This window comes from Girardinichthys multiradiatus, chromosome 5 (genome assembly GCF_021462225.1).
Source record: "Girardinichthys multiradiatus isolate DD_20200921_A chromosome 5, DD_fGirMul_XY1, whole genome shotgun sequence".
In the NCBI taxonomy this organism is placed as follows: Eukaryota; Metazoa; Chordata; class Actinopteri; order Cyprinodontiformes; family Goodeidae; genus Girardinichthys; species Girardinichthys multiradiatus.
Genome location: NC_061798.1, coordinates 24,843,258 through 24,915,346, shown reverse-complemented (window position 1 = coordinate 24,915,346; position 72,089 = coordinate 24,843,258). Strand labels below are relative to the sequence as shown.

At 39.8% G+C, this 72,089-nt stretch overlaps 1 protein-coding gene and 2 long non-coding RNA genes across 5 annotated transcripts; 2 read left to right on the top strand and 1 right to left on the bottom strand.

Moving 5' to 3' along the window:
* The first annotated feature begins 31,834 nt into the window (after positions 1-31,834).
* pcdh10a (protocadherin 10a) lies at positions 31,835-59,160 on the top strand. 3 transcript variants are annotated; one of them, XM_047365988.1, is made up of 5 exons: positions 31,836-34,917; positions 36,317-36,375; positions 38,261-38,367; positions 53,694-53,854; positions 57,481-59,160. In XM_047365988.1, exons 1-5 carry the CDS (start codon positions 32,344-32,346, stop codon positions 57,532-57,534), a joined length of 2,955 nt encoding a protein of 984 aa, XP_047221944.1. In that variant the 5' UTR covers positions 31,836-32,343; the 3' UTR covers positions 57,535-59,160. The 3 variants fall into 3 exon arrangements, with proteins under 3 accessions (XP_047221942.1, XP_047221944.1, XP_047221943.1); XM_047365987.1 differs by having other exon boundaries at positions 53,694-54,071; XM_047365986.1 differs by lacking the exon at positions 57,481-59,160 and having other exon boundaries at positions 31,835-34,917; positions 53,694-54,441.
* A 1,615-nt stretch (positions 59,161-60,775) lies between these two features.
* LOC124868884 lies at positions 60,776-61,282 on the top strand. The gene is made up of 2 exons (XR_007038425.1): positions 60,776-61,153; positions 61,228-61,282. It is a non-coding gene; the product is annotated as an uncharacterized LOC124868884 (long non-coding RNA).
* Positions 61,283-61,295: 13 nt separating this feature from the next.
* On the bottom strand, positions 61,296-66,344 carry LOC124868885. Its single transcript, XR_007038426.1, has 3 exons — positions 64,152-66,344; positions 63,807-64,049; positions 61,296-62,465 (listed from the first exon to the last, which is right to left on the bottom strand). It is a non-coding gene; the product is annotated as an uncharacterized LOC124868885 (long non-coding RNA).
* Between the last annotated feature and the right edge of the window lie 5,745 nt (positions 66,345-72,089).

Genomic DNA, 72,089 nt, shown 5'->3' with positions numbered 1-72,089 from the left:
GCTTAGCCCTTGTTATTAATTCTGTGTAGCATGTTCATACTATTATGAATGTTGAGTTCCCCAGTACCCAGTTATTTATCCAGGCATGCTGTCTGTTTTTCCTGCTCAGTCCTTTTGTCTGAATTGAGTGAATTTATATATATTTCACTGTATATGTTTAATAATATCTAAGTGATTTGACAGTGATGGTGATGATTACAATGAACCATACTGATGATAACAGTGTGATTTTGTTATTATGACAGATTTATTGGTAAAATTTTGTTATTGCATTTTAGGCAAATCTACACCATATCTACTGGTGTTCATACCTTTTTCTGACAGATTGGGTCAGACCAGATAGTATTATGGGGAAATACTGTTATTTGTCCAAACTCAATGCCATGTCAGCACAAGTTCCAGAGTATGAAGACAAAAGTGGGTAGTTCTGAAAATGTTTTGAGCAAAGCCAATTAAGCCTAAGATATCATTAAAGCCTTCATTTAGACTATCACTTTCAGTGTAAACATGAATGCTAAAATCGCCCACTATAATAATCTTATCAGTTTTTAACAAAAAATCAGATAAGAAATTTGAGAACTAATCTAAATACTGAGACTAAGGGTCTGGTGGACTATACAAAACAAAAAAACAGAAGTACTTTTAGTGCTTTGCAGTTTGAATGCAAAAACAGATAGCCAAGGCCCCTTAACCAGCGTGGAGCCACAGGGAGTAGATTCCAGTAGCGGCCCTTCAGCAAAACCCACACAGCCAGGACCTCTAGTCAGCTGGGTGATGGTACATATAAGGCATAGCCTTGGATCCCAGCCCTTTGGTCACCACCAATCCGTCTGACTGATTATCACCGCTCAGCAACACACCTGCTGAGAAGCCGATTCTGTTAATTGGCAGCTCCATGGTCAGCTGTTGGAAGATTTGTACATAAATTATCATTGCATAGTTTAAAAAGGTTCTTTATCCTTATGATTTACTATTAAAAGACATTTTCATTTATTTAGTTTGGTGAACTTTGATAGAAGTGGTTTGAATACTTTTCACATTTATCTTGAGTGTTTTATAAACTATTAACAGAATTGTCATCTTGTCGTAGAGTTCCATTTGGGTGATTGCTATGCAGGCTGAACAGGAACTTGTGTGCATGCGGAGGTGTTCTGGGAAGAGGGCTGTACACACCCCAGCCAATCTTCATGTCCTTGAGTACCAGATGTGGACGTGTGTGCTGTATCAGTATGGGTCCAGACCAGAAGCAGAGTTGTAGTTTACCACACCTTTCAGCAGCTTCTGTATTGTTACCCAGACATTTCCCCTATGAGATAGTATCCTGCCTATGGCCAGAATCAAATACATTAAAAAACGAATCTAAAATGAGCAAATAATTTTGCTCACAAATTTAAAAAATAAAAACTACTCTAAATGAACAGAAAAGTAAAACAGTTAAATATAGTTTACTGAACATAAGATCTCTCTCTTTAAACACTGTTAGTTAATGAATTGATTTGTGATTATCAGATTTATTTGTTGTTGTCTCACAGAAACCCGGCTTCAGCAAAAGTATTATGTTAATATAAATGAGTCAACTCTTTCCAATAATTAACATATTCACATTCCTCAAAAACTGGGAGAGGTGGAAGAGTAAGAAACCTCTTGATCAAGATGACTTAATTAATTACAGACCTATATCTATTCTCCATTTCTTCTCTAAAATTCTAGAGAAAATAATTGCTAATCAAGTGTGTGAGCATTTGCACAGTAATTTCCAGTTTGAAAAGTTCATCATAGCACTGAAACAGCACTGGTGAAGTTACTAATGATATTATCATGGCCTCAGAAAATGGACTGTTGTCTGTGCTTGGCCTCTTAGATTGTAGTGCTACATTTGATACAGTCCAACTCAAAATTCTCTTAGAATGGCTTGAACAAAATGTAGGGATCAAGGGAAAAGTGCTAGGCTGGTTTTAATTGTATTTGTTCAACAGATTTCAGTTTGTTCATATAAATAATAAATCTTCTTTACACTCCAGGGTTACTAGTGGAGTACTACAGGGTTCAGTGCTTGGGCCTATTCTCTTTACTCAATATATGTTTCCAACTGGTAAGATTATAAGACGGCTGGAGGTAAATTTCAGCTATTATTTTGCTTATATTTAGCTATATTCATAAATTCTGATTAATCCAATCAGTCAGGTGGACTACAGGCATGTATTAAAGACAAAAATCCTGGACGACATTAAATTCCTGCTTTTAAATTCAGACAAGGCAGAAGTTGTCATCCGCAGACCAGAGTATGTGAAAAAGAAACTTCCAAGTCAGTCACTTAATCTGTATGACATTAAATTGGCCTCTGGTAATAAGGTAATGAAGCTTGGTCTTATTTTTGATCAGGACATGCCATTTAAATCCCATATTAAACAAGTTTCTAGAATTTCTTTCTTTAAACAGAATATTGAAAAAAATATAAATATCCTGTCCGGGAGTGACACGGAAAAACTAGTCTATGCATTTGTTACTTCAAGTCTGAACTACTGTAATTATTTACTATAAAGAAGTCCACAAACGACAGTTAAAAGCCTTCAGCTGATCCAAAATGCTGCAGCAAGAGTTCTGATGAAAATTAAAAAAGAGGGATCATATTTATCCTTTTTACAGATAAAGTCCTTAATAATCAAGTTCTGTCTGAAATCAGATATCTGATTATTCAATTTGTTCCTAACAGAGCACTTTGTTCTCAGACTACAGGTTTACTGGTGGTTCCTAGAGTTTGGTGTCTTTCATCTTATGGAGTTGAAAACTGGCTCAGAGCATATCTGCTTAGCTGTGTTACTCTCCTAGATGAAGCAACTAAAGGCTACAACTACTGGCATGAACGTTTTACTTTTCTTTGGTATGGTGCAACCATTTCAACATTTCACATTGTTGCTGTCGCTGTTGGCATGCACAGACATGTAACTGCAGTCCTGAGTTGTGCTAAACGTTTCTGTTGTCCATCATTTTGACTGATAGGTTAAAAAAAAATAAGGTTCTAATATGTTTTTACCCGTCACTTAAATTTTTATTTTGATAATAATTAAATAATCAATACCATTTATTTGTTTTTACTTTAATTAATATTCAGTCTGAAGAAGCTAAACAGAGAATCCACATCACCCAGATGAATACATTTAACTTTTTCTCCACAGTGACTAACACTGACTGTGGTCCCAGACTAACTACATATAAACAATGAAATTAAACGATTGCACTTAAAATATGAAAAGATCACCTGCTGTGACCTGAGCGCACAGTCTCACTACTTCCTCCTGGTCTGCATGGACCTTAATTGCACAGCCGCCTGGGTGTTACTCAAATGTCTCGAGTGAGATTGCTGCTCAGGCCACATGTCATGAGGTTTGCCCTTTCCCTCAGACAGACGACTTAACGTGTATGTTGTTCTGGAGGTTGAATCCGCGCTCTGCTGCCACACTAGAGACAGTAATTACAAGTGCCACTTCAGTCAAAGTTTTGAAATTAGGGAACATTTCTCCAACTGAAGTGTTCAGAAGTTGGCAAGACTCTCTGAACAAGGGGTTTCCTCATCTGGCAAGCACTCTGCTTCTGTGCCCCCATGGGAGCAAACAGCTAATTAATACAGGTCCTTCTCAAAATATTAGCATATTGTGATAAAGTTCATTATTTTCCATAATGTCATGATGAAAAGTTAACATTCATATATTTTAGATTCATTGCACACTAACTGAAATATTTCAGGTCTTTTATTGTCTTAATACGGATGATTTTGGCATACAGCTCATGAAAACCCAAAATTCCTATCTCACAAAATTAGCATATTTCATCCGACCAATAAAAGAAAAGTGTTTTTAATACAAAAAACGTCGACCTTCAAATAATCATGTACAGTTATGCACTCAATACTTGGTCGGGAATCCTTTTGCAGAAATGACTGCTTCAATGCGGCGTGGCATGGAGGCAATCAGCCTGTGGCACTGCTGAGGTCTTATGGAGGCCCAGGATGCTTCGATAGCGGCCTTTAGCTCATCCAGAGTGTTGGGTCTTGAGTCTCTCAACGTTCTCTTCACAATATCCCACAGATTATCTATGGGGTTCAGGTCAGGAGAGTTGGCAGGCCAATTGAGCACAGTGATACCATGGTCAGTAAACCATATACCAGTGGTTTTGGCACTGTGAGCAGGCGCCAGGTCGTGCTGAAAAATGAAATCTTCATCTCCATAAAGCTTTTCAGCAGATGGAAGCATGAAGTGCTCCAAAATTTCCTGATAGCTAGCTGCATTGACCCTGCCCTTGATAAAACACAGTGGACCAACACCAGCAGCTGACATGGCACCCCACACCATCACTGACTGTGGGTACTTGACACTGGACCTCTGGCATTTTGGCATTTCCTTCTCCCCAGTCTTCCTCCAGACTCTGGCACCTTGATTTCCGAATGACATGCAGAATTTGCTTTCATCCAAAAAAAGTACTTTGGACCACTGAGCAACAGTCCAGTGCTGCTTCTCTGTAGCCCAGGTCAGGCGCATCTGCTGCTGTTTCTGGTTCAAAAGTGGCTTGACCTGGGGAATGCGGCACCTGTAGCCCATTTCCTGCACATGCCTGGGCACGGTGGGTCTGGATGTTTCTACTCCAGACTCAGTCCACTGCTTCCGCAGGTCCACCAAGGTCTAGAATTGGCCCTTCTCCACAATCTTCCTCAGGGTCCGGTCACCTCTTCTCGTTGTGCAGCGTTTTCTGCCACACTTTTTCCTTCCCACAGACTTCCCACTGAGGTGCCTTGATACAGCACTCTGGGAACAGCCTATTTGTTCAGAAACTTCTTTCTGTGTCTTACCCTCTTGGTTGAGGGTGTCAATAATGGCCTTCTGGACAGCAGTCAGGTCGGCAGTCTTACCCATCATTGGGGTTTTGAGTGATGAACCAGGCTGGGAGTTTTAAAGGCCTCAGGAATCTTTTGCAGGTTTTTAGAGTTAACTCGTTGATTCAGATGATTAGGTTCATAGCTCGTTTAGAGACCCTTTTAATGATATGCTAATTTTGTGAGATAGGAATTTTGGGTTTTCATGAGCTGTATGCCAAAATCATCCGTATTAAGACAATAAAAGACCTGAAATATTTCAGTTAGTGTGCAATGAATTTAAAATATATAAATGTTAAATTTTCATCATGACATTATGGAAAATAATGAACTTTATCACAATATGCTAATATTTTGAGAAGGACCTGTATGTTTACTTGCCACCAAGTGGTAGGGGTGTGAAATACAACCTGTCAAAATGTCTGCTGGCCTTCAGATTTATCCATCACCGTTTAAGAAATCCGGTTAAAAACCGAAAATATTTGGTTAACGCCGACCCCTGCTGCAGTCAGTAAACTGAATCATCTTAGTCAGCTGTGTTTACTATGAGTCCACTAACCTGAGTTAACAAGGCAATTTAACTGAATTATCAGAGTTCCAGTGAGTGTTTCTTGTTTCTGATAAGTTCAATAACTCAAGGAGGTGAACCAGTTTAGGCAAATCATCTGAGTCTACAATGTTTCATTTGTGTATTTAACAGCAACCAGCACAAGGATTTCCATGATTCGGGTTAATGGAGACTTTCTACTTGTTATTACATCAGTTCAAAGGTTAACATTAATTAGCTAGTATGATTCATAATGCAGGCCATCCCAATCTCTAATGGAAACAGGTGTAGTGCTGCCTAATCTTACTCTTCTGCAGTGGAACACCAGCTTTTCCTCTATTCCCCACTCTCTCACTCTGCCCAGATAAATCTCACTACAAATTAGTTAACCTAAATTCCGGACTACAGAGCGCACCTGATTAAAAGCAGCATGCTCTAATTTTAGAAAGAAAACCAATTTTGTACTTGTACAGGCCGCACCGGATTTTAAGCTGCGGGTGTCCCACTTTGTAACATGAGATATTTACACAGAAAGATATTACACGTAAGGATTTTTCGCTTTTAATTTAATCTGTATGGTAATAAACAAATGCATATTCAAAATGCTTTTTTTTTTTAACAGTGCCTGTAACATGGCTACCTTTAAATATACGTACGTTATCAGTAACACACAAATTACATTGCTTATGCTTTTTTACTGAACAGTGCACGAACAACATTCCAATATCTCCAAACTGATATACACTGCAGCCTACCAGGACAAAAGTCATGGATCGCCTTCTTCATCTTGTTCCTGCGCACTGAAACCATCGAAGTCCTGTTCTTCAGTGTCCGAATTGAACAGCCTCAGGATCGCGTCACTCACTTCAGCCTCTTCGTTGACGCTCTCACTTGAGCGCACCCGGTCCCCTTAATCACGCAGCAGTCCAGCCTTTCAAAACCCTTTGGTGATTTTCTATGTTGATGAGGTTGAATATAAATATCTGATTTACAATACCGGTAATTGAATTGTGAAAGTGCTCTTGATTTATCGCACAAGTTTATTGGACCTCTTTGAACTACTCATCTATTTGATTGGTCCAGTGTTACCAGGCAAAATGTTTTTGGCGGCATGAAAAAAAAACATGCATTAGCCGCACCGTTGTATAGGCCGCAGTGTTCAAAGTGTGGGGAAAAAGTAGCGGCTTATAGTCCGAAATTTACGGTAAGTAATCAAGTAAATAATTCGGCAACTTTGTCAAGGAGGAACATGTGGAGGGAGGGCTGCAAGGTTATCTGCTGTGGTCAGTAAGGCAGAACTATTGAAGCGAAGATGCACAGAATGCGGCTTGCTTAGAGACAGGCGCTGGGCAGTCAAATCCACTGCCAGCTTAGAGTTTAGAGCTGATCTGCTGGACACAACTACACCACTACTTTTTTACAACTGTCAGTAAGAGCCTGAAGTGTTTTTTTGATTATTGTGTCAATAGCAATGTGCCTTAATCCAGCTGGGCGCACTGGCTGGATAAAAGCCTTCAATCCAGACGAAAAACTGATGGGTCTGTTGGGACATATCCTGATGCTGTGTTGAATGCCCAAAATTAGAACCTGTACCAATAATGAAGGCTAATATAACCATGGAGAATGTAGATGAATATCACAAAATCTGGAATGCTGGATGTACATTGTTAATAACCTTGTTGAAGACCTTTCTGTGACTTCCTAAGCTCCTCCCTCTAGTGCATGCATGTCAACAGATGTGACAGCTGCTAGTTCCCTCTCAGGTGCTGTTGGAACTCCTACATCTGAAGAAAGTCTCTACTTATTGTGAATCTGGAACAAAATAAAGGCAATTTATCATGACATTGTTAATGTATCAACATGAACATGAAACATCAACATGAACATGAAACCATGAAACCAGGGATCTATAGAACTCCCACCTCCAGGTGAGCTGTGACCAGATTCCGGGAGAGGTTGGAGACATAGAGTTCGAGTGGACCATGTTCTCCACATCTATTGTCAATGCTGCCGCCAGTACCTGTGGCCGCAAGGTCTGCGGTGCCTGTCGTGCAGCAATCCCCAAACCCGTTGATGGACACCGGCAGTAAGGGATGCTGTCAAGCTGAAGAAGGGGTCGTATTTGCTCTGGTTGGCTTGTGGGACTCCTGAGGCAGCTGAGGGTTACCATGAGGCCATGTGTGCCGTGGCTCGGGCTGTGGCAGAGGCAAAAAATCAGGCCTTGGAGGAGTTCGGTGCCCAACCTGTCCACATGTGTTTTGTGGACTTGGAGAAGGCATTCGGCTGTGTCCCTCGTGGTGCCCAGTGGGGGGTGCTCCAGGAGTACGCAGTGGGGCGCCCTCTATTAGGGCCCATCCAGTCTGTGTAAAAGTGGAACAGCAGTTTGGTCCAGAAGTCGAAAATATTCCTGGTGCATGTCGGACTCCGACAGGACTGCCCTTTATCACCGGTCCTGTTCATAACTTTTATGGACAGGATTTCTAGGTAAGGGCCGGAGGGTGTCTGGGTGGGGACCAGTGGATTTTGTCTCTTCTTTTTGCCCCACTGGGAGGAGGCCCAGGGGACAGCCCAGAACATGCTGGAGGAACTATGTCTCTCGGCAGGCCATGGAACGCCTTGGCTCCCCCCCGAGGAGCTGGAGGAGGTGTCTGGGGAGAGATAAATCTTGGTGTGTCTACTGAGTCTGCTCTCCCTGGATGAAGCGGAAGACGACAATGACATTTTCCTTTTTGCTTTAACCAAATTGGCACAGTGCAGAATAAAATATAAAAAAATTGATAAAAACAAAAACAATGTATTCTTCAAAGTTTTGATCAGACACTTATCACAGCATGCTGTGTTTGTGTTAAAAAAGTTCCCTATTTTTAAAAACAGCATCACTTTGGCTAGAATAAGAATTGAATTTAGTCAGAGATGACACTGGAGTCTAAATAGATTCTTGTTGCTGGAAATATTTAGGCTGACAGTGCAGATATGATAAGTTTTGCCATTAAAGACCAAAATGTCTACAGTGTTACAGATACCCTACCTATTAGGATTTTAGATTTACGTTCTAGCAACCTTTGACTGTTATCTGTATGCTTTTAGACCGTAGTGCTTTTATGTTCCAGACACACTCAAACATTTGTGAACAATATTCACTATACAACTGTTTAAGTTCAAGCCATTTTTTTTGAAAGAGTAATTGAGTTGTTTTGTTTTATACTAAGTATGGCCTCTTAATGGAATTCCATTTAGAAAATTGCTTTTGTGTACATATCAGACAATAATCAGGATACTTTAATTCACTGACTAGATGACTCTAGAAGGCACTGCAACAGACTGACCTATCAATAAACCAATGACACTTTAGGACACTCAGTGCCAAGTTTCGTTCTTCTTCTGCAGTTAGACTCTCTCACAAATATTGCATCTGATGAAATAAAGTATGTACCCTTTGAATTCCAATCGTCTCTGAAAGACATCCAAATCTTAACTGAACAAACCTTGTTAGTTTTTTTTTTTTTCAGCTGAAGAAACGTTAAAGAGAGGATTACGTAGTAAGGTTAAGAGATTCCGCCTTGAACAAAAGTGAAACCACAACAACACCTTGTTGTCTCCCTCTGTCTTGGGGGAGCTGAGTTGAGCTAATTAGCCATAATATCAGCAAGCAAACTCTCCTCGCTTGGTTGACAAACACAACAACCCCCTAATTGACTGCCAGGAGTTTTGAGGCTTTAATACAGCAAAGAAGCAAGCTGTACTTCAGTGATTATGAGGTTTGGGAATATATTGCATTACATACAGCACATTTTTGTAGAACCAATCCAATGTCACAAAGTTCAAACACAACACTGCTTGAACAAACAAAGATGAGCTCAAACAGTCACAAAAGCCCAGAGGAAAGAGAAACATTTGCCACAAAGTTTGGAAACTCAGGTATTTGAATTTTAGGCAGATGCTCTGAATACCAACAGTCACAAACCTTATGCTAAATTAAATCCCCTTTCACTGCACTCCCATTAGCCTATGAATTCTTTATGTTTCTCTCACACTCTTTTTTTATCTGTCTTTCGATTGAATAGCATAGGAAAACAAAATGGAAAATAATGCCCCACCATCACTATACTTGCGCGTTTGACACTAGCATTTGCAATTTGATCATTACAGGCTGTCACGGATTTTTTTGGACACATTCAAGGAATTGAGTGTCACAGCTCTCACATACAGGTCCTTCTCAAAATATTAGCATATTGTGATAAAGGTCATTATTTTCCATAATGTAATGATGAAAATTTAACATTCATATATTTTAGATTCATTGCACACTAACTGAAATATTTCAGGTCTTTTATTGTTTTAATACGGATGATTTTGGCATACAGCTCATGAAAACCCAAAATTCCTATCTCACAAAATTAGCATATCATTAAAAGGGTCTCTAAACGAGCTATGAACCTAATCATCTGAATCAACGAGTTAACTCTAAACACCTGCAAAATATTCCTGAGGCCTTTAAAACTCCCAGCCTGGTTCATCACTCAAAACCCCAATCATGGGTAAGACTGCCGACCTGACTGCTGTCCAGAAGGCCACTATTGACACCCTCAAGCAAGAGGGTAAGACACAGAAAGAAATTTCTGAACGAATAGGCTGTTCCCAGAGTGCTGTATCAAGGCACCTCAGTGGGAAGTCTGTGGGAAGGAAAAAGTGTGGCAGAAAACGCTGCACAATGAGAAGAGGTGACCGGACCCTGAGGAAGATTGTGGAGAAGGGCCGATTCCAGACCTTGGGGGACCTGCGGAAGCAGTGGACTGAGTCTGAAGTAGAAACATCCAGAGCCACCGTGCACAGGTGTGTGCAGGAAATGGGCTACAGGTGCCGCATTCCCCAGGTCAAGCCACTTTTGAACCAGAAACAGCGGCAGAAGTGCCTGACCTGGGCTACAGAGAAGCAGCACTGGACTGTTGCTCAGTGGTCCAAAGTACTTTTTTCAGATGAAAGCAAATTCTGCATGTCATTCGGTAATCAAGGTGCCAGAGTCTGGAGGAAGACTGGGGAGAAGGAAATGCCAAAATGCCAGAGGTCCAGTGTCAAGTACCCACAGTCAGTGATGGTCTGGGGTGCCATGTCAGCTGCTGGTGTTGGTCCACTGTGTTTTATCAAGGGCAGGGTCAATGCAGCTTGCTATCAGGAGATTTTGGAGCACTTCATGCTTCCATCTGCTGAAAAGCTTTATGGAGATGAAGATTTCATTTTTCAGCACGACCTGGCACCTGCTCACAGTGCCAAAACCACTGGTAAATGGTTTACTGACCATGTTATCACTGTGCTCAATTGGCCTGCCAACTCTCCTGACCTGAACCCCATAGAGAATCTGTGGGATATTGTGAAGAGAACGTTGAGAGACTCAAAACCCAACACTCTGGATGAGCTAAAGGCCGCTATTGAAGCATCCTGGGCCTCCATAAAACCTCAGCAGTGCCACAGGCTGATTGCCTCCATGCCACGCCGCATTGAAGCAGTCATTTCTGCAAAAGGATTCCCGACCAAGTATTGAGTGCATAACTGTACATGATTATTTGAAGGTTGACGTTTTTTGTATTAAAAACACTTTTTTTTTATTGGTCGGATGAAATATGCTAATTTTGTGAGATAGGAATTTTGGGTTTTCATGAGCTGTACGCCAAAATCATCCGTATTAAGACAATAAAAGACCTGAAATATTTCAGTTATTGTGCAATGAATCTAAAATATATGAATGTTAAATTTTCATCATTACATTATGGAAAATAATGAACTTTATCACAATATGCTAATATTTTGAGAAGGACCTGTACTATGTATTCCACACATGAGCCACTGTAGCAAAATCATTGCAACTCAAATGTTGCAGTGGTGACCCTGTAAAAACAGTACACCTCGGCATGATGGATGTTCATTCCAAGACAGTTGTTGATCCTTAATATGACACAATTAAATGTTGTACATTAGATGTTTGCCATTGCAAATGTCATGTACCCACCCTGACTTAATTGAAATCTGTGAATTTTTCCTTTATCCCAATGCAAATACACAATTAGGAATGGTAGTAGATTAAAAGCAAGACCTACAGAAGTTCCACAAAAGCCCCTTAATTTCATCATGCTTAGACTCGTGTAACACTTTTTTTTCAATATGCTAATATACATGGCAAGATAGGAAACTTTTATTTTTGTTCTCTTATTTCCTTGTCTTTAAACCTAGTTGTAGAGTGCTTAGCTGATTATATGGACATCATCAATAAGTTCTCACAGGAGAACGTCTTGCCCAGCCCTTATTATACACACACACACACACACACACACACACACACACACACACACTAGAGATAGACCAGACCTCATTATGCTTGCCACATAACAAAACAATTTCACAATTGAAAGAAGCCAATTTGGGGGATGAGATAGAGTTGGAACAGAGGGAAAATAGCAAGGATATTGAACATAAACATCTATTTTCTGACTGGGGCTCTGAGGTGGGGCAAGCCGGCACTTGAGTAATTTAGAGGGTTCATCCATTTTTTAAAAGAATTTGATAGAAACCAGTCCTCCTTTGTGAATCTTCCAACTATATCCCCTGATTATGAGTGCGAGGGGAACCATCAATCAATCTAAATCCGCACTCACATGTTACGTCGGGTTCAAAGATGCAGGATGTGCATTTACCATATAAATCAGAAGGAACACTGTTTGTCCTTAGACCTAAATTACCACATGAACGTTTCATAATTATCTTTCAATCGCTAAATATGTAACAGTTGTCTTTTAATCATTTAACAATTAATTTACCATCCAAAAATATTTCAAATGGCTGCTTTTGGAAGTTAACTGAATGTAATATTTACCTCATCAGAAAAATAAATAGGCATTCATGCTCTAAGATAATAGATATATAGATAAATAATAGAGATTAAAACCAGTTAATGTTGAATTTCTGAATGAATGAAACAAAGGTTGTTTTTTTTTTTACTTTGTGATGACTAAGTTGTTATTTGTTTATCCATGTCTTCATATTGTCCACTCCTTCATTTTTAAATTCTTCTCCTCAATTTTTAATAATGTTGGGAAGTCATTTCTAAATCAACATTTAAAACCTTTTTTTCTCAATTCTAAATAAAATCTATGATGAAATTTAAGGTGTAAATTGCAACATAATGAATAAGCGGAAGAAAATGACTGACTGACTGAATAAAACACATTGTATTTAGAGAAACATCGGTTTGGTTATTATTGTGAAGCACAGCTAACATGAAAAGATTGTTATAAGCCATTAATAGCCCATGATTTATGAACATCACTGACTAATAATCAAGCGCATCATTTCACACTAAAACATCACCTGTACTCGTACTCGTCGTCTTCCGCTTCATCCGGGTCGAGGGGGCAGCAGACTCAGTAGAGACACCCAGACGTCCCTCTCCCCAGAAATCTCCTCCAGCTTCTCCGGGGGGAGCCCAAGGCGTTCACGGGCCAGCAAAAAGACATAGTCTGTCAGAGACTAAATGTACACTCTTCAATAATACGAGGTGTGAAACGTTTGACAGGTAGGAGCGGGACATCCGGGGGTGGGACCTCCGGTGGCGTAACTGTATGTCGTCATTAACCGGATGTTGTCATTAGAGGGGGCAAATCTTTCTCCACAGCCCTGCAAAGACAAGCGGGTTCAGATAATGGATGGATAAAGACAAGCGGGTTCAGATAATGGATGGATGGATGGATGGATGGATGGCCCATCTGCCCTCGACTTCCAAAAGTGCAAAGAAACCCACTGTTAACAAGGCAAGGTAAAATGACCACTCTAGACTTATTGTTTGGTTAAGAATTCAACTTTTAAAGAAATGCGAATATAGTGATCGGTGTTATATTGTATTTCTGCAAACAGATCCTTTTAAATGTTACATCATGGAATTTTCTTGCTCATATTTATGGAGAGCCATTTCATTCAAAATTAAATAAATAAATAAATACTGCTATTGATACATTATTAATAAATATTTCATGAAATAAATAAATATCCCCATGGAATAAAACTAAATAATTATGTTAAAATAAATTTTCATCTTACTTTATTTAATTCATTTTAAGATTTCTTTAATTCACTTAAAGATTTATTTAATTTACTTAAAGATTTATTTATTTCATAATGCAGTTTTATTGTGTGACACTTTTATTTTGTAAAGCTACTTTACGTATTTCAGTGACTTTTACTTTTTAACCCCGTATTTCATTTTAAGCTCTTTTTATTTCATGTTCCTATATTCAATAAGGGGGCGGAGTTTTATCTGTTGGGTGGCGCTGGGACAACATGGCTGAGCTCAATTCGTGACAGTGGCAGGCAGAAGACAGCATGCCGGAGATGCTGCCACCAGTGCCGCAGCATGCCAGAGGGAGCCAGGGGATTCCGCGAGGAAGCCCCTGGCTCCCCTGGTGCCAGACCGGCCGTAAAAGCCTGCCACGGCGGTTGCAGCTGTTTTTGTGGAAACCAATGCTGATTATCAGTATTAGGATGTCAGTATTGTTATAGCCAGTTACTTTTAAATTATGTCTTTATTGGTTTTTATTTCATAAACAGCGTTAGACCCATAACATAAGGTGACTGTATTTACTTGAGATGGGAAATAAATAGCACTATGTGTGTGTATGACGTGCTGAAAGGATGACAAAGATTATTGCACAAACAGCTTCCACAAAAACAGCGGCAACCACCGTGGCAGGCTTTTACGGCCGGTCTGGCACCTTCTGGCATCCTCGCAGAATTCCCTGGCTCCTTCCGGCAAGCTGTCTTCTGGCAGGCAGCGGCATGCTTCTGCCGGCCACAGCCACGAATTAAGCTTGGCCCTGCTGTCCCAGTCCTTGCAGCTAACCTCCGTAGCTGTGGGGTGGGGGCGGCTCGTGCTGTCAGCCAGCTGAACTGCACATTACTGCTGCGATGCAGTCCCGTTGTCCTTCCTTAAGACCGGGAAAAACTGCTCCACTCGGCGTGGTAGAGACAGGGTCTCTGCTGGGAACTCTCTGGAACACAGTTTGCTTCTGTAGACCTCAGAAAGAAAGGTCAGGCCACACTTGTACCTTAATTACCCCGTTCATGAATGAATACCGGATACACAAACAGCAATTCATTCCTACTTAACTTAGTGCATATGATCAAGTGATTGTATGACACTCTTGGATGCAGTTTGAAGAATTACGTCTGTTTGCCAGCAAAGCGACATTAGCGCGCTGTGTCTCTCCTTCCAGCTCCGCTGGGGACCTGCATGGAAGAGGTCTGTTTGTTGCAAAGTGGGGTTTTTTTTAAACAGTGACCTCACGGGAAGTCCGTTGTTACTCCTGTTCCTGGCTGTGCTGGAAGTAGGTTAATGCGATTTATTTTGAAAGTTCCAGAAAAGTTCTTACTTTAATGTTGTAACCCATGGCTGGGGTCCCAACACTTATTAAATTAGGTTTGTATCTGTCATCTGAGTTAACAGATGGCATTAATAAAATTAGAAACTGTTTGGAAGACCTTCAACCTTTTTACATTTTTATGGGTCTGTGAGTGTAAACGAGTGTGTATATGTAAATGGACTGAACTTCTATAGCGCCTTCCAGTCATACACACCACTCAAAGCGCTTTACATTAGAGCCACATTCCTCCAATCGCGCTCACTAACGCTCACACATTCATACACCGATACGCAGATCAGTAGGCAACTTGAGGTTAAGTGCCTTGCCCCGGGGGCACATCGACATATGGCAGGAGGAAGAAGCTGGAATCGAACCCACAAGCTCCTGCGAGACGACTACGAATATGAGGCCACAGTCAATTTGTATTTGCCCGTGCATGTATGGACCATTGTGTGGATCAATCCCTTATGGGGGACCAACATTGTGTGGATATTAAACACATGGCCAGAGCTACATTAGAATGGTTAGGATCAAAGCATATTTGTGTGCTAGACTGGCTCAGTGTGGGTCTGTGTTGCCCTCTGATGAACTGTCACCAGCTCCCTGACGACCCCACACATATAAACAGGTACAAATGATGGAAGGCAGTTTCCAGATTTTCCCCGTGCACTCTGAATGAACTAGTATTATTTTTGCAAAAATGTAAGCCTCCAAAACTGAAAACATGATTGAGTTTTTCATATTACCCCAACAGACGTGCTGCACTTATTGCAGTTAAAGGTGGTTGTTACGGCTGGTGGCCGTATGTATGTACGTGTGTATGTGTTTGTTTTGTTTTGTACACTCATCGGCAGCCTGGCCGGCCGATGTCGCTGCAAAGCGCCGTTTTCCTCCGTACTGTTGGTAGCGCTGTTTCTGATGGGATTCGATTTCTTCTTCTTCCCTCCTACTGCACCTCCCCTAGTTAATATCTTCTTCGTTGGATATGGGCCCTGTCCCAATACCCGCACTTCCACCCTTGTGTCCCTGAATTGCGCGTTCCCGTTGATGGGTTCGAGTGCGTAGTGTGTCCCAATTCTCCAGAGTGGTCCTTAGCCTCGCCCCCTTTGTGCCCCACATCCGCCCTTCGGCGAAGCCCGCATCGAAGCGGACTTCGCCAAAGTATATTACCCACAATTCACTGCTGCAGATGACATTCTGAGCAAAAACCAATCACAACCGTCAACGTAACCAGCCATCAAATCAGAATAATAAGAACTGCGTAAACTTTAGACAGCAAGCCGACAAATATATATTTTTTATTTTTGATGTTGCAGTTGCGGTGCAGAGGTGCAAGTCGATGACGTAACCCGTACTGTCCCAATTCTCCAATTGTGCACGCTTGTAACCTGCGCACTTCAACCCTTACATGCACTTGTACAAAGTAAACACTTCATAGAGGGGCGTAGGGTGTAGTGTGGGTATTGGGACAGGGCCACTCTCTTCTTCGCTTGATACACTCTTCTTCGCTGTTCCTGACGGACTCGGATCTCCCTGCGCGTTCTGCATTCCTCCTGCTGGACGTCTCCGGGAGTTCATGTTGGACTATTCATTTCCTGGTTCTTCCAAATTCGTCACCAATCATTGAAGAGATCGCTCTATATAAACTCTCTGCACCTGCCACTAAGGGCAGCCGTGATTTAGAGTGAACAGCTCGTCACTTTTTGACCTGGGTGTCTTGAAACATTAACTTGCTTGGATTGTGTGCTTACCTGTTTGCTGGTCAGCTTGTTTGCTTTGTTCGGAATACTTTTCCAACTTGACTCTGAGGAGTTTGTTTGAAGCTTGTTAAGCTTTATCTGGGATTGTTTGTTTGCTTGTTGTTAGCTGGGACCATTTGCTTTAAGAAACGGTTGAGTTAGCTTGTCCCTCCTTTTGAGGGATTATTTTGTGTTAAACTACTGGTTGTTGTATATTTTGTTAAATTCATGGTTATTATGTATCTTGGATTTTACTCCCATTTATTTTAAATGGCTTGTACTTCCTAAGTACCCTCCTTTTGTTTGTATTTTGTTAAAACTAAGAGAACCTGAACTTAAAAGCAATAAAATACTCTTTCTTTCACAAAACCAATAACACTTGGTTCAAATGTTTACTTCCCCCTACCCCTAGACCAAGTGGGGTTGTAACAATGGTTCTATATAATAATAACTGTCCACCATTTAACTCTCAAAATAAAAACAAATAATAAAGCATGTAAACTTTCAGTGGGTATGAAAACCTTTTAAAAGGCACTATAATATATAATAATCCTAAGAGCTTCGGGGATTCTATTCTGTTAGTTTCTAGTCCATTCTAATAATCCACAAGGTTTCATGCAGACATCACATAATATCGGTAGATGTGGTTTGTCTATGAAAACAAAAGTATGTTAATTGAGTTATGGCTGACTGATGTAGCTGTTTACAATTGTATCACAATTAAACATATTAAACATTGGATCAAAAGTAAAGTATGGTCTGCTGTTTGTATCCGGTGACCATATCTCTACCAAAAATAAGACTAGCTGCCTTAACCTTTCTGTCTGAGCGTCTGCAGAAAAGAATCTGAACCAAAGATTCCCCAAGAAGAGACTGTGTCCCTAACTACGTTGACAAAGCAGTTTTTCCCCACTGCCTGAAAAAGACTGCATTGAAAACAGAGCTCCACATGGTGCTCGGGTGATCCAGTCTGAGCAGATGCGCACTCCAGCCGAGAGTCTCTGCCACACAACTCACTGGACCTATCTTTAGAATGGTTCGCATAAGATTTCTGAGGCAGAGATAATTGATTTAGGATAAAAAAAGTTCAATATTGTTTATTTCGTTCTTTTTTGCTCTTGTTTGTGGTGCTTAGCTGCTTGAGTGTTAACAGGCTACTGAGCCTGCTGGTATGTTTATGACTGGTAAGGAGTCACTTTACTCCTGCAAACTGAGCGTATTCCATTTTAACTGTTTAGTCTTCATCTGCATAAAATATGTCCACATAATCCTTCTAAATGTGCTAAATTGTCTCCTTTATCCCTAATGCTAAAGCTCAGCTGATTCTAAAATGGTAGCCACTATTAGTTCTGCTGTGTTTATTACAGCTCACTCTGTTCATGCTGCAACACGTCACCAGTGCTTATGGATTTTCAAGTCAGTCCTATTCTGGTTTGTTCTCAATTACAACTGAGCAAGGTGGCCCCAAAGTTAAAAATGTAACCTGATGTGATTTGTATGTGACATAAAGAACAACAATATAGGACCTGCTGCTTGGGCTATAGCTTTTGTCAAATTCAGAGTGAGAAAATAGCCAGATTAGGCTGCGGGTGCCAAGATGAAGCATTTTTGACACATACAGGAGGGAGAAGGAAGCAATGGAGCGGTACAGGTTTAAGGATATGTGAGGATAAGCTAATGTTACCTAATGCTAGTTTCTTATAGTAGTCATATACACAAGTCCAGCATACAACTTAACAGTTAAAGAAATTAGTTAGTTATTATAATATTCTGTGAATAGTTACGCCAGCCACTACCTAATCAGTGATCAACATTCTTCTGACCTCTCATTTTCAGCACGACTCGGCATGGTTGGTACTGGAGGCTGCCCGATGGCACAGTTAGTTGCACCGTTGCCTTGCAGCAAGAAGGTTCTGTGTTCGTCTCCCAGCCTGGGGTCTTTCTGCATCGAGTTTGCATGTTCTCCCCATACATGCGTGGGTATGTACGGGGTATAAATGGGTGTGTTTGTGGTTGTTTGTCCTGTGTGCATCTGCGTTGCCCTGCAATGGACTGACGACCTGTCCAGGTTGTACCCTGTCTTACCCCATGTAGACCGCTGGAAATAGCCACCCACAACCCTGTACGAAAGAAGCGGGTAGGGATAGGTACTGAATTCAGTACTTTTATAGGTACCAATAGAGTACCGTCTGTGTTTTCCGTCTGTGCTTCCGAATACCAATTCACGTCAAATCAAACGGTACTATGTTTTGGTACCTAAACGCATCATTGTGACACTCAGGGAGTGGAAGAGTGGGCGATTTTCCATGCCTGACCTTAATTCAATTCAATTCAATTTTATTTATATAGTGCCAATTCACAACACATGTCGTCTCAAGGTACTTCACAACAACCAGGTACATACATTCCAATTAATCCTAACCATTGAACAGTGCAGTCAGAGTTAGTTATTTATTCAAATTGGATAAAAAGTGTTTCTGTTTTAGGAATCCAGGCAGATTGCATCCAGTCAGTGACTTGCAGCATTCACTCCTCCCGGTTGAGCATGTAGAGACAGAGGACAGTCACTGGCGTTAACTTTGCAGCAATCCCTCATACTGAGCATGCATGTAGTGACAGTGGAGAGGAAAAACTCCCTTTTAACAGGAAGAAACCTCCAGCAGAACCAGGCTCAGTGTGAGCGGCCATCTGCCACGACCGACTGGGGGTTTGAGAGAACAGAGCAGAGACACAAAGAGAACAAAGAAGCACTGATCCAGGAGTACGTTCTATGGGAAGGAAAAGTAAACGTTAATGGATGTAGCTCCTTTAGTCGTTTCACCTAGAAAGAAAGAACAGATAAACTCTGAACCAGTTTTCAAGGTTAGAGTCTGAAAGAGAGCACATAGAGTTAGTTACAGTTAAGCTCAGTCAGTCGCCATGTGTAGGAGAGAGAAAGAGTTAAACACTAAAAGACAGGGCTATGTGGATCATCGGTAGAGGGTGAGCATTAAGTTGTTGCCAGCAGAAGCTCGGACGATTCCCCTCTCCAGAAAGGTGTCACAGGTAGACACAGAGTCAGGCCAGGTGTAGCTTCTAGGAAGAGAAAAGAGAGAACGAAGTTAAAAGCTGACATAACAGCAAATAATGCAAAATTGGAGAGTAGTGTGAGAATGTAGCGAAGAGAGTGAAAGTGGTCATTATGTCCTCCAGCAGCCTAAGCCTATAGCAACATAACTACACAGATAATTTCAGTTCAGATTATTTAGTTAAATGGCGCTTATTTACAACAACGTCATCTCAAGGCACCCCACAAAGGGTCCCACTGATGGTCATTGTTATACTAAAAACCACAAGGATTGGGACACCTCCCTCTGTCAGACTGATTATAACCATTGGAAAAGAGAAGGGGTCATACAGGTAGCAGAAATGGAGGGTGTGTTTGCACCTCAACCATAACTGAGCCGGTTTAGGCTAAACCTGACTCCCCCTTACTCCAACCAACAGGGAGGGAGGAATGCTCCCTGCCTGGTAACCTAAGCCACTCTAAATATAAGCTTTATCTGTCACTGTGTGGTTTTGGGTCGGACCAAAGTACAGACAAGAGCTTGGCAGCCGCATCTTAGTTTATTCTCAAAAGTTCAAAAACGTAACAAAACACTGCAGGTATGAATCTGAGTCAAAATCCAAAATCTTACAAAACGCTGCAGGTTATCATGGCAAAACGTAGCATAGGTTTCCAAGCGAAGCATAAACAAAGCATAGTCATGGTAGGGAAAGGGGTATTGATGAACACATGGAACCAGCAATGAACAGAGACACCAAACCAACTAATATACAGGGGAAAGACAAAGGCAGGTAATCAAGGGAACTGAGAACAGGTGCGACAAGGAGGCAGGAAAGCAGAAGGAACAGGTGAAACAAATACAAAGGCTGACGAAAGTGAAAGGACTAAATAAACAGAAAACACAAACTAGAATAACTATGAACTAAAGTAAACAGAGAAACTAGAGGGAAACATAGAAACAAAAATAATAACCTAAGAAATAAACAAAGAGCCCATAAGAAGAGTCTAAATTACAAAATAAAACAAACCAAACTTAAACAATAACTAAAGCTGGAATAAGAACAAATACCAAACCATAACTAAACACAGAGATACTAAATAAGAATCCATGGGTGAATAATAATAATAATAATAATACAAAAAATAATAAGAAAGCAACAACAAAAGGAACTAAGAGTTAGAGGAACACAATACACACTAGGAGAAGGTAGAGGGAGGAACAGAAACTAATAAACATGATGCCAAAACAAACTAGAAAACAACTAAACAAAAGTAAAACACAAAACCACAAACTAAGTACACAAATGTCAAACCTGACATTATCAAAAAGGAAGGTTTTAAGCCTAGCCTTAAAAGTAGACAGGGTGTCTGCCTCACGGACCAAAACCGGGAGCTGGTTCCACAGGAGAGGAGCCTGATAACTAAAGGATCTGCCTCCCATTCTACTTCTAGAGACTCTAGGAACCACCAGTAAACCTGCAGTCTGAGAACGAAGTGCTCTGTTAGGAACATATGGAACAATCAGATCTCTGATGTATGGTGGAGCTAGATCATTAAGGGCTTTATATGTGAGGAGGAGAATTTTAAATTCTATTCTGGATTTAACAGGGAGCCAATGAAGGGAAGCTAAAATAGGAGAAATATGATCTCTCTTTTTAATTTTCATCAGAACTCTTGCTGCAGCATTCTGAATCAGCTGAAGGCTTTTGACTGCATTTTGTGGACATCCTCATAGTAAAGAATTACAATAGTCCAGCCTTGAAGTAACAAATACATGGACTAGTTTTTCAGTGTCACTCCTGGATAGGATATTTCTAATTTTGGCAATGTTCCAGAGATGAAAGAAGGAAATCATAGAAAGCTGTTTAATAAGGGATTTAAATGACATGTCCTGGTCAAAAATAACACCAAGGTTTTTTACTTTATTATCGGAGGTCAATTTCATGCCATCCAGGTTAAGTGATTGACTAAGCAGTTTCTTCTTTAAAGACTCTGGTCCAAAGATGACAACTTCAGTCTTGTTTGAATTTAGAAGCAAAAAATGTAAAGTCATCCAAGTTTTTATGTCTTCAAGACATGCTTGTAGTCTATCTAAAAGGGTTGGGTTCATCAGGATTTACTGATAAGTAAAGCTGAGTATCATCAGCGTAACAGTGAAAATGTATCCTATGCTGCCTGATAATTTGACCTATTGGAAGCATATATGTAGTAAAGAGAATTGGCCCAAGTACTGAACCCTGTGGTACTCCACAATTAACCCTGGAGTTTAAAGATGATTTATCATTTACATGAACAAACTGGAATCTGTCAGACAGATAAGATTTAAACCAGCCTAGCGCTGTTCCCCTGATCCCAACATATTCCAGCCTTTTTAAGAGAATATTATGGTTGACTGTATCAAATGCAGCACTGAGATCGAACAGAACCAGAACAGACACAAGTCCATTATTTGAGGCCATTAACAAAGCATTTCATGCACAAGAGATGACGTCAGTAGCTGCTGCTACAGTCAACAAAGCCAGCAACATGGGAGAAGAAATATTTGACATAACTGAGATGTTACAATACAAACAGCTGAATTTTGTTGAGATATGTTTATTAAAGCTTACATATTAAAAAACATGTTAAATTGAAACATTTAGAGATTTTATTATTAAACAAATTAACATTTATTACCACATAAACGGACAAAAGTATCGAAAACTGGTACCATTGAGTACCGATACCGATTCCCAAATACCATACATCGGTACCATATCGATCCAAATGTTAAAGGTACCCTTGCCTAGAAGCAGGCATAGAAAAATGGATTAATGTTTTATTTACCTTTCTGCTTTCCATTGTGAACTGGTTGTTTCAACACATACCAGTTGTTCTTAATTAGTTTTAAAGCTAATTTTGCCTCATTCTGTATCATTAAAAAAAATATTGGTTCTTAGATATATTCACACTGAACTCTGATATCACTGCATCTTTTTATTGGTTATTGTTTTTTTTTATTTGTTCCATTTTTTTTTACTTTTTTCATACTTTATTAATTTTTCTTTATTCTTTTCATTTTATAAAACAATAACTGATTGAGACAGTGCTTTTTGGCTATAAATTCCTTCGGCACTCATTAATATTTATGCATAGCCAAACCAAACTTATTTTTGCACAACACTATGTGAATAAGTTTTAGCTTTTTGTTACTCTGAATCCACTTTTCTTTTTTTATCATGACTTCCCAGTTTACAGTAAGATGCAAGAGCTGAAAAGTACAGCTGACAGTTACTAATGTATTTACAGAAATGAAGATGGATTTTCCATATGAAAATAAACCAATTACTAAAGTAGCATCCTCCTCCTCCATTCCTTATCAGCACCATTTTCTGCTGTCATGCCCAGATCTGACCCTAGAGCCCTTCTCCACCCACTCCTTTTTTGCCTTCACTTCCTTTCAACACACTTTAAGACTTCAACCTCCTGAGGCCCCGTGTTCCTCTTTTACCTCTGTTCCCTCGTGTTTCCTTGCTCATTCTACTCTGATGCACTGTCTGTTCTTTCCTTTGAGACCCTATTTATTCCAATCACCCCCTCCTTCCTGTTTTCTCCCCAACGCTCCCTTTCTCTATCCCCCCATCCATCAGACTGAGTAATGGCCATCAGGGCAGGGAGTCACCCTGCAGCTGTCTGGGGCAGACACTGATCACATACACACTAACTTTGTGTTGAGCACATAGCCATTCATTTGCATGGTCCTCTCAAGCTCACTGCACACTGCAATTTTAAAGAAAGAGCACAAATGGTTCAAATGAGGCTACAAATGAGGATGATCATACTCCTCTGGGGTTAAAGGGTGAATATTTTCTGCTTTTAAAACACAATGTGTCATCTGTTTTTGGGCGAATCACTTTACACCCCTCAAAGATGGCTGAAAAGACAATGCTCGGTTGGACTGTTTGTTCAAGACATTTGCAGTTCAACTGTATAAGAAGCAGCACATAGAAGGATTGTGTCAAGAAGTACATGTTTTCACAATGCTCTTCTTCCATAACCAGGCAAGTTTTTCGTTTTGTCAAATTTTCCAAATCAGGTCCTATTTTCCAAACAATACAAACTTACAAACTATACTACATTTACCAGTATGTTTTCTGGCAGTAACCAGTCTCCATTGGAGCTTCAGAACTGCAGTTTCTTAGCAGTGGTTTCTCAGCTCATCAAAGGGGATTATAAAAAGGCTTGTGGTACTGCATATCATAAGGGTGCTAACCCTCTTAATGATATCTTAATTGCCTTTTTGTTCATATTATGAAATTTTAATGGCTTGTTGAGCTTTTACCTACCGACTGGGGTTTGGTCTGTTAGCCCTTCACATCATGGCTGGTTATGATGTCATTTGTCAAAAATTACGTCCCATTTCTCATTTTAGAGCTATTACATTATTAATGCACCAAGACTGGAAGAGCAATGACGAAGGCTTATGTTCTTGTGTATGGAAAATAAACCACTAATAAGGCAGAGTGAAATGCAATTCAACAAAATGTAATGTTTGAATCTAATACTTCTTTTTTCAACTTCAAATTTAGAGAAACATCTTACTATTTTCTTTGCACAATTTTTGCGATGGATCGATTTGGATTCAATTGGCATTTATTTCAAAAGTTTCAGTTACAAGCCCTAGCATAAAAATTATCCACTTTCTGGGGATCTCAAGCATAGAGATAAAAAACCTTAAAGTTATACCATATTTAATATTTACTTACCTGTAGGGCTAGTTTCCTGAACCTGTAGAGGGGGGTAAAGCCAATGCAAATCAAATAATGTTTATTTTTTCATAGAATAAAGAAGTCCAAAACTAAAAAATCAAGAGACCATATTTTACCTTCTAATCTTAAATCAACAGGCAAATAGATTGTCCAAAATGTATGGCGGCACCATCCTTACAAATTCATTATTTACAATATAGATGTTGTCAGATGTAGCACAATGTGTGTCAGCATTGTGATGCCTCTAACAGGTTGAGAGGAGCAACAGTAGTAATTCTCTATAATGAGTCCAGCTGTCCATCCAATGCACTAATACATTACAATATACACTGCTCAAAAAAATAAAGGGAACACTTAAACAACACAATATAACTCCAAGTGATTCAAACTTCTGCGAAATCAAACTGTCCACTTAGGAAGCAACACTGATTGACAATCAATTTCACATGCTGTTGTGCAAATGGAATAGACAACAGGGGGAAATCTTTGACGATTAGCAAGACACACACTCAATAAAGGAGTGGTTCTGCAGGTGGGGGACCACAGACCACTTCTCAGTACCTATGCTTTCACACTCGTGGTATCATGAGACCGACTCTACAACCCACACAAGTGGCTCAGGTAGTGCAGCTCATCCAGGATGGCACAACAATGCAAGCTGTGGCAAGAAGGTTTCCTGTGTCTGTCAGCATAGTGTCCAGAGCCTGGAGGCGCTACCAGGAGACAGGCCAGTACTCCAGGAGACGTGGAGGAGGCCGTAGGAGGGCAACAACCCAGCAGCAGGACCGCTACCTCTGCCTTTGTGCAAGGAGGAACAGAAGGAGTGCTGCCAGAGACCTGCAAAATAACCTCCAGCAGGCCACAAATGTGTCTGCACAAAAGGTTAGAAACCGACGCCATGAGGATGGTATGAGGGCCTGACGTCCACAAATGGGGGTTGTGCTCACAGCCCAAAACTATGCAGGATGCTTGGCATTTGCCAGAGAACACCAGGATTGGCAAATTCACCACCGGCGCCCTGTGCTCTTCACAAATGAAAGCAGGTTCACACTGAGCACATGTGACAGACGTGACAGAGTCTGGAGACACCGAGGAGAATGATCTGATGCCTGCAACATCCTTCTCCATGACGGGTTTGGCAGTGGGTCAGTAAGGGTGTGGGATGGCATTTCTTTGGAGGGCCGTATGGTCCTCCATGTGCTCGCCAGAGGTAGCCTGACTGCCATTAGGTACCAAGATGAGATCCTCAGACCCCTTGTGAGCCCATATGCTGGTGCGGTTGGCCCTGGGTTCCTCCTAATGCAGGACAATGCTAGACCTCATGTGACAGGAGTGTGTCAGCAGTTCCTGCAAGATGAAGACATTGAAGCTATGGACTGGCCCGCCCGTTCCCCAGACCTGAATCCGATTGAGCACATCTGGGACATAATGTCTCGCTCCATCCACCAACGTCACGTTGCACCACAGACTGTCCAGGAGTTGGTGGATGCTTTAGTCCAGGTCTAGGAGGAGATCCCTCAGGAGACCATCCACCGTCTCATCAAAAGCATGCCCAGGCATTGTAGGGAGGTCATACAGGCACGTGGAGGCCACACACAATACTGAGCCTCATTTTGACTTGTTTTAAGGACATTACATCAAAGTTGGATCAGCCTGTAGTGTGTTTTTCCACTTTCATTTAGTGTGTGTCTCCAAATCCAGGCCTCCATTGGTTAATAAATTTGATTTCCATTGATGATTTTTGTGTGATTTTGTTGTCAGCAGATTCAACTTTGTATAGAACAAAATATTCAATGAGAATATTTCATTCATTCAGATCTAGGATGTGTTATTTGAATGTTCCCTTCATTTTTTTGAGCAGTGTACAATTTACATATACTCACTGTCCACTGGTATATATGTTCAACTATTTCTTAACACAAACAGTGAATGAGACATGCACCTGCATATTGGGATACACTTGGCCCTGTCTTACACTCTATGCTGCCTAAGACTCCAAGAGTCCGATCGTTGCTTCAGAGCTCAGCCGCCATCATCATCAACATCTATGTTTATGGCTCCATCATCTTCATCATCAGAGCCATCTGCTTTTCTAGCTCTGTTACCCTCAGCACCACCATCTACATTCCTGGCTCTGCCATCCTCTTCAGCGTAATCTTCTCCTCCTGTTCAGCCATCTACCACTTTATTCCAGCCTCCTGTTCCTGATCAAGAGAGGTTCAAGGAAGAACCGCCTACTCTTCCTGATTCAGAGGGGTTCAAGGACAAACCGCCTACTCTTCCTGATACAGAGGGGTTCAAGGACAAACCCCCTTGTCTTCCCGATCCAGATCTCCAAAATGAGGAAGTCCAAGTGAACCTGCCTCCATCTACACCTTATCTGGAGGTCAACCTTGTAGACCTCCAGATAAGGTGCGCTGTCTGTAGTCCTATAGACTTGAAAACTGTCTCAGAGCTTATTTGTTCAGCTATGTTTGTGTTCTAGATCAAGCCGAGGAAGGACTTACACAGCCACTGGAGATTCTGCTGGAGGTGTCCTCCTGTTAATGGGAACTTTTCCTTCCCTCTGTCACAACATGCATTTTCAGCTTGGGGAATTGCTGCAAAGTTAATATAATACAATCAGCTAGGTTTCCGTAAAAATAAGACTTTTTTTTATTCACCTGCAATCATGGAATAATAGGGCCAGAATTTGGTGCAAGTAACATGAAGCATAGATCCATTCTGCTTTGTATCAATGGCTCAGGCTGATGGTGGTGCCATAACAGTGTGGGGGATATATTCATGACATATTAGATCCCTTAGTAGCAATTGTGCTTGATTTAACTGCAACAGCCTTCCTGAATATGGATAACCATGTCAATCTCTTTATGAGGGCAATATATCAATCTTCTGATTGCCACATCCAGCAGGATGATCCACCATGTCACAAAGTTCAAATCATCTCAAAGTGTTTTTTGAACATGACAATGAGTTTAGCATGCTCCACTGGCCTCCACAGTCACTAGATCTTAATCCAGTATAGCACTTTTGGGGTATGGTTGAATGGGAAATTTCCATAATGGATGTGCAGCTAACACATCTGCAGCATCAGGATGGTGTTGTGTCAGTACCTCTAATGAATGTTTCCAACATCTTGTGTAATCTTTGCCATGAACATTTAAGATGTCTCTGAGGGCCAAAGGTGTTAGGGTTTACTTGACATAGGACCCCAGAATGCAAACTAGTAGGCAGCATGACGGTAAGTAAAAAAGGATTTAATTAACAGAAAACTCTCTAACAAGAAGAGGCAGGAACAAAACAATAACAGGCTGGCTAGACAGGCATGGCATGGTCCAAAAAGCAAGACATGAGCATGATCTGTAAACAAGACATGATTTGAGAAATGTTTCCGCGATGACTAACTGAACAGGTGTGTATATATGGAGTGAAAACAAGGTGGAGCAAGGAGACAGATTAACTTGGAGCAGGTGAACCGAATAAACTTAATTAACAGACAGAACAAAATGTGGCTGCGGCAAAAACAGAGACTCTAATATACAAACAAAACCAAACTTGACAAAACATGAACAAGACTAAACATGACCAGAAAAATAATAAACAGAAGCATGATTCAAAACTTGAGCAGTGAAAAACATATGAGGAAAAAACCCGAAACCAAAAACCAAACAACCCCAAATCATAACAAAAGAGGAGTCTAACAAGCATTAACAAACAGTGATAAATTGGCCAGTGAGTGTATATTACCATGGGTTTTAATTGCATCATAACCTCAAAGTGAGAGTCTCGTTTAATTAACTAACTCAATGATAGACAGACATACATTACATTTATTTTGGTCATACAACCTTCAAGTGCCCCTCTGTTATCTGAGAAGGTCCTTTCAAAGATTATGGTTTTTAGGAAGATTTTTTTTAGAACTGTGCACAGTCTGTTATTGGCTGCCCTACCCCTCATTTTCATAGGATGTTCTGCACCTACTGTTTTTATCTTTTGGACATTGTGTTTTATCATATTTGGTAAAGAAGATACTTATGGTCCCTTCTGCGTAACTTCATTTTACTTACTACAATGGTTGTTCTCCCACTTTTAAAAGATACATGTTTTACTTGTAGTGGAAATGACCTTGCTGAAGTCACATAATTATAACTTCAATAAGGGTTGATGTCTAATCAGTCACAAGGCTTGAAAGCACCTTTGTGCTGAGCTGTACCTTGAAAACCATACTGGTACTTTATAAAGATCACAGTCAAAGCTAGAAAAAGAGTTCTGAAGTGCTCAGTGGCTATTTAAACATAAAAAAATACATATTCTGGGATTTTACAAGAGTTCAGATTCTGTTTTTAAGGGTCATAATGAATGTTGATCAAAAATAATATTTCCTTAAACTTGATTTTAGAAAGCACAAATTGTCACATAGCATCTTGCAAAATATTTTTACACTCCAAAGCAAATTTAAATATGTTTAAAAATATTATGTGATAGACCAACACAATACCAATATACAAATTAAACACATTAATTTTTTCTATATGTAAAAGTTTGAAAATGTGGCATGCATTTCTATTCAATACTCTTTTTGCCAAACAGCTCCATCTCATTTGGATTAAAATTCATCTGAAGACCACATTTCAAATTACTGATTAGATTCTGAACTTTGATTGGACCACTCTAGAGGTGCACCAGATTTTCTTTTGGAATTGCACTGTATCCAAATCTTGTCATCACATCAACTGCTGAAACAAAATCTGTAAAGCATGATGCTGTCATCAGTATGTTTCACCATTGAAAAGTTAATGTAAAGTGTTACTCCACCTCCCTCTCCTTCCAAAAAAATATGTTGGTGTCATAAAAGCACCTTCTCCCATAAGTTTGTGGTTTCACCTTGGCCAATTTGTAATGTGAATTTTTATGGCTGTCACTTTGCAATCTTTCTTCTTGCCAGTCTTCCATAAAGGAATCAAGGTAAAGGTAAGTAAAAGGTAAGTAAAAAAAAAATGTCCTGTTGACAGATCATCCCACTTGAGGTGTGAATCTCTTCAGCTTCTCCAGAGTTACCATGGCTCCCCTTGTGTGAAATTTCAGTTTAGGTGGATGTACCAGAGTCAAATACATTGTTTGTGTGCTCAAACTTAGCAATAAAGTTGATTCTGATTCTTCTGATGACCAAGTCTTTTTTGAGCCTTAATTTTTCTGTTTATGGATTGGACAGTGCTCTACCAGAGGTTTCACATTGTATTATAACTTAACTCTGCCTCAAACTTCTCCAGACCTTCAACCCTAAGCTGCCCAATGTGTTTCTTGGCCTTTATGGTGGTGTTTGTTCAGTAATTTATAGACCACCTGTATGTACATTGAGAATATATTACATACAGGTGGATTCTACTAATTCTTACTAATTACGTAACTTCTGAAAGCAGTTGGTTGCACTTCATTTTATTCATAAGTTTTAGAGTAAATGTGTTGAAGTCAGATACATGCCACACCTTTGAGATTTTTGTTTGTTAAACAGTTTGAGAAACCATGCATCATTTTTGTTCCTCTTCAGTGTTAAGCACTACAATGTGTTGGTTGATCACATAAAATTTGTGGTTTGTGGTTTTAATGTAACAGAGCATTGGTTATTGGGTATATATACTTTTACAATGCCATGTATATTACACAAAATCCAACTCTCCATCCATTTGATGTACCCACTTAATCCTTCTGGCCTCACACATGAAGGATTGACGGGAGAACATGGTGTGAACATGCAAATGCCACCCAAAATGGAAATCAAATCCAGAATATTCTTGCTGTTAGATAATAATGCATTACTATCAGACTGAATCTTACTCCAGTTTGAAATAAATATTATTGTTTTGTTTTATTGTAGCTAATTTCTTCAACGATAAAGACCATGCAGTAAAAGCTCATCATACATCCTAACTAATAAATTACTAACAATCTGCACACTTTCTGTACTGACTATACTTTACATGGTACAATGCTTGGTGTTCTGTATACCTGAGCACTTTTTGACAAACCAACACCACACATGACGACAGCAGGATAAATAACAAAATGTGGCATGTATTCACGTCCACAATTTGATTATCTGCTTCATTTCAGCTGCAGTATTTTAGCTGGATTAAGTGATTTAGTTGAGTTCGACTGTGTGTCAGTCTTTTGGAGAATCCTGTTTCTCCCCACGACTTAACTCACAGAAAAAGTGGGCTAACGCCAGGGGGCGACGTTGATCTCTGTATCGCTCAGACCTGGACAACGATAGAGCGCGCAAAAGGGGGAGAACGAGAACGCGCACCGGAGCGGGGGGAGAGGGAGAGAGAGAGTGAGAGAGAAAGAAAAGAGAGAGAGAGAGACTCTGAGATCCGAGTCTGGTGTCAGCTCGATTCAGTCACACAGCTCCGGCTCAGACATGGGTGGAAATTCATCTAACGTCTCCTCTTTGTTTCTTCTGACTTGTATGGCAAGATGCAGAATCACTGTTTAATCCACTACACAATGGACACGTCGTTTTGCATTACGGCCGATATTGTGGTGCTCCGTCTACTACATTTGGAATTAGAGACTTCTGCTCATTAGACACAGTTATGCCTTTTTTCGTCTTTTGTCATTATCATCGTCCAAACTGTGTGCAACTAGTTAGACAATCACTATTCAATTAGCATATGAAACTTATTCTTAATGAATTAAATTAGCAGATGATGCAACGGAGTTATCCTAGAGTTGCAGAGCTGCATGTGATGGCAGGGGTGGGGCCGGTTAAAGATAAGAATAAGGAGATGGGGGGAACTAATAGACTTCAGGCTAGTAACACGGTGGGGCTGAAACATAAACGCCCCATTACTCTGAATTAAAGCCACTGACAATCCTGAGATTTGACTTTATTTAAAATGTTTCATTCATGCTTTGCGTAAAGGAGCCATATGGACAAAAGTCTAAATAAGAGGGCAAGAGAGGAGTAGGGCCACTTCACAGCAGGGTATTGCGTCACGGTCTGTTTTACTTGCGCAGGCATTTTTACGTTTGGCTGTGGGCACCTTTTTTACGCTCTGACTCATGCGCTTGTATCAAAGCAGCACTTTGATATCAAACAGTTGGATTATGCCTCAAGGGTAAACACTATTTGGCAAATTGAGAACGATTTGTAACATAGGAAGACAGAGAAAACAACATATATGTTTTGTAGAATTATTAGTAAACGCTGATATTCAACTTCAGCAATTCGCTGGGTGTATAACACTTTCAATTCCCCTGCTACAACTGTGACTGGGCCTAAAGAAGAGAGTAGAAGAGGGGAGAGGAGAGGAAAAGAGAGGAAAGAGAAGCGCAGCGGCTCTTCAACTGGTTTTATTATGATGGCCCGGCGTGTGCTCTAGCTGGCATCACAGAGCCCCAATCAGGTGCCATTACACCCGATGTTTGAGGAATATCATTGGCTGCCGGGGAAAGGAGCTGTGCGCAAAACCAGCCCTGCTGCTCACACTCGCCTTCCAGAAGCAGAGATGAGAGCATCATCCGCTTTGAGGGCAGTGATTACATCGTCACATATAAAGTCTCATTGTTCGTGCGTCTTTTATAAATAGATATTTCTCAACGCTTTAAAGGTTTATTGACATTTTTTTCGACCAAAACCTGGATTTTTAAAGTTTTTATTTTTCTGACTTTTCCGTGTAGGTGGTGGTGGGGGGAGGGAATCTGTTCTGCGTACAAGGAATGTTGGCTCCAGCTTGCGAATGTGTGCGATGCACTAAAAACTCACAGAACGGGTGCAGAATTGATTAAAACCGAGAAGCTCGGATCAAATGGCTGCGCTTCTCACAGCTGAAACGACGAAATGTTCCACTGACCTGGGGCAGAGGAGGGGATTTTTAGACTCTGACAGCCTTGTTGCAGCTTGTTTTGATGTCTTTTTACTGCCAGAGAAGATTGGAAATGCCCTCATCTTTTAAGAAAAAGGAATAACACTTTTTATATTGTTCTGACTTGATGTGCACTTGGAGAGAGACAGAGGAGATGATTTGGTTTATACTCCTGCTCTCCATTCTGAATGGAGCTCTATGTCAGCTGCACTACTCCGTGCCAGAAGAGCAAGAACCTGGCACCGTGGTTGGGAATATCGCAGAAGATTTAGGCTTAGACATCACCAAACTTTCCGCTCGCCGGTTCCAGACGGTGCCAAATTCGCGGACACTTTATCTGGAGGTGAACTTGGAGAACGGCGCGCTGTTTGTAAAGGAGAAAATAGATCGGGAGAAAATCTGCAAGCAGACTATCCCGTGCCTGCTGCACCTGGAGGCGTTTTTGGAGAACCCACTGGAGCTCTTCCGCGTGGAGATTGAGGTGACGGATATCAACGACAATCCGCCCAGCTTCCCGGAGACTGACATTTCCGTGGAAATATCTGAGAGTGCCATACCCGGGACACGTTTCCCGGTGGAGAATGCCTTCGACCCCGACGTTGGCACCAACGCACTCAGCACGTATGCTATAACCAACAATAACTATTTTTACCTCGACGTACAGACGCAGAGCGACGGGACCAAATTTGCGGAGCTGGTGCTGGAGAAGCCGCTGGACAGGGAGCAGCAGGCGGTTCACCGGTATGTGCTGACGGCTGTGGACGGGGGACTCCCGCAGCGGACAGGAACGGCTCTCTTGGTCGTTAAAGTTCTGGACTCTAATGACAACGCTCCCACGTTCGATGAGTCTGTATACACGGTTAATCTGCGGGAAAACTCACCCGTGGGGACTCTAGTCATCCAGCTCAACGCCTCAGATGTAGACGAGGGACTAAACGGAGAAATAGTTTATTCCTTCAGCAGCCACAACACCCCACGGATAAAGGACTTGTTCAATATCGACGCCAGAACAGGCAGAATAGAAGTGGCGAGCGAAGTGGACTATGAAGAGAGCAATACGCACCAGATCAACGTCCAGGCGAAAGATCTGGGAGCCAACGCCGTCCCTGCGCACTGCAAAGTGCTGGTTAAACTCGTGGATGTGAATGACAACACGCCGGAGATCGGCTTCAGCACCGTAACTGAGTCTGTGAGTGAGCAAGACGCACCGGGCACCGTCATTGCCCTTTTCAGCGTCTCGGACCGAGACTCTGGTGAGAACGGTCAGATGAGCTGTGAGATCCTTGGTGACGTCCCCTTCAAGCTGAAGTCGTCGTTTAAAAACTACTACACCATTGTGACGGACGGCTTGCTGGACAGAGAGAACACGGACTCATACACCATCACTGTGGTGGCCAAAGATAAAGGTCAGCCCTCGCTGGCAACCAGCAAATCCATAAAGGTGCATGTCTCAGACGAGAACGACAACGCGCCCCGTTTTACGCAGGCTATTTATGATGTGTATGTGACTGAAAACAACGTACCTGGCGCTTTCATTCACGCAGTGAGCGCCTTGGACCCTGATATAGGACAAAATGCTCTAATTACCTACTCCATATTGGAGTGTGACATCCAAGGCATGTCTGTAGACACGTATGTCTCCATAAACCAAGACACCGGCTACCTTTACGCACTGCGCTCTTTCGATTACGAACAGCTGAAAGAGTTCAACTTCATGGTCCAGGCTAAGGACTCAGGTCCTGTCGAGCTGTTTTCTAATGCAACTGTTAACGTGATAATAGTCGACCAAAATGATAACGCCCCCAGTGTCATAGCTCCTATAGGTAAAAACGGTACAGCCAAAGAACACCTGCCGCGCTCTGCGGAACCTGGATACCTGGTCACGCGCATCGTGGCCATGGACGCAGATGATGGCGAAAACGCACGGCTGTCCTACAGCATCCTGCGGGGCAACGAGATGGGAATGTTTCGCATGGACTGGAGGACAGGAGAGCTGAGAACGGCTCGCAGGATCTCCCCTAAGCGGGACCCACAGGGCTTTTACGACCTGCTGATAGAGGTGAGAGACCACGGGCAGCCCCCTCTTTCCTCCTCCGCCAGTGTGAGCGTAATACTAGTGGACAGCGTGGTGGAGGGCCGCAGTGGGGACCGCGGCTCGGCTTCCAAGGCTAAAGAGACTTCCCTTGATCTCACTCTGATTCTCATCATTGCCCTGGGATCCGTGTCCTTTATATTCCTCCTGGCCATGATCGTGCTGGCTGTGCGTTGTCAAAAGGACAAGAAGCTCAACCTGTACACGTGCCTGCTGGCCGGCGATTGCTGCCTGTGTTGTGGCTCCTGCTGCAGCAGGCAGAGTCGCGGCAGGAAGCAGAAAAAGCTGAGCAAATCCGACATCATGCTGGTTCAGAGCACCAACGTGACCACGGGGGTTGGACCCGTCGGGCAGGTGCCAGTTGAGGAGTCTGGGGTGGGGAGCGTGGGAGGCGGGTTCGGCTCTCATCACCACCAGAACCAGAACTCCTACTGCTACCAGGTGTGTCTGACACCGGAGTCCGCCAAGACGGATCTGATGTTCCTTAAGCCGTGCAGTCCCTCCCGCAGCAACGACGCGGATCACACCAACCCCTGCGGCGCCATAGTCACCGGCTACAGTGATCAGCAACCGGACATTATATCTAACGGCAGCATTCTATCCAGTGAGGTAAGAAAGCAAATAATGTGACCTCAGGATCAACCTTACACCCATGCGTAAAATGTATTAAAAGTGTGAAAAACAGCATTTTAAACGTGTTAATCTTTCCTAACTGCGTCTGCTTTCGGTCAAAGTACGTTAAAAAAATTCAAGCAAAGTAAAAGTCTTTGAAATAAGCTCTGCTATTGACTTTGCTCAGTAGCCTTTAATCATTGGTATGCCCAATGGTGACTGGAGATGACAATTGTTAAACCTTATATGGCAATTTAGAATACAATAGACTGATGTATTAACCTTTATATACCATGCTAAAAACCCTGATTGCAAGAGGAATTTTATCTTTAGACCTATAAATCTGAAATTACTGTTTATTTAATGTGTTTTCTATTTTTAACAATATAAACTACAAGTGAGAGTGTAGATTTGGACATGGGTTTGCTTTTTACCTAAATAAAATCAGTTTAGTTTTGTGCAGCATTACAACAAAATTATTATATATTTGATCGATGTATCAGAAATAATGCAACAGCATGTTTTTGTTGGGGAAGCACATTTGATGCAGAAAAGGATACAAGCTCAGGTTTTTCCAGGGGCCTATCCATAATGGTTTTGCAAGGGCAGGCCAGATGGGGACCACTAATAATGTTGGGGTGGGCACACAGAAAACTAAAAGCCATTGTAATATGAGTTTTCTTTAGGTATATGGCTATGAAGCCACTTGAAATGTAAGTTGATAAAAAAAAAAAAGATATTTTGGAACAACCTGCCAAACATGCAACAACTATCAGGAATATCTGCAGATTTTAGATGCTCAAACTCTCCCAATCTGTGACCTATAAATGATCCTTATATGGTTTTAAAGCGGGGCCTGGAGTGAGTGACATAGATTCAAAATATTAATATATATTAAAAACTGTTGCAACAGACCAAAGCTTGTCATTTCTCCTCTAAAATTAATGCCTAAAAAGTGTTTTGACATATAAGGCTCAAGTGCCACCACTCGTGCAAACTGTTCATGGAATTGGGGGCTTTTTCTGTTGATTGCTGTGTAGCTTGAGTCAGACCAGACACATCCCTGCTCTTCTGTGTATTAAGTATTCTGTGCAGGACCCAGCACGGCAGCACCGTGAACAAAGGTTGTTCAGTTTCAGCATCAGGCGTCTCAATCATTTACGCATTCAGTCCCCTCCCTAATCTACTCCCCCCACCTCATCCCTTGCTCTCTTCTCGCCGACTCACTCACCAAGTGGATGTACACATCGTCGGTAACACACCTGGCGCCACCACAGCTTTTCCTGACTCAGTTCCACATTCTGTCATTATAGTCGTGATCTATGATTTTGCATTTGTATCATTTGCCTGTTTGGTTTTGGTTGTGATCACATGTGTGTTTCTGTGGGCTTTCCAGACTAAACACCAACGAGCAGAACTCAGCTATCTGGTGGACAGACCCAGGCGTGTCAACAGGTAGTGAATAGCACACGATGTGATGCATGCACACACATTCATCCATGTCATCGTAACCTAGTCACCATCATCCACAATCAGAGGACCTTCAACATTCAGATGGCTGTCACTGATCCACAGTTTCTTCATGACACTAAAGTTAGTATCCAATTTGAACCTTCAAAATTCAACACTTGCCCAAATGGCTATTTCTCTGCATTTAATGACTCTGGACTGACTTTAATATAATCAAGTTCAAACATTGATTACTTAGAATGGTCCAATTTGAACAATTTCATAATAAGATCATTACGTATTCTGTAGAACATAGTTTGTCTCTGTTTCAGTATTTACAAACTGAAAGTAGGGCAATTTTTAGAGACATTTTTGTTTTAGAGCTTCTTATATGGAGCTCAGCACACTGACAGGTCAAACTTTGACACAATTATTTGACGCAAATGGCTGATTATGTACAATACATTTCCGAGCTTTAAAGCTTGATTAGTTTGGTGAAAACCTAAAATAGAGTAATTTAAGGCTTTTTTATTCTTGAGAGCCCCTCATATGGTGTCCATATTGAAAACTACACCACCTAAACAGGTCAAGCTTTGCCAGAATTATTCTACACCAATGACAGATTTTATAAAAATACTGTTTGTGATTTGTGAAACCTTTATTCAGTTTGTGAAAAAATGTTTCTTTTGTTAAGGTGATGTCAGACCCACCCCTTCCTAAAAAAACAAACTTTAATTCAGTAATCTGCCATTAATGCATATACATTCTTAGGTGGACCCCATTAAAAATGGTGAAAAACCAAAAAAAGTTTTAAATGTGTGCCTTATTCCGTTTTCCCAAATACAGGTTTCATAAATCAAAAAATGTGCTATATGTACTACAAACTAAAAAAAGCATAAAATAGTGGAGTTCAACTTTCTCCATACTAAGTATTTTAGATTTCAAGCGCGAGGAGATCAAAGCTGGTCTAGATGTGTTAAATGCAGTGGAATTGAATCTGAGTGGCAAATTGGATGCTAACTTGGATGCTAACATGAACTGGAACCAACCCAAAGCATAAACAATTTAAGCTACTGCTCTGGGACTACAAAACCTACAGGGACACACCCACAAGCACCAGAACGTTTAAACAAGTCAGTTTCTTGAGTATATATATACATGTATATATAAGTGTATACATATGTGTATATGTGTGTGTATGTATGTGTATATATATATGTATTGATTTACAAGTGATGCATAAGGAGTAATCATGCAAAACAAAACTTGTGATCTTCAATATGTCAAATATTTTTTGTAAATCACTGTAGTCAGAGTGAAAAGTCTTTTTTTTTCTGAGTTAAACTGTGATGTCTATATCGTACAGCCATCTAAGCTGTTACAGTAAAGATAAATTGTTTATAGATATATAATGCCCAAAACCTTTGAACATGGATTATGTACAAAAAGGGCTATTTTTTGGATGTGGTGACTGGTGGTATTTGGGAGAGTTCTGAATCAGATTCTGCTTAGGGCCCCAAATAGCCTTCGGCTCTGAACTAAACACTACACCCATCAGTATCCACATTGTTAATTGTGGTTTTAAAAGCCTGCACGGTTCCCAACATATCCATAACATTCATCTTCAATTTGGCACAAGTTCCATAAGTGACAGAGCAGTGTCTATTAAAGCCCTAATGCTGGATTTCATTACTTGCCATGTGTAACATCCAATTTAGGCCCTTGATCGCTACCATGACCGCATTAACGTAGTGTTGACTTCTGATTCTTCCTCTCTGCCTTTTTGCCCTCTCATTTAATCCTCCTCCACACTTTCTGTTCCTTATCCTCACAACCATGTTCATTCGTCCTCTGTCTGTGCTCCCCCTTCTTTCCTCGGACCTCTTTCTAGTTCTGCATTTCAAGAAGCAGACATTGTCAGTTCTAAAGACAGTGGTCACGGCGACAGTGAACAGGGCGACAGCGACCACGACGCAACAAACCGGGGTCACTCAGCCGGTGAGTTTATCCACATCTCATAATAATTACTCTGCCATTTCTGCCATCATACACACACAAACAGACACATACACACCTCCCTGATCCGTTTCAGCATTGTGAGTTTGCGATTGTGAATAGGATAATGTGAAGTTGTTGGTGCGGATCATTGATTTTTTCATTTCCTTAATTTGCCGAATGTACGGGAAGGCCCCAAGCTCAGAGGTTGGTGCCTGGTATGAACAGGCCCCAGTTGTGTTGATTTTAATTCACAGCCGGGCAAAAGACCAGAGGGGATGAATTTGGGAGGGGGGTTTTTCTCTTTTTTATCCCTGCTTCTTCAGCAGAATAGTGCTGAAAGGACAGTGACTTGCAATGAGGCTGTGTGGGCCCCACAGCGCTTTTGTTGCACAAATCAATAGGCTCACTCAAGAGAAAATGAACCACATTAAAACTGAATTGATGTAATGAGAAGCATTTCAATCAACCCTAGAGTCAATACGTTGTACAAATTTTGATCAGCTTTTCAATCCCTACAAAAACCCCCACAGCATGATGCTGCCACCACCATATTTCATTTGGGATGGTGTGTATTCCCCCAGAGTTGCCATGGCCCTCTTTGCAACTTCTCTGATTATTGCTTTTTGGTGGACAACCATGTTATTGTAGGCTTACAGTGTTACATGCTTGCTTTTTCTGGATGATTGATCAAACTATTCTCTGTGAGATATTCAGAGCCAGTGATATTGTTTTATATCTGATAAAACAACTTCAGAAGACAGCATGTTGCAACAGATTTTATTTAGGGTGGTTACAGTAAAGAGGACTGATAACAAATGCACATTATTATTTTCTCAAAGTATTTAAAAAAACTGCACGGTGGCGCAGTTGGTAGCACTGTTGCCTTGCAGCAAGAAGGTCCTGGGTTCAATTCCCAGCCTGGGGTCTTTCTGCATGGAGTTTGCATGTTCTCCCCGTGCATGCGTGGGTTCTCACCGGGTACTCCGGCTTCCTCCCACAGTCCAAAGACATGCCTGTTAGGTTAATTGGTCTCTCTAAATTGACCTTAGGTGTATGAATGAGTGTGTGTATGGTTGTTTGTGTGTTGCCCTGCAATGGACTGGCAATCTGTCCAGGGTGTACCCTGCCTCTTGCCCATAGACTGCTGGAGATAGGCACCAGCTCCCCTGTGACCCACTATGGAATTAGTGGTAGAAAATGACTGACTGACTGACTATTTAAAAAAACGGTATTATTTTCTGTCAATGTGTTTCAATCACCCTCAGAGACCTCTAGTCATGATTCAGCTTATGAGACACACTTATTGCTTTTACATCCCCGTCTGGTTTTGTTTACAAGATAATATGTTCAGTAAGAGTTTAATAAAGCCAAAATGTCAGAATTAACTTACATTTCCCCATCCATGCTTTCACTTGGGGTTCATTTGCAGACCTTCATTCCTATCTGCCCTTACAGCATGATAGATTTATTTGCAAAAGAGGTTAGCAGATCTTATCATGAGCCTGTTCTTGTTCTCTCTAAAACTCTATTTAGTTAGTAACTGTTTATTGATCATGCCTGAGTCAGACAAAAAGCAGAGCAATACAAAATCAAATTTTATATTGAACTGCCCTTTCTTTGTGAGGGATTGTTCCACGTGGCGCGTTTAAGACCCCTGTCTGGACCGCAGTTTGCCAAATATCGTAGCGGTGCGGGGGATACAAATAGAGAGAAGATCAGATTGGTGTTGTTGGGTAGAGAATGGGTCCCTCATTAGGCTCTGCAGTGTTTGACATTATTAATGAACTGAGCCTAAATAAAGAGCTGGTATGCAGCAGTGGTGTCACTCCCTGGCCTTGCTCATAAAACAGGTTGGTAAGATCAAACTATGCGCTACTGAAATGCAGCATTGGAAAGAATCCAAGTCTCCCTCGTTATTCTTTTTTTTTTTGCAGGAAATATATATAGATATATATCTATATATCTATATGTATAACATATACAGTGTTTCTGCATCAGCTTTCAGGAAAAAAAGGTCTAAAAGGAAGTAAAGGACATAGTAAAGGACATATCACATAGTTTCAGATTTTAAGAAGAAATCTGCCCTGACATGATATTCCAAGGCATGCCCGAGACTGTATTTCAACACTTATTTAATGTGAAAAATTGTTTTAAATTCCAGTTTTCTGGCTTTTGGAGCACAGTGACAGGCTTTATCCTTCTGAACCAATAACATGTTTCTCCAGCCTTTTTCTTTATTTTTTGGCTCAGTGCTTTGCTCATTTGGCACGAGCATGGAAGTATACACAGTTGGTGCTTCGACTGTGTGTTTCATACAAGGGAAACCAACATTTGTTCCTCATGTTGGATTTAGAAGGGAACAGCTTACCACTCTACAGGAGGTAATACCACACGACTGGTATTTTGGAAAGATGGACTCTTGAGTTTCACACACTTCTGTAAACAAAACCAGACGCTGCGCGTTTGTCTCTGTGGGTGTAAAAGTATACCACTGTCTGATTTAAAGTGTAGGTGTATACCTGATACCTATATGTAACCTGCTTGTCTATGTACTTGAGTGTGTTATGTCTAAAGAAAACAAGGATATGTGATGATGTCTGTATCGCAACAGTACTCTCCTTTGAGATGGTGCTAGGAGAGGGCTTAAATGAGATAAGTGTAAGAGGAGAGAGTAGAAGGTGCTGCTTGGAACTGTGCCTGGTATATACAGTATTTCCATAATACAGACATCCCCTCTGTTAAGTTGTCTCAGAGTAATTAATTTATTCTCTTAGGGGTTATATTATTTATATTGCTTTGCAAAATCCACAATATTCAGTCCCACTGAGTTAATACTGTAGAAAAAACCATCATTGCAGTACCATCTGCACGTTTTTGGGATGTGTCTCTACCAGTTATGCACATCTAGAGATATTCTATTCTTTGCAGAATAGCTTAATTTTGGTCAAACTGGATAAAGTTTTCATGACTATCAATTTTAAGGCCTATTTGTGGTTCAGGCATGTATTCAGGTCTGATTTTGACCAGGCCATTCTTATACATAAATATGCTTTCATCTGAAAGCTTGATCTAAACCAAGGGTCTCAGAATCCAGTCTTTGAGAGCTAATGTCCTGCAATTTTAGATGTATCCCAGGCCCAACTCCAGTTAAATATTTTTCAAACAAAAAAAATATACTGTGTGTTCTCATTTCACCTGAGCACTCTCTTCCATATAGTTGATGGGGCTGGTGACAAACTACAGACTGGACGTGTTATGACAATATTTCAACCATGGTTTTCATTTTCCATACAGGCCAGTTATGGCAGTTGTGACATCCTGTTTCCTTTTTGTTGTTTTGAAGGTCTCCGGTAATATTATATATCCGATTATAACCTAAACTTACTTTAAAGATCTAAACATTTTCCAATACCTGTCTGTTGTGATACTTTGTCTTCATGATGGCAATTGTTCACATATTTTCTCTAACAAATCTCTGAAACCTTCAGAGGACTGCTGTATTTACAGTGATAAAAAATTATACATACTCTTTTTACTTTACCTGACTTTTGAAGGCCTCTAGTTATACTGGAATTAATTTTGGAGTAACAAGGGCTGAAGGTGCTCTATACTTTTAAGATTTGCATTTGTAAAACCTTTGAAAACCATGTTCCATTTTTCTTCCATTTCATAATTTTGCACTACTTTCTGTTGGGTTATCATGTCAAAAAATCAAGGGGTGGAAATGTTAAATGAAATGTTAAAAAATAAAATCTTAATAATTAGAGACTTTCTAAGTAATTATTATTTGACATTATAGGCAATTTTTTTCAATTCCAATAAATACAATTTGTGTTATGCTTAGGAACAATTTATTTCCTGACTTAATAGAATCTGGAATGGCTTTGCTTTCATGTATAAGGTGTTCATGGTTTGTCCAACCCCACAGATCCAGATGCAGTTACATTCAAATGTCTTATGGATATTATTATACTTTGCACTTTTGTAAATCAGGTGACTATGTTGGGGAAAATGTTAAATACTTCTATTTCATACTGAACTATCGTTCTGTCATTTAGTTCTTTATTCCGAAGTGTTTAACCTCTCTCTGTGTCACTTTTTACAGTCACTGCATCTTAATGGAATTTGCATTTTTAAATCTGGTACATGCAAAATATTTTTCATAACGCCTTAAGCCCCAGTCTGAATCAAAAGTCAATAAAGTAAAAACATAAAAACTATTAGGATTAAAAGGGTGCTTGCATTGCAACAGTAACTTATGTTCAACTGTTGTGTTTTATTTATCACTTCACCATAGATATCCTCTGGCATTAGATTTTAACTGTTGGGCCTTTGTGGTAACAATCATCTGTGAAGTTTACTATTTAAAGCTGTGTTCGGGGTGTAATGTGAAAAATTTTGCAAAGGAGTTTGAAGACCTTCAAATGGCACTTTACTTTGTGCGGACCAAATGTTCTCAAGCTGCCAAAATGCAAAAACCTGCATAAAAAACTCTGTAATTTCTAAAGTGACTGTATTAGAAGGCAAGCTGCAAGTATGTGCACATGCATATGCTTAAATTTATTCAACATGAATATATTCATGCTCCCATTCTCTGAGTGGAGGTACACGAGCTTGTCTGACACACACATATTCTCTTCCTGGTTTTCTGTCAGGGTCTCATCCTTCATTCTGTCTCCCTCACACGTTGGCTCCCCGTAACACTCCACTGATCAGTAATTCATTTCCAGATCCTTTGCATATCAATTATCAAAGGAGGGTTAGATGCAAGGTTTCCACATGGGAACGTGCAGCACATTCTCCCTTTTTGGTGCACCTTTGGAATATTTCAAATCAAGGGGGAAACCATTTCCAGTTGGCATATCATCAACTACACCTGTCGTAGCTTCCCGCTCGGCCGCTCGGCTGACACTTAAGAAAATAAGTCTCCTGATGTCATCTTAAATCAAAGGGACACTGCCTGTGAGGCTGGAATACCTTAAAAATGTGAGCAAATGGCTTTTTTGAAAGCTGGTATCTGAAGCGAGGCACTGCTGCATCAGGAGCCAAAGCAGTATTGATTGAGCGCTTTTCACTTCTCCACCCTGCTTTTTTTTTTTTTATTAGGTTTATTCTCATCCTGGATCTAGAAAAAGATAGCAAAAGTGAGCAAGCAAAACAGAAAAAATAGGTAGGAGATTAAACCGGAAAAGCATTAATGTGGGAGAAAAACTAAGACACCTCAAAATGTTCAATCAGCTGTGGAAGGGTTTGACCCAAGCAGGAGACTGGAGAGGATCATTATCATGACGTTTGTTTTGTTGCGAACAACAGCCGTGACAAATGGTACAATTAAATCACTGTGGTAACAGAGTATTAGATGCCTGATTATAAATTAGAAGCGCACACCGAGTTGCAGTTCCCCATATCACTGAGCTGTCAGAGGAATTTAGCAGACAGGGTTTTGACACACCCTTTTCATCTAGAGGTTAACGACAAATAATAAGCAAAGGCATAAATACTTAAGTTAAAATTATATGATTTATTACAAATGTAATTTGTGGCATTGTCAAAAGCTTGAATTATTAAGGAGAAGTCAAGGCACTTGTAAGATGCTAAATTCATCAAAGTATATTATGACTAAAATACATTTTACAAACAAATAAACCTTTATTGAAAATAATACAACTATATAAATTAGCAATAATGTGTGTGCACCTTGTACGCCAGCCAAGTTCAAGCTGTATGCATTTAGAAAGCTATGCAGATATGCAAAATATTCAGCTTTAAGAACTGTTTGATCCTGCAGGCTGCCATATATATTGGCATATTGAAAAGCAAGTGTTTGGGTCTAAACATGCGTAGAGTTAAGGGCTTTTGCAGTACAGGGTCTATCTCACCTTTAAAATATGTTTGCCGCTTTTGTTGCTTTTCATGTGCTCCTGTTTAATGTAGTGCGTGTATATTGGGATCAGTGGGGTGGAATTTATTTTCTGCTGCGTCATGAATGGGTCTGGTACCTTTCTGTAACCCCAGTGTAATTTTGTTTTTCAAATGTGAGAATTGACTAATCATCCACAAGCTATTTTCCAATCCTTTATGGGTGCTGCCAAGTGGTCAAATAAATATTAGTCAAATGAATCAGAAAGTAGATCACTTGCAATCAGGCAAGGCGACTGTGGTTCAGTAGGAAGAGTAGTGGTCTTGCAATCAGAAGGTTGTGGGTTCGATTCCAACTTCCTCCTGCTAACATTTAACCTCAAGTATGAATGTATGAGTGCAATTGGGTGAATGTGGCTCTAGTGTAAAGTGCTTTGAGTGGTCTCCATGACTGGAAAGGTCCTATATAAGTTCAGTCCATTTACCATTTATCAGTTAAAGCATTCTGCATGCAGAGGTGAGTAAAGCACACCCATAGTGTGGCATATGATTCAGAAATGTGAGAGCTGCCGCACTCATAAGTTGGGAATTTTTGACATATCCAAAACATCTTTAGCAGTCTGGCTTATCTGATTATCACACTGTGTAAGCTACAGAGACAAACATGTAGTAAGGAACTGCTGGATTAGTATTATTCTATGGCATTGTGTCTAAATACAGCTTTGGAAAAAAAAAGGCAAATTAGGTTATGACTGTCTTTGCTATTCTGTAAGTCAAAATGTAAAAAAAAAACACCTAAGAGGAAAAGGAACATTTTAGGAAACAGACTTCATTGTATTGAACCAATCAAATTTTATATCAGTGCACACCAACTTGCATTTATAAAGGAACGCCATAAAGCACACAAACCATGTATCAATAATCAATGGGCACCCTGAGCATTTTGCTCTAATGTTATAAAAGAGGAAATATTAATCAAGCTGACACTTCTACGAAAGCTGCTCTCCTGGCTCTCTTTTGGCTCAGATGCTGTGCTGCAGACACTGAAAATTATAGCTGTGAACAATTTATCTGTCTGTCATTAGTAGATATAGTGGAAGCCATCTTGCTGTGTTTTGCTCCAAGGAGGTTTCTGGTTTACTCATCACAGTTTTGCTGGCCAGGCTTCATCAGGAAGCTGTGCTACTCCCTAGTCATCCTGCGCTTTTGTCCAAATATTGACGGCTTGTGTCAGAATTCTCTCTGAAGCTGAGGAGGACAAGATAAAAAACAGAAGTATGGAGGGTGATGAAAAGTGCTTTAGGAGGGTATGAGAAAAAAAAGATTGAAAGTGGAAAAAAGAAATTAGCAGAGAGAATTAAGTGTGACAGAAAATAACATGAGACAAAGAAAGTGAAAAAAGACACAGATGGACTGATAGTTGGAGGAAGAAACAAACAGACAAACTGGATGCCAGTAAAAACCAAAATGCACAGTATACCCACAAAGTGAATATTAAGATGGGGCTGAGGTTTTTCCCTGAAATTTATTTTCCCCTCATTTTCTCGCTCCAAGTGGTTGGAGGTATGTCAGACAGCGCAATTAGTCAAATCACACCGACATGGGATTTCAGAAACATGCAGAGATATAATGTTGAAAAATGAAAGTGGAAAAAAAAGCAAAGTGCTGATTGCTTATTAGCACATAGATTGTGTTTATACTGTGCAGTTTCATTTGTATCTTCTCGTCGGAGATTGTGTGTGTGTAAAAAGAGAACAAGCAGTCCCTCTTCCTGCCTGCTGAGGTCACGATGAGAAGAGACTGCTGGCAGGGCCTGTCATTGCCAGTCACTGTTTTGGTTGTTGTTTTGCTTCCTGCCCAAGGAGGAAAAGGTGCATCACGGGGATCAACAGCCACTCGGTTTCATGTGAGCACAGCCTGTCTGTCTGTTTTTTCAAGTATATTTACATATCCTCACATTTAGGAAGTACTTTTCATGCAGCTGGGAGTTAGTTGCCAAACCTATGAGTTAATAATATTTATTTTTAAGTTTCTTTGAGTAGATTGGGGGCTTTGATGTGACATTTTCCAAGTTTGATAGAGTAGACACTGATGGATGGGGAATACATTTATACATAAATGTGACTGTAAAATACGGTCATGCCGGGGAGGTTTGTGCATGAATGGTGCCCTGGGCAAGCCCCTACTTCTGCTGTCGCATGCACAACCAAACATACACCTACGCTCCAGAAAAAGGCAAAAAAATAAAATAAAATAGGGTAAGTTATAAGGAACAGTAACAAGTAAATGACATTGATTTGATAAGAATAATTGTAGACATACAGCTTAAAATAGTTTTCAATAATAATGACGAGTCTATACCTTATTTAGTAGTGTTCTAACCTGTCTTAATCTAAGATGGCCCCAGTGAAAAGAAAACATTGAAAATATATTTTTTTGTATGTTTTCACAAATTGTGCAAAGGTTTTGTAAGTCACAGATTGTGTTTTAATCTATATTTATTTACTGTAGAATAATCTAGTTTGGATTTAACAAGGCTAAAATTTTAAACAGAGACAATCAAATGCGCTGCAGACTCCTTAAAAAGCTCCAAAATAGACTTTCAATCTTGTGCAGAATCATAAGCTGTGAACTATTCTTACAGTGATGAAAAAAGTGCTGTAGCTCTTTTAGCAACAGCTTTGCTATGTCTAGCTGCAAGTGTTTCTGCCTTCTATCGAGTTCTATGGTTTTTAGTTTTGCACCTGTGCTTAAGTCCTTATGCCGATTTGTTTCCACATTTAGAAGAACGCACACATTGCAGGTTCCAGAAAGCTTTGGCGGCACAACAGCAGAGAGATGACAGGAGGACCTGAGGTCAATGTCCTTTATGTCAGGGGGAGCACATTCATTTGTGGGAAGTCCATAAAACAGGCTAAAGGCCAAAAGCATGATGGGCATTACAGACACGCAATGATTTATATGCATCCAACCTTTAGAGATGCTATAAATATAAATCAGCCTAAAAGGTGAATCAAAGTGTATGTTGAAGGAAATGCCACTCCAACACTGAACTGGCATTTACGAAAGCTTGCCCAGAAAGCATTCACTGTGCTGATCCTCTTGGAATTGTGGAGATTGCTTTATATATATTCTCCACTTCTTCAGCCACCCCTGTTGCTTCCAATAAGCTGCATTTCTCTTGCGTTAGGTCGTGATGAAAACAAATGCACCCTATGGCAGCAAAAGCCCTGATTTGTGCTTATTGTGTTGGACTCTCAGTTGAGAGAGGGGTAAACAAGCTGAATAGACATGTGATGCTTTAAAATTTGCTAAATCAAAATGCAGTGTGTTGGGTAGAATAGAGAAGAAATCAACTGTCAGCTCTAATGAATGATAGGTTTTCTACATCTACCCTTCTTTATGCAGCTTTACTCAAGTAAATAATGGAGCAGTTTAAATTTGAATAAATAACTTAACTGACTGCACTGTTCAATGGTTAGGATTATTTGGAATGTATGTACCTGACTTTTGTGAAGTGCCTTGAGACAACATGTGTTGTGAATTGGCGCTATTTAAATAAACTGAATTGAATTTAAATACAGGTCACAGGTTCAAAGTGTTCTCCATGAATCTTGTGACATACCGTAATAAGGAAGGTATATTTTCACAGCTACATGTGTCCTAAGGTTTGTGCACGTGTTAAAGGCAACAGCCCAATATTTTCTTGTTTTCCAAAGTTTTCACACCATTTGAACCCTTTTTCATTTCTGTCACATTACAACTAAAATCTTCAATGTATTTTAATGAGATTTAATGTAGTACTGCAAATTAAAGTTGTGCATAATTGTGAAAAATGAGGAAAAACATTTTAAAAAAAGGTTTACAAATAAAACTGCATCAATTGTGCATGTGTATTCAGCCCTCTTTACTCTGATACCCTAAACAATGTCAACCAATTGCTTTCAGAAACAACCTAACTAGTAGTTAAAGATCACCAACGTGTAATATAGAAAACCACACTGTAGTAATTTAATCTGTGCATAAATCTAGCTTTTAGATGAAGGCTTTAAATGTTTTTTAGAAAATGTTAGTGAGCAAACATTGGGAATACCAACACACCAGACAGGCATAAAGTGTGGAAGAAATGTAAAGCAGGGCTAGGTTATAAAACAATATCCCAGACTTTAAACAGATCACAGAACATACCATGCCCACTGTAAAACATGTTGGAGACAGCCTCATGGTGTGGACATTTTTTTTCTCATTAGCAGGAACAGAGAAGCTGTTCAGGGCAATCCTTGAGGAAAATCCGTTAGCGGCTGCAAAAGACATGAGGTCCAGGTGGAGGTTCACCTTACACAAAGACAAATACCCTTAACACATAGCAGAAGCTACAATGAAATAGTTTAGATCAGAGGTGTCCAACATTTCAACCTGGAAAGACTCACAAAGAGAAGACATTGATGCAATTAGAAAAGTTTATTAGTGAATGTTTATTTCTTTGGCGCTCGGACCCCAGTGGAAGATGTGAATACTGAGAATGACATGGGCTTGAAAGAACATCTTAGGGTTAGATTTAGAGATGTCTTCCCCCCTGAGATCCGATCCTGGTGGTGGAGTGGAGGCCTGAGGAGATTTGGAAGGAGTTTGAAAGCCAAATGGTGGAGATGGCGTGGAGGAGGGTCAAAGTTCAGCTGCAAAATGGATGAAGATCTTTTAAAGCAGAGCCTTGAAGGATGATTGGCCGGGGAGAAATGCAGACTTGACGCTGATTGGTGGAACAGAGGAGCATGGAGGAGTAATTAGATTAAGCTGGAGGTGATGGTGAGTCTTCCATGTTGAATTTTCATTTAAACTCCATTAGTCCTCAACTCCTGGTGTCCTGCAGGTTTGAGTTGTGTCCAAGATAAAACACAGCTGTTTCCCATGGTTAAATTACCTCTTCAGTATGTCACCTGGGCCTGCAGAGACCTGCTAATGAAACAACAATTTGATTAATATACAATGAATCAGGGCAACATCTAAAACATGCAAGACACACTTGTTGTCCTTGAGGACTGACTTGGGACACCACTGGTTAAGATTAAAACATATTCAAAATGTTACAATGGACGAGTCAAGTCCAGACCTAGATACATCTGAGAATCTGTGGCAATCTGTTTTAGCTGTAATTGTAGGAACTATGTGTTGATATGGGGGTTCTGGATACAAATTACTTTCCCACTTGACATAGTTTTTTTTTTTTTTTTACAAATAATAAAGACCTTCTATCCTTTTCATTTCACGTCACAATTATCTACTGCTTTGTGTTTGTCCAGTCTATAAAATCCAAGTGAAATGCTTTATTTTTTGTTGTTATGATGTGAAAAAAGTTGGAAAAGTCCAATGAGAATAAATAATTTAGCAAGGCACTGAAAATAGATTTTGGAAAATTTAAGGTTTATGGAAAGTATCAATGTAAGATAGGATAAAACTTCTCAAATGCACGCATTTGTTCATTCATCTAAATCAAAATCTTTAGTGTCTCTGCCCACGTCTGTTTAACCCTTCTCTGGTCTCCATCTGTTTTTATTTGACCATTACTCTTTCCATCTGTGACTGCTCGGGTCTCCCTTCTTTTTTCTTTATTGGTCCTGCTGAGTTGTTGGCATTTTCCCGGCTGTCGTGTGTGTCTGTGAAATCTATGGCTCCCTGAGCCCGTTTGGCCCTTGTTGCCTGTGAGCCGTGTGTCTTCACTGGTCCTCTGTCCACCGTGCAGTCTTATTGTCTTTCTTGCAGTCAGTAGGGGCTTCAATTAGTAGCCTCAAACATTTGATTCACACCAAGTATACAAACAGAAAACAGAGTCATTCACAGTGGCAGTTCTTTGACCATGTGATGGAACATAAAAGGGTGGGGATTTAAATGTTTGTTGAAAAAGTTTAAAATTAGTATGATCCTCTAAATGTCAGTGAGTTAAGTCAAAGTTATAAATATTTATTGTTTTTATGTGTTGTAATTGGCCTGATGAAATTCCTTTCTGAGGTTTTTAAGACAATGTTGCTTTGTTTTTGATTTCTTCTGTCTTTAATATTTAAGTTTGTCCTTAGATAATAGAAAGAATAAAAATATTTTGATAACTAGATTTTTTTAATTGGTTTGTAAAGGAGGTAACAATGTTTTTACCCAATTCCTGATTAATATCTACAGATATTTGTTCTCTAGATAAAGTCTTAGAGGCAAAATATAGGGTAAAAGAAGTTTCCAAAATGTCTGCTGTATCACTTGGATGGGTTTATTGTTCTGAGCACATCATGATAGGACAACTCCACACTCTTTTAGTTTGAAGCTTGTTAAATTGGTGTCAGACAGAAGGGCATGTCTGAAATACACAGACCAGTAGAGCAGTGTCATCCAATCTGGCATAAGAAACAAAACAAAACAGAAAAATGAGACAATGTGCATAATCAGCGTTACTGAGCAGTGTGAATGTCCTATGTATTCTTTCACTGTAAATTTTAATAATACATTTCTTTATGGGGAAATTCTTTTTAGAGAAATTATCTTTATCATCACCAACTTATACAGTTCTAAATAGTTCTAAAACAAGTATTTTTTAAATGTTTGTAATGGTGAGAATATGTGATTATCTATGTCTACATACATTTGCCCATTCCTGTAAAAAGTGAACTGATTGTTTCTGTGACAGAAAATGTTAGTACAAACACACAGAGGATTGAGTGAGGTCCTCTATGCAGAAAAACTAGGTCCTTACTGACCACAAACAATATATGTTTCACCTTTTGCCCCAGAATAATGAAATGAATCAGATCCAGTATTCTGAGAATATCACCATCATTTTTGGCAACTGTCTGCTCTCTTGTATTTGACTTTTTTCTTTCAGAATTCTCCTTTTTTTTACATGGGCTGCATGGCGGCAGAGTTGTTAGTACTGTTGCTTTGCCAATGACCACTGTAGTAAATAAATGTCTCTCAACTTAGAAACTAAAGTTGAAAAGCTGCCTTATAACTATGAATAATGTCAACTTTTAGATTTTCATTGGCTCAGTTCTGACAAGCAAGGTCATTAAGAGCTTTATAACAAAATAAAAGGAATTTAAAATTAATCCTAAAATGTACTGCCAACCAATGTGAGGAGGCTAAAATAGGGGAAATAGGATTTTCTTGTACCTGTTAAGAGACGTGCAGCAGCATTCTGTACCCTCTAAAGCTGGGAAATGCACTAATCACTGAGACCCTTATAGAGTGTATTACAGTAATATAGATGTGTGGTTACAAAGGCATGGATTACTGTTTCAAAATGCTGATTTAAAAGGATATATTTTACTTTTGCTAACTGGCTCAAGTGGAAAAAGCTGGATTTTACAACAGCTTTAATTTGAGTTTCAAACTTAAGTCCAGCGTCCATTTTAACCCCTACATTTGTAATAATAGGCCCGACATACTGGGCCAAGAAGCCAACATCAGTCAAGGAATCTTCATTGGAACTACCAAAAACCACCACCTCTGTCTTTTCTTCATTAAGTTTTAAGAAAATTAGGGCCATCCAGGCTTTCAAGTCTTCAAAGCATAAACACAGAGACCAGAGAGGTGGAGTCAGTTTTAATTAGCTGGACACAAATCTGCGTGTGAATGAAAATAAATCCCATAATTCTTTAAATAGAGTCAAGAGGGAGTAGGTACAACATGAAGAGGGGAGGGCCCAAAACGTAGCTCTTCTAAAAACTTTTAGAAGAGCTGACTCTGTGCTGTGAAAATATTTAAAACCAGACTGTAAAACCTCTAAAATACCATTAGTTGATTATAGACTACCTTCTCGGGGTGTTTTGAAAGGAACAGTAGTTTAGAGATAGGACTATAGTTTACCAGAACAGCAGGATCCAAGATAGGTTTCTTAATTAGAGGCTAGACAACTGCTTGTTCAGATTTTCAGGAACTACACCTGAAGAAAAACTGCTGTTCACAAGAGCAAGGACTGAAGGACCTACTGTAAGAAAAACATCTTTAAATAACTGAGGTGGAATAGCATCATCCAGAGAACCTGTTGGCATTAAATGACTAACCACCTCCTGCAAAGACAGCAAGGTCACAGATTCAAAGCTGTGGAAAACAACAGAATAAGGCACAAAGACTGAGGGGTCATGAGCGGAGGGTATGATCTGGGTCCTAAGAGAAGTGACTTTGTCAACAAAAAAGTGTTAAAAGCTTTCATATACAGCAGGTGATGTCTCAATACAGCTTCTATGTGGAGCATTTAGAACAAAGTCAATGGTTTTAAATAAAACAGAAGGATTGTGACTGTTCGATACAATTTCATTTGGCAGGTGTTTTCTTTTGGTGTCTTTCACAGTCTTTTGGTATCGGTGCCAGCATTCCTTTAATATTTGGAGTGACACTTGTAATATGTACCTCCTCAACCTCCTTAACTCCTGACAGTGTTGCTGTAGGACTGATTGTGGATGCAACTTCCAGTAAGACAACAGAAGGGGTAGTAAACCAGTTTCTTTAGGTAGCTATATTTGAATGAAAATAAACTAGCAATGTCAACATAAAATACGTATAAAAACCTCTTTATAAATGGAATAAGAAGCAAATGATTGGAAGCATTGATCAAGCAATATTTTGTTTTTCTCTAGATTTTACACCTTAAACTTTTTTTATACTTTTTATTGCACAGTTCTTAATTTCCAGTATTGTAGAGAATTTTTAAAAAACAGGAAAACTAAAATCTCTGAGGTCTCTATTATTGTCACTGGTGTATGTCTATTATTCTCTATTTTTCAGTTTGCCTGTTCTCTTAATATTCTTTAACAATGCTCCTCCACATTCATGACCCTGTGTTCCATTATGTCATTTCAGATGTTTATTTGATATCTTTTTGTAGATATTATTTTTTTTTTTTCTTGGCTGTAACATGTCAGTTACAGTCTGTCATTTTCTCTAAAGATGATTGACAGTGTGGCATTAAACAACTGAATATTTTATTTACTTTTGTGCCACATTTCTTGCAGTGATTTGTTTTTTTAGGATTATTAAATAAGAATTCCTGTTTCGTCTCTTGGTGTTTCATAATCAAGTGAGTGTTGAAGGATGACAGATGAGAGGGGGGGTGAGGGTGCTAATGTGCTTTCGTAACCTCACATCACTTTGGTTATTTACTTCTAAATGAAGGGGGTGAGGAGAAAAGCAAACAATGCTTCTCATCGGTTCTGGCTTTGTTTCTGAATAGCTATTGCTGCACATGTCCTGCTTTTGACACTGGCGAAAGATCGTTAACTTATGCTGCTTCTTGCTGCATCTTCATTTCATCTCAATTTCAGTCTGGCTTTTATCCAATCCAAATATCTGCACTCTTTCGTTTTTCATGGGCCCCCTTGTTTTCTTCTTCCATTTATTATTTCTTAAGCCTCAATGCAGATTTATAACAAATACTCTTTACGTGCTTTGCTTTCACTAGGACCAACCTGTTTGAATCTTCTCTGCAGGTGCTGACCTGTTCTCCAACTGCACAGAGGAGTGTAAGGCCCTGGGTCACTCTGACCGCTGCTGGATGCCGTCCTTTGTGCCATCAGATGGGCGCCAAGGACCGGACTACCGCAGCAATCTGCACGTTCCCGGCATGGACGCCACACTACCCGACACTGAGGTACCCTGCTCCGTCAACCTCTCCGACCACCTCACCATGATCTCTTCCACCGCCTCGTCCAACGATAGGTCATTCTCCACCTTTGGCAAGGATGGCCAAAGATCACAGTCACACCACAGCCTTCAAAATCACCTCCATCAGCAACAGTACAGCTCCAGCACGCTAGAGAGGAAAGAATATGATAGGGGGACCCTACCGTACAAACCAACCTTTCTCTGTGAGTATCAGTATGAAACCTCGCTGGGACCCTATGACTTCGGTCTGGTCCAGTACAGAAACTAAAGGAGGGGACGATGAATCTCTTGATTCTGATTTGGACTTTTTATGTATTTTATCAACTTTAATTTCTTCTGTTTTAAAGGAGTTCAAGAATATGGCTTTATATTTTGTTGTATTTTGTCTCAGTAATTTTTTTTGTGATTTATGATTTATCTTTTTTCAAGTGTAAAATGTTTTATTTGCTTATCCCCGTTCTCCAAAACCTACATAAATTTTTAACCTAACCTAACCCTTCCATAACACCTAAATGCTGCCTGTAAACATGGGACTTATTTTAAAATAAACAAAAATAAATTTGACTCATGCTATTCTGCTGTGGGCACATTTGTTTAGTTTTGTTTTTCTCTAAATTATCCCTCCTTTTAAAATCCTTCCTATCTGATGCTCATATCTGTAAAGGTCACCAACACTTGCATGAATCATGTACAAAATACACACTGACATACAGGATAATCTCAATAAGTTACAATATCATTAAAAAGTTATTTATTTCAGTAATGAAACTCTAGAGCTGAAACTCATCTCAATTCAAAGAGGGATATATTTCAAGCATTTATTTAGGTTAATGATCATGGTTTACAGATAATGAAAATTCAAAATTTTGTTTCTCAGAAAAGTAGAATATATAGTACATGTACTGTACAGCATATGACGTATATGGTTGGAACTTCTTTTAAATGAAATATTGCACCCATTGTAGTGATGCATGGCAGTGATAAGCCTGTGGCTCTACTGATTTAGGGAAGCCTAGGTTGCTTTAATAGCATCGGGTGTCTCTCATCTTCCTCTTGACACTACTTTACAGATTCTGAATGAGGCTTTGGTCAGGTTGGCCAGTCAAGCACAGTGATACAATGGTCATTAAAGCAATTCTCTGTATTCTTGGCAGTGCCAGGTCCAGCTGCAAAGTGAAATCAGCCTTTCCATTAAACTTGTGAGCAGAGGGGAGTTTTAAGTGCTGGAAAACTTCCTTGTTGTTATCTGCACTGACGTTTTACCTATTAAAACACAGTAGACCAACACTAGCAGATGACACTGATCACCAAATTGCCACTGAGTGTGAAAACTTCACACTGGACGTGGATTCTTGGCCTCAATGTAAAATATTATTTTCTTCTTTAAGAAGAATAAATGGTAGAGTTTTTAGCACTGCTGCTTTGCAGCAAGAAGGCCTTGTGACAAGAGCCTTTCTGCTTGGAGAGTGCATTTTCTCTCTGTGTGTAGGTAGGTTCTGTCCATGTGTTCTGGGTTTCTCCCATAATCCAAAGATAATGCACATTATGTCAATTGCCCTTTCAAAACTGCTCTTAGGTCTCAGTGATACCCTGTGATGGACTGACAACCTGTTCAGTTTATTGCCTATTGACTCCTAGAGAAAGGCACCAACCCCCTTTGCCTGGAATGATTAAGTCGGTATAGAAAATTAATGGATAAAAAGAGAACTTTGGACCACTGAGCAACCGTCCAAGATAACCCCCTGCTGATGTTGCCTCTAGCTTAACACATATAGATGCAACAGCTGTACCCCATGTCCTGGATACATCTGTGTGTGGTGGCTTTTGCAGCCATGACTGCAGCCTCAGTCTATGCCTTGTGGATATCCCACAAATTCTTGAATGGACTTTATTTCACAATTATTCAAAGACTTCAGAATTCCCTGAGACTTGTGCAACTCTTCAGTGTCGCCTTCCAATAATATGCTAGAAAATGTTTTGAACAGCCTGCTTGTTTAGAAATTTGCTTTTTGTCACTTGCCCTTCAGAGGTGTCAGTATCTGTGTGCAGGACTAGTGTAGGCTATAACATGTTCATAACATAGCATTTCTATTAACATCACTTTTATTGGTCTCATGTAATATTTTAATTTTTAGGGTAACTGAAAATAAACTTTCAATTTACTGTAAGCCATAATCATCAACATGAGCAGAAAATTAACTGAAATAAATGTTTGAATTATATTGCACTGTGTGTAATTAATGAGTTTCAAGTGTTGGACTGGACTACTCAAATATGATTCTCATTTATTGAGATGGATCTGTACTTGCAACTGAACACTTGAATTTGACTGAACACAAAGAAAAGGAAGTGCAAGACAGATTACCTTATAATGTAGATGTCATCTTTCCTCCATTTTCCATCAACATTTTTGAGCATTTTTGAGCATTCTGACTTCCCTACTGAATAGCTCAAGAGATGAAAGGCACAACCCACGCTTTTTCTTCTTTACAAGGAGTAAGTCTATTTTGCTCTGAAAAGCAGCCCAAGTGTCTAAACTTGCTTACTTATGGATGGATCAATACCTGACATAAAGAGGGATGGTGAGGAAGATTTTACACCACGGGTTCAAGATTTTCCAGTTAGAAAAGTTTTACTATTTTTTTTCCATAGTTGGAAATAAGCACAGTATAAAGTGGCTTTACCTTTCCCAGGAAAAAATTGTGATTTCTCATTGGAATAAAAATGTGAATTTCCATATACAAAAAAGCGAATGGAAAAAAAAAAGCAGTTGGGCAGTATGTTTCAAGCTGCCCTCAATTTCTTTCAAAGTTCCCACATTACATGAATATTCTATTAGCTCCAAAGTAGAGAATGGATTTGATACACACATTCAATGGGGAAGTCGTTTCCAGTCAACTTAACACCATGTAATCCACCTTCATCCATGATACTGCATCCTGGCTGTGGGCTGTTTCTCAGGTAAATGATTTGCACAAAAACCTGTTTTCTTTTTTGTGACTTAGCAGAGACAAGCAATCCTCATCTTGCACATCAGGTTGTGTGAAAAGTAATTGGTATTTAGCATTTAGGTTTAATGGTCTTTTTTGCTAAAAATATAATTGTCTTCTGCTCATGACATCTGCGTTGAACGTGGTCCAAAATTTCTTAAATTTTTCTGACCTCATGAGTAAAAGGCAGTCCCAATCAACTAAAACAGAGCCTCTATGAACCATAGGTGTCATGTTTTGCATTTACAAATAGCTGTGAACACTACTGAGACAATCCTCTGATCATCAGGATTGCACTGTGAAAGAATTAATAATGTTTAATGACCATTTATTGATAATTAATGAAGCCATTAGAGCTCTTTGTGTCTGTTATGCATGCATTAAGCAGTCACAAGAGTTTGACAATTTATCCTCACTGATGGACATGTTTTCACTCCACTTCCAAATTAGCTTTACAGTAGTATGCTGTAAAGACCAGTGATTAGGGTGTATAAATAACTTCACAAGGTCCTTTGTGGCATGTATCCTTCAAAAAACGTTGATCGTGCCACTAAAAAACCTCAAGAGAAAAAAAAAAAAGGTTTAATTTGTCTTAACGAATGTGTGTTCTCTTTCTTTTCAGCCCGCAAAAGGATTTGCTAGCTCATTCCACGTAGACCTGTCGGAGACAGCGTGAATTTATGTACTACACCATCAACACTGATGCTAAAGACAGTGAAACAAAACTATAACAAATGGCAACCTGGACGACAGCAACCATGGCTATACTTTATTTTCTCCCTGTGACGAACTGTAATGGAACCTTGGCGGAGGCGGAGGAAGAAAAAAAGGAGAAATAATTACTGAGTAGCTGTAAACCTCTTGATACCCAAGGAGCAATTCAAGGCCTTATTTCTCTCAGCAGGACTGAGACTGGCATGAAACTCTTGACCACATGAAGATTCTAATGGTATAAGATTACAGAGTGAATGAATTGAAATATTAAAGTGAGTAAGACAAAGGGGGACTAATTAAATTAGAGAGGTGTTATTTCCACCCCTGCCTGAGAGGGGATTAGCCTCTAGAAATTTGTGTGTGCCTGTTTACATCGAGAGAAAATGTCTCTGTACAAACTTCAACCAATGTCACACTGAACCCTTTAGCTATTTCTATGATCACCACTAAGCCAGCTGTACAGAGACTGTTTTGGGGGGGAAAGGAGACTGACAATAAGAGACTGAGCGAGCAGAAGAAGCGAGAAAAGGAGCGAAGGAGTAGGTAATGTACAGGAATAAAAAAAAAGCTAACAAGTGCAGTACAATAGATTCTGTATCTCCAGTTTCTTGACTTGTCTTTATATACCTTCTCTTTTTTTGTTTCTGTTCTTCTTTCTGTGTGGTTCAAGTGTGCAGACTCTAGAATATTCAAACTCACAGTTCCAGACAGGCACTTGTGGTCCAAAGTTGGGTTCAGTCCTTTTTCAAGCTTCGCTAGCCACTTCAGGAAGGAGATTTGGACGAATCACTGTGTTAATGTTGAATCTCATTTTTGAGTTTAGAAATAAAGTATCAGAAAATGAATGTTTCACGTTTGTTCATACTTTTAAAATGCTTTTTATTGTTTCTTCAGTTCCTTCCTGAGCTGACAGCAAAGCAAGTGTAATGACCCATCACAGGGATTAGTTCTCCTGATGCCATTGGCCTATAAAAAATCAATCAGACACACTCAGTGGTTTTTATCATGTGTGCAAAGTGTTTACTGTACTATTTTGAAAGCTTATAAATTAATATAAATCTATATATATATACATAAAACTATATATATATATATACACAATATACTTTTTCTGAAAACTGTGTAACCATTGATTAGTTTTTACACTTCATTATGTCTCTCAATCTAATAATACAAAGTGCTACAAAATCAAGACGTGTATTGTTTTATTTAAAGGAGTGCTTAGCCTCAAAAGCTAAATGCTACACCAACCAACAGTTAAGTTAATGTTTTTATTTGAATGTTACTTTTACCGTTTACATATGCCAGGCCTTGTTGTGTGCTGCAAAGACACCGTTTAAATTGTTATGACCTGTATTGTATTTTTCCTAGCAGAATATTTGATGATGTACAGGATGGGAAACTGTCACAATCCAGCAAGATTTCAAACACTTTACAATCATATGAGTAAAACATAAGCATAACACAGAAACAGATTAAACATATCGATGAATATTGCACATACATGCAAATACACACATATAAACACACACACAATCACATAGACACAGGTATAGTGGTGATAAATAAACAGTGTTATTAAAATTTTCTTAAGTGTGTTTTCTTGTGTTCATCTTGAAAAGGTGTCATGTATTGTTCACCAGGTTTACAATTACAGATTAGAATCCTGTTTGGATTCTAATGGCTATGTGGCTTTTTTCAAAATTTTATTTATTTATTTATTTTTTTCTGAATTCCACGTTTTGCAGATAACAAACATTTTTCACCTAAAATGTATACAATTCTATAGTGAATGAATAGAATTTCAATTAAAACAGTAGAAAGTAATTTAAAATTTGTAAAGTATACAACATAGATCCCTTTTCACATTCAATACCAGTTAAGTTTTATACACTTTCTCATTTAATGGTTTTCTTTATGTTTTATTGACATTGTACGTAGATTCTCATTAAAGGAATGAAAACTGTGAATGAACACATATGGATTATGTAGCAAACGAAAAATTTTATAAGAACTCTAAATGTGTTATATTTTAGATTCCTTAAAGTAGCCGCCCTTTGCAGTGATGACTGAGATATAGGGAGAGAATGCTATACTCAAAGCAATAATACAAAGCAATAATAAGGCATTAATCAAAGCATGGGGGGGGGGGGGGGGGGGGGGGGGTGATTGTTATTATTTTACACATTTTCTTTACTATATGGTTTCCATGTGTGTTCATTCAGTTTGTTACCTTTGGTGAGAATCTACAATGTAAATAGTCATGAAACATGAGAATGTATATCTAAAACTTTTGACTGGTGGTGTATGTTATATTTTCTGCAGAAGTGCAATGATTATATAATTACTTGAATCCATCGCAGGAACATTTTGTTCAGTTTTTTTCTGTGTTCCCATTCTTACTAAGACAGTCAGATGCCCTTAAAGAATGTCATGGAATTTCAAGATGTAATCACCACGGCCTTGCTCTACTTTCTACGTTCCCTGGCCCTAATAACTCTTAAAAAATCCCAATCCTACCCCTTCACTCCAGCGTGATCTTCAGATGGCTTGGCATATGCTTACAGAGATAAGCAGGGGAAGCAGAAGTAGAGGAGTCCTGGATCAGCTGCAAGAGAAATGTGGGGTCATGTGGGAGACACAGCAATCCCACACTTAATGTCCTAAAAACAGAACTGAGTTTGTCTCCATCACAAGATACCCTTCTTTAAAGAGCAGAGATACATGTGACCAGTGCATATGACTAATTTAGTGGTTGCCTTTGTGAATTAGGGCCCTGTGGGTTTCTGATTTAAACCTCACCCAGAAAAAAGTTATTTTGAATGACTGGGAAACTTTTAAAGAAAAATAGGCCACTTGCTTAACTATTTAATTGGGAAAAACAGGGGTGATAGCAAATGGGGTCAGAAGAATTTTACATTGCAAAACAATATCCTTATTACTCCAAAATGACTTTTTGGTGATGTGAAGTTATGATAGTTACTGAAAAAAACTCAAGCTGGGCCAACAAGAGGTTTTTGAGCTTCAAAAAGTTTAAATTTTTGCCTTACCATTTGGCACTGACTTGATTATTTGCTTCATCAAAACCCTACATTTTGTTCTCCATTTGTTATGCCTGCTCTGTCTTCATGTAATTGGCTAATCTGCTTCACCTGTCTGCTGCTGCGCTGGAGCGCAATCACAGTCATACCATGCACCTGTATTTCTGCAGTTATATTCAGCCCTCAGACAGGCAGACGGTGCCAGATTTTTGAAAACCTAACAGTTAGTAGATGTCCAGCATTCCTTCCTGCCTGACCATGTTTTTTGACCACTTTTTGCATCTTGGATTTTTCCTGTCATGCCCGACCCTCATTGGATGTCTCTCACCTCTGGATCATGACCTTGTTTCTGCCTCTCGATCAAAGCCTCCTGCCTCGCCCCTGGATTTGTCTGCCTGAGTCTGCCTCCCTGGTATCTCCCAGTTACTGCCCCCTTTGACCACCGAGTCTTGGATCTTTCTCCCTGTCGGCAATCCGACTTCTGGCAGCACCGCAAAGGAGCCTATTCTGATTCCTCCGTCCTACACGGACTCTGTTAAGGTGGGTGGCTTCTCTGGAATTATATATATTTACCCAAGCTTTTTCAAGCCACTAACCTGCCTCTCCGTTCCCAGGTGGTGGAGTCCTGAGTATCTGTGCGATGCTTCTGAATAAATCTTTTAACTTTTATTCTGTTTCTGGCTGAAATTCTGGGTCCTCCGTCCTGAACCTTACACCATTAGCATGAATCCAATTCAATATTTTTTTTTTTTTCGGAGCATCTCCAAAAGTGCAGCTATTGTGTGGTGTTCTTTGGTTTGCAGTGATCAGTATGGATCTAAAGTGGTTCATGGAAGCAACAATGGTGCACTAGCAACAGTGTTATGGATATTTATTGGGAGCAAAGGCTGGCCCAAGTGGTGCATGGTAATGCACAACTGCAGAGCAATCAATAGGTGGTCTGAAAACACCAACAATGGACTCTTCAAAATCAGAACTGGACCACAGAATGATGAAACAGAGTTGTGTGGTCCAATTAATCACATTTTCTTTTATAATCACATGAATGCCTGTCTACCATGCAGACCATTGAGTCCATTTCATGGAGGTCTTAAGTTGGCCTCCAAACTCCTCATTCCTGAATCCAGTTGAGCAAACCAGGTTTCACTGGACATACAAGTCCAATCCACAGAGACTCCATCCCACTAGGATCTAAAGGATCTGCTTATTGTATTTTGGGGCAAGAACCCACAATATCCTTTTAGGGTTCAAGCAAAGTCATTGTCACAGCAGGTCATGCTGCTGTTGAAAGCAAACAAAAAAAAAAAAAAGGAGCACAACGCTCCATTGGACAGTTGGTCGTAATGTTATGGCTGACCATGTACACTGCTAAAAAAAGAGAGAGAGAGAAAAAAAAAAGAAAAACTTCTAAAATACAATCTAACTTGGAAAACAAACTTGCTAGATTTCCATACTGATATGAAATGGTTAATGTTTCAGGAACAAAAGATTGCCACGATTTGATGAAAATTACCAACCTACAAATACCTTAATCTGAAGTCATCGAGAAATTTAAACTGAATCACTGATGTGACAGTGTATGCTCAAAAAAAAAAAAAAGATCTGAAACAGGTTCCACATAATTGTATTATGTTAGTTGAAAGCAAAAAAACATGAATAATTTTACCTTATGTTATATTTACTAAAATAAAGCAATTTAATCCAACAAACACCTTTTTTTGTCATGGCTTGTGGAAGCTTTTTGGCCCACATGCAAAAAATACTCTCAGGAGGTTATGCAGGTTTGAAAGGTTTATTGAAAACAGAAGGAGTTGACAGGTGGGTCCTGGGATGTGTGTGCTACAGCAGCTTACTGTAAATGAGACAAGGATTTGTTTGAGGGAGAGGATGTTGATTTGAAATACAGGGGTTGGACAATGAAACTGAAACACTTGTCATTTTAGTGTGGGAGGTTTCATGGCTAAATTAGACCAGCCTGGCAGCCAGTCTTCATTGATAGCACATTGCACCAGTAAGAGCAGAGTGTGAAGTTTCAATTAGCAGGGTAAGAGCACAGTTTTATTCAAAATATTGAAATGCACACAACATTATGGGTGACATACCAGAGTTCAAAAGAGGACAAATTGTTGGTGCACGTCTTGCTGGCGCATATGTGACCAAGACAGCAAGTCTTTGTGATGTATCAAGAGCCACGGTATCCAGGGTAATGTCAGCATACCACCAAGAAGGACGAACCACATCCAACAGGATTAACTGTGGACGCAAGAGGAAGCTGTCTGAAAGGGATGTTCAGGTGCTAACCCGGATTCTATCCAAAAAAACATAAAACCACGGCTACCTAAATCACAGCAGAATTAAATGTGCACCTCGACTCTCCTGTTTCCACCAGAACTGCCCGTCGGGAGCTCCACAGGGTCAATATACACGGCTGGGCTGCTATAGCCAAATCTTTGGTCACTCATGCCGATGCCAAACATTGGTTTCAATGGTGCAAGGAGCGTAAATCTTGGGCTGTGGACAATGTAAAACATGTATTGTTCTCTGATGAGTCCACCTTTACTGTTTTCCCCACATCCGGGAGAGTTACGGTGTGGAGAAGCCCTAAAGAAGCGTACCACCCAGACTGTTGCATGCCCAGAGTGAAGCATGGGGGTGGATCAGTGATGGTTTGGGCTACCATATCATGGCATTCCCTTGGCCCAATACTTGTGCTAGATGGGCGCGTTACTGCCAAGGACTACCGAACCATTCTTGAGGACCATGTGCATACAATGGTTCAAACATTGTATCCTGAAGGCGGTGCCGTGTATCAGGATGACAATGCACCAATACACACAGCAAGACTGGTGAAAGATTGGTTTGATGAACATGAAAGTGAAGTTGAACATCTCCCATGGCCTGCACAGTCACCAGATCTAAATATTATTGAGCCACTTTGGGGTTTTTTGGTGGAGCGAGTCAGGAAACGTTTTCCTCCACCATTATCACATAGTGACCTGGCCACTATTCTGCAAGAATAATGGCTTAAAATCCCTCTGACCACTGAGCAGGACTTGTATATGTCATTCCCAAGACGAATTGATGCTGTATTGGCCGCAAAAGGAGGCCCTACACCATACTAATAAATTATTGTGCTCTAATACCAGGTGTTTCAGTTTCATTGTCCAACCCCTGTAGTAGAATATAAACTTACTAGCGTTTTGCAGAGAGCTGAGTTGAAGAGGGGAGCCGGGTCCAGGGGTGATGTTTGTGCAGAGGGCTGCGTTCCAACAGCAGTTTGGTAGAGAGCTTCGGAGGGCGGACAGGTCAGTGTGGTGGTTCCGATGGTAAGAGGAGCTCAGCTTAACATGAAAGTGGTTGTCCATAGGTAACTGACATGAAGAGGTCAGAAGTGGGAATCCAGGTGGTCTTTTAGAAAGACCGGTCCAAGGAAGAACTTGGGAGGAAACGTTGGAGAGGGTAGATAGAGAAGGTTAGCTTTAACCTAGAAAAAGCACAAGGAAACTTACTCTTGAGTTATTCAGAGGGCGAGACGTACCACTTGGGTTGCCACTGAGGCGAAGAAGGATCAGCAGCCAGAGCCTCTTTTATTCTTTAGCAAACAAAGTTGATTAGGAGCGGGTGTGCAGATGCACACTGCTCAGTATCGCCCTCCAGGAGAAACTGCAGCTCAGAGTGAAAACAGAACACTTCATAAACACAAAACAACCCCAGATCCCTAACATTTTTATGTGTTAACTGGAAGTGAAATGTTAACAAAGTGGATAACTGCCCTGGTTAACTTTTTTGAGTGTAGTACAATTTGTTGAAATGTCATCGCAGCAACTCCAAATTTTACTCAGTAGTTTGGTTGGCTCCCATGTGCTTGTATGCATGCCTGACAATGTGGGAGAATGCTCCTTATGAGATGTCAGATAATGTCATTGCATATCTCCTCCCCGATCTTGACTAGGGCATTATTGAGCTCCTGGACAGTCTGAGGTGTAACCTGGTGGTGTCAGATATGTTATCAATTCCTACATTCTCCAGGAAGTACCTGCATCCTCTTGCCACATGGGGCCAGGCAATATCATGCACCAGAAGGAACCCAGAACCCACTGCCCCACAGAAGGGTCTAACAATGGGGTCAAGGGTTTCATCCCATTTATTATACACAGGTCTGTGTGTCTTTCCATGGATGTGCCTCCCCAGACTACCACTGACCCACCACCAAACCGATCATGCTGAACAATGTGGCAGGGAGCTTAACTTTCACCGCAGCTTCTCCAGATCCTTTGATATCTGTCACATGAGCTCAGAGTGAACCTGCTCTCATATGTGAAAAGACCAGGGCACCAGTGCCAAATCTGCCAATTCTGGTGTTTCTTTGGCAAGTGCCAGTAGAGCTCCGTGGTGCCAGGCCGTGAGCGCAGGGCCTTGCGGAAGAATGTCGGGCCCTCACACCACTCTCATGAAGTCTGTTACTAATGGTTTGGTCAGACACATTCACACCAGGGGCTTGCTGTATGTAACTTCAAAGAGCTCTGGCAGTACTGTTCGTCCTTGCACAGAGGAGCAGATACCTCTGATGGCCCTGTTCAGCTCTCTTAGAGTAAATCCCTGTCACCTGGAATCTCCTCCATGATCTTAAGACTGTGCTGGGTGACACAGCAAACCTCCAGGCATTGGCACGTATCAATCTGCCATCCCGGTGGAGTTGGTCTGCCTGTAAAACCTATGTAGGGTCCAGGTATTGCCTCATGCTACCAGTAGTGACACTGACCCTGGACTCCTGCAAAACCGTTCCGGTTTTTGGGGTCATCGCATTGTGGCCGCGATAAGTGCACCTATTGTTGATTTCATTAATGTTAAAACAGCTGACACTGATTAACAATTCCCATACTACTTAACTGACTAGATCAATGTTCCAAAAGTTTAACTGACTTGATACTATACCCTGAAAATTATTTCCTTCAATTATTTGAGCCATCTATGTGCAATAGAGAAAGGCACTTTAACAACACATTTAATGTGTTCAGTTATTTCTGTTTATCAAGAGTAAAAACTTACAATCCCAACATGTGCTGCAACATCCTCAATGGCTCCAATGTAAACCATTTCCTTTTCTTAAAGGAAAATTGAGGGGACTCTCCTGTCTGTCTGAGCTTGTGATCCTGTCTCATACTCTTCCCCTTGCACATGCATTTTATTACTCTGGGTAAATAGACTTTCAAGAGACCCCATTAGCCTCTCTCAAAGGGTCTATCACCTTTCACCATCACCACCTCATCGGTCAGCCTGACCCCACACATGCACTTTCACGCAAACACTAACATCCTTGGACTGTATTCCCCAACCACCTCATCAGATCAGAGCAAACAGCCATTACAGTGTGTCCAGCTATGCCTATTTTTGCTATTTTTTCTTTGTTTTCTTATCTGCAACAACCTACTGACCAGAGACACAGCCTTCCTGCCCTATTGACCTAAAAATATTATGTGTGCATTTTAGGGAGTACTTGCTATCTTTCCACCCAATAAACTGTATCCTGTAGCTTTTCATTTAATTCAGCTTGCCTCACCTCACTGCTAACCCTGGCAGTATGGTTGTTTAAGGGCAAGCAGCGATTGGTCTTAAGAAGTAGATGTCTTGCCTCAAATAAATTAGAACCCATGACAGATAAAAATCAGTCAACTTTAAGTCATAGCTTGCCATCTTTCTCTACATGAAGTCTTTGAGACTGATCTGTTTGGAAACACCCTGGGATAGAAGTAGGTGTTATAACAACAGCTATCTACTGTGATGAAGAGCAGCTAAATTTTAGTTTGCAAATTGTTCTGCATTTCTTTGATGTGGTCTAATAGCCTTGCCCCAACAATGTATTTGTTCATGTCAACTTGCACAACGTCATCTCACCAATCTATGTGTTTTTTGCCCATAAAAGGATTGGAAAACTAAAAAACTCAGACTTATTAATAGTAGTTTTGTTATTTTAAAATATTGCAATTGATTCCTTGGGGTATAAATAAGACATGACAGGAGGCCCATTTCTGATAGCCATTCATAGATATGAAAAAAAAAAAAAAAAAAAAAAGAGAACATTCCATTCAAGGTAGGTAGATGTACAGTCATATTCAATAAATTAGAATATTATTAAAAAGTTCATGTATTTCAGTAACTCAGTTCATTAAGTTAAACACCTTACATAGATTGATTACACACTGACTGATGTTTTAGGCCTTTATTTCTCTTAATTACAATGATTTTCTGGTTACAGTTAATGGAAAGACAACATTTAAAATTAGAATTGTGACGAAGTGATTTAGATTGTTTTGAGACTGTATTTATTCACCACTGGTCCATTAAACATTTGCCACTGGCCCATCCCTCCTGTTTAAGGTGAATAATTCATGTTAATGTAACTTTGTATACACTCATCATTGTTTGTCCCTTTTGCTCAGATCCTACATCCAGGACAGGTGTGAAATGCCAGCCCAGCACTTCTTGTTTGTATACATTCATGGTGTCACTGAGTGCATCACTGGGTACAGCCAAATGCAGGGGTTTCTTTTTTGTATAGTATAATTTATTTTCTTTAAAGCAACCTTTTGAGCTGCAGTCTATGAATGTTGTGTTTTGCAAACCATTTAGTTAGATGTAGATCAGAATATCTTATTCCTGTTACTTTGCTTGAAATATTTGTTTAGTTTAACCTATTTGCTAATGGTGTATACTGATAAGGTTCAGGTGTGTTTAAAACTAATAAGATTTTGGTAACATGGAGCTTAAGATGGAAAATTGTGATAGAGAAGTTGGCGTCTTTTTTCCTTTTTAACAAACCTGGCAGAAATAAAGATTTCTTGAATAAAATCAATCAAGAAGAAGCTCAAAATGTCTGCTTATTCTATATACTTTCCTTGACTCCTTGTTCCTCTCTATGTCACAAGGATATTACATCCAACCAATAAAAAAGAAAAAAACAATTAATACAGAAACGTGGTCTTAATGAAAAGCATTTCAGTACCTGCTTAAAGGTTGTTATTTTTAAAAAGGTCCTTTTAATCTGACAAGCAAGACTCATCAGAAAGCATATTCTAATTTATTGTATATGACTATGTTGATTTTTACTTCTCAGGAAACTGTTAAAAGAAAATAGGTATTGCCTAAACTTTACAGTATATACAGTCAAAGATCAAAGTAATAATGAAAACATTTTGTAAATGCTGTAAGTGTGACAAACAAAGCCACAGGGGGAACCCAAATTTGTCTTGCCACCATGCACAGTGAGCAGGATGGTAAGGGAGGTAAAACAAATTCTCCCTAGCTCCCAGTTTGAGAACCTCAGCAAGAGTGGCATCTTGGGCCTCACCATAAGACATGCAAACTGATATATCAGATTTTTTAATTTATTTTGTCCTAACATCACAAATGTTAATGTGTGGAATTTGCTAACCTTGTTTGGGAATTTACTGGCTCTTTGGTGAGAGCGCAAAAAGACTGAGGTTTTAGGCAACAAACTGTCACTTATCTGGCATTAAACAAAGTCCTGCTTTATTTTAGTATATATGTCCATTTTTGTATTATGCTGTTAGATATCCTTCCTTGTGTCTTTTTCGTTGCTCTTATTTTGCTCTTACTCTTCTCTCCCTCAGCTTTCATTGGTCTCAGCTGTTTCTTATACTCACCTGATTACCTCACTTGCTTGTCCCGCCTTTCTATTAACTCTCTTTCTGTATATAATCTGTTTGGTTGTCATTGTTCTTTGCTGGTTTCCCTGTTTACCTTCATCTCCATTGTTCTGCTGTGTTTTTTGCTCCTTGTGGCTCCCGCCTGGTTCCTGTTCATGAATTTGGAATATTTTCTTTATTAAAATAAAAATGTTTTCTTACTATGTGTTTAATTTTTAATTCAATGTCTTACTCTTTAGATTAGGCAGGTTCTTTTTCCCAAAAAATTCTAATTTTTGTTAAAAATATTCAGAAGCTTTCGGACACTAAACGCAATCATGGTTATATATTTTTTTCAATAAGCAATAAAACATTTTGTGAAATGCACAATTTGATCTATTAAACTGAAATGGTGAATGCATTTTTAAAATTATGGCTTCCAGCAGAATAAGGAAACATTCTATAAAAAATAAAATAAACAAATAAAATATTAAAACATCCAAAAAGGCAGTTTATCCCAGATGTGTTCATATCCTCAGCAGCTTTATGTTCAAAGCATTCTTTTAATTTTAATGTTTCTTCCTGACTGGAAATAATTTCAATAATTTGGTGTGACCAGCCAGAGTACCAACTTGAATGTGATAGAGAATCTGTGGAGGAACTTAAAGAATAGGGTGATGGTGAGGATGCCTGCCTAATTCAAAGACTTGGATCTCAACACCAAAGAAAAATACCAGTGGAAATATTTAGAAAACAAAAAATAAAAAATAAACAAACTAAAATAAAATCCATATATTTATTGGATAAAAGAAAAAAAAATGATGTAGGATATATATTTAATTTATCATTACATATTCACTTTCTTTTTACATGTTTCTGTTATTGTTATAAACTATTGTGAAAAAAGATATGCTATGAACATTTGTTACCATTTAATTTTTGCTGACATATTACATTTGACGGGTGTCACTCCTGTGGGCTCTGTCATACTATAGCATAAAAATAAAAGTAAATATAACATTTGAGCTGGAGTACAATCATTTTTCCAGCTCCTCTTTACAAGTAACAAAGCACCTGAAATTTCTTTACTCCAGCTACCCTCTCATTTCACATTCAGAACAGGAAGTGTTGAGCTAGTAACCTGGGGTGACGGAATCAGGCCTCTGAGTCAAGCCTTGACCTAAAGGGGGGGAACAACCCAGTGGAGGAAAAATCTTTGCCTCCAGCACTAACGCAACATGGCTGTCAGAAACTAACAGGCGGACCACATAGTCTGGATGACTACTATAGGAAAACAAATGGTGCCGAGAGCAAGAGTTGGCTGCCTACAAGGCACATAAAAACAGAGCTTGTTTAATAATTTTATGTGCAGCATTAAATAGAAATAGAAAACAACTGAAGTCAAAGTAGAAATAGAAAACAACTCATTAATAAATTAAGACTGAACCTCAATGCAATAAAAACAAATATCATTGTAAGTAACACAAAATAGATTTACTTCCGGTTTGACTGAAACAGAAACACATACGGCTTAACAGAAATAAATCCTGATCTGCTGGAAAAAAGAGAGAAAGTTTAGTATGGGGAAAAGAGAAATGCACATGTTGCTGACTCAAAGCCTGGCATTCATCGCAGTGAGATGTGTCCAGCGAAGGGAGAGGGTGTTCACGAGGGCAAAGAGGTCTGCTGCAGGGTGGTGTAACAACAAAGCTTGTAACCTCTGTAGACCTACCTTATCTTGTGCCTTCTATCTGCCCTCTCTGCACCTATACCAGCCCCACGAAAGCAGGTGCAAAGATGCCAAGAGAACATGAAAGTAAGCTTTTAGTCAAGCTCCCACAGAAGAAGACCACCTGGTCCCCCTTAAAGGAGCAGATAGGAAAAAGATTTAGAGATACTTAACTTATCTGCATGGAGTATTCCATTCCAATTTCTTCTGTTTCTCCTTTCAAACATGCAACCTCTGTCCCTGCTTTTTCTCCCCTCTCTTCTTCTTGTCTTGCTATGCTGTCCAACTCTCAGCTGTCAGACTGAGAAATGGCAGGCAAGACATGGGTCTTCTGCCTAGAGAGAAGAGAAGAAGAGGACGAAGGCCTCCAGACACACAGTCTGACATGGACACACATACAAGCACATGTAAATGTGTGTGTGTGTATGTCCATGTGTTGTCTGCACCTGCCAGCCTGTATAAAGCCTTTATTCTGTAACTCCTCTATATTTCGCTATTTTTTTAAGATAAAAAGTAGATTTTTTTAGGTGAGAAAGGTAACTTTTGCAACTAATTAATTTGTTAATTGGTTTATTAAAATCATTTAACATACACATTTCAGGATGATTGCTATAGAAGAGCTAAATTAATGACAAAGAAATCTATTGCAGGCCACTGAAGGTATTTAGTTGTGAATGTTTTCATGCACAAACACATGCAAAACATGCTATTAATATCCATCTAGTTCACAAAACCCACATATTTGGTATAAATTGTGCTACAAAGCTCCTAAAGCCTCCCTCACAACATGAACTCTGAGTGCTGATTATGAGTGCATCAATACTTGTATAAATCAATACATCATGGCTCTGCAGGCCAGCCTAATTTTAAGAACATTACATTTATAAATAACAATCAATATTAAAGTAGACAAGTATCTAAATGTCTTTATGATATAGTTCAGAAGAATTGTGATAAAGCTTAAAATCTGAGTTTTTATAGGATTGAGGAAAGCCACTTTTATTTTTTGGGTGGATCTCAGAGCCTTTATTCGGAAGAAAAATCTCTATCCTAGCAGAAAAGATGATTAAAAAGTCACTTACTTTAGACAGTATGCTGATTGGCCAAAATGTCTCAAGAGAACTGCACTTTTTTTGAGAAGCGAATGAATTCCAGAGTTTTCAAAATGTTAGCTTCATATAAACCTTCAAGTTGTAAGTTAGATCCAATCTCAACCAAATAAATTAACCAAGTGTTCCTACTGATTACCACCCTCATTTTAGACATGATTAATCTATCCTTAGTAAATTGATCTGTTCCACAGGCTTTTAAGGTAGCTGTAGTTAAACCTTCACTTAAGAAACCTTTGCTTGATCAAGAGGACTTACAAAATTATAGACCTATTTCCAATCTTTCGTTCTTATCTAAAATTCTTGAGAAAATAGTTGCTAATCAAGTGTTTGAGCATTTACATATAATGATCTGTTTGAAGAGTTTCAGTCATGTTTCAGAGCTCATCATAGCACTGAAACAGCTCTGCTGAAAGTCACTAATGATATTCTTATGGCCTCAGATAATGAACTTGTGTCTGTACTTGTCCTGTTAGATCTCAGTGCTGCATTTAACACAGTCAATCACAACATTCTCTTAGAAAGGGTGGAATTTGCTGTAGGGATCAGGGGAACAGCACTAGGCTGGTTAAAATATTATTTTTTTGACAGATTCCAGTTTGTTCATGTAAATTATAAATCATCTTGAAACTCCAGGGTTAATTGTGCAGTCGCTTGAGCCAATTCTCTTTACAATATATATGCCTCCAATTGGTAAAATTATCAGGCAGCATAGGATACATTTTCACTGTTACGCTGATGATACTCAGCTTTACTTATCCCTAAATCCTTATGAGCCCAACCAGTTACCTGGACTACAGGCATGTCTCAAGGACGTAAAAACTTGGATAATTTTAAATTTTCTGCTTCTTAATTCAGACAAGACAGAAGTTGTTGTCCTTGGACCATAATCTTTGAAAATTAAATTTCTTAGTCAATCTTAGTCAATCAGTTAATGTGGATTGGCATTAAATTATAATTCATAATACTTTATAATACTTTCAGGGTGTTCA

Bases quoted from the DNA above. Each gene is read 5' to 3' on its own strand.
- pcdh10a (XM_047365986.1), top strand. From the start codon at position 32,344: ATGTGCACTTGGAGAGAGACAGAGGAGATGATTTGGTTTATACTCCTG. The intron at 36,376-38,260 runs GTAGTGAATAGC...ACCTCTTTCTAG, and splicing joins AGACCCAGGCGTGTCAACAG to TTCTGCATTTCAAGAAGCAG. The intron at 38,368-53,693 runs GTGAGTTTATCC...TCTTCTCTGCAG, and splicing joins AAACCGGGGTCACTCAGCCG to GTGCTGACCTGTTCTCCAAC.